The 72,089-nt window shown below is 27.6% G+C and overlaps 2 long non-coding RNA genes across 2 annotated transcripts; both read right to left on the bottom strand.

Moving 5' to 3' along the window:
* Window positions 1–46,273: 46,273 nt before the first annotated feature.
* Window positions 46,274–51,993, bottom strand: LOC136084331 (uncharacterized). Its single transcript, XR_010640490.1, has 3 exons — window positions 51,868–51,993; window positions 46,746–46,813; window positions 46,274–46,358 (listed from the first exon to the last, which is right to left on the bottom strand). It is a non-coding gene; the product is annotated as an uncharacterized LOC136084331 (long non-coding RNA).
* Window positions 51,994–52,930: 937 nt separating this feature from the next.
* On the bottom strand, window positions 52,931–53,978 carry LOC136084330 (uncharacterized). The gene is made up of 2 exons (XR_010640489.1): window positions 53,426–53,978; window positions 52,931–53,112 (listed from the first exon to the last, which is right to left on the bottom strand). It is a non-coding gene; the product is annotated as an uncharacterized LOC136084330 (long non-coding RNA).
* Between the last annotated feature and the right edge of the window lie 18,111 nt (window positions 53,979–72,089).

The raw sequence follows: 72,089 nt of genomic DNA, 5'->3' as shown, positions 1-72,089 counted from the left end.
CACAGATAAAATACGTCAATCTGATGTTTATGAAAATAAATTATGTCACATGACTCCTCAAGAAAGAGAAAGATTAAATCATAATATATTTCGTATTTATAACGACAAACGAAATCAAGTTGTTATCATTATGTTTCAAAGAGTAGGACGTTTAAAATTGTTCATGTTACCTTGTGACGTTCAAAATTATTTAATCAACAATGATGCGGAAAAAATAAAACAAGATATATTTCAAGTATCAAGTTTGTTTTACATTTGTTGTAGATGGTGGGAAAAATTTGAATACCTACCTGCCACTAACGGTTTGTTGAGTGATTATGTGAGAATAACCAGTGGAGAACTTGTAGATTATATGAAACAATTGGCTTCCCTTATCATGAACATAAATCAACTCGAAAACTACTTTGATCAAAAATATATGGACTTGTTAGAAGATCCCAACTTTTTATTCAAAATCATTCGCAAATGTATTAACGAAAGTGGTAAACAATATACAAATGACCTCAATTTTTTGTTTCTTATGAGAAAATTCAAGCAACCCGTCTACGAATTATGGTATCATGCCATGTTGGTTGCTTTTAATAATTAATTTGAAACAAAATTTAATTTATCCGATTTTATTCAAGAGGAAAAGAACCGAGAAAAAGTTTTGAATAAATGCAATTTTTTTCTCAACGCTTTTGAAGATTATCTCGTGATTGACCATGATCATTTTTCAGGACAAGTGTATGGATTAGCTCACGATTATTGCAACAAAAATTTAGGTAGATATTGTCAACATTTGTCTTGTCCTATTTTTGCTCACAATACTTCTTTCGATAATCGCATTATGATTGTTGAAGGTTTAAAAAAATTTTTGGATATTCCGTTATACGGTCATTTGGCCGAATCTGAAACGACACCTTTTAACGCTTTTAGAAAATATAGCAACATGGAAGATGTTTTTGTTATATCTAAAAATATGAGCAAAGTCAATATTATTTGCATCGGTAAACATATTAAAGTTGTGGATAGCATGAAAATTTTAAACTGTTCCTTAGAACAAGCCAGTTGTATGTTATCACGAAAAGCTCAAAATCAAATTGTCAACACCATGTTGCATTATTTACGACCTTTTCATCCCGAAGTGAATCGTTTAACCGACAATCAAGAGTTTAAAAACTGTTTTATTAAAAAAACATTATTTCCTTACTCGCAAATAACAGACGAACTATTAAACATTGAATATAAAATATTTCCTGCTATTGAATTATTTGGTCAAAACGATTTAATTTAAACAATTTTAGTCTAAAAACCTACTAAAAGAAATTTAAAAAATTAAAGAAGCTTATGAAGGTGTTCAAAAATTGTGGAACTTTTTAAATTTAAAAACTTTAAAATCCTTATTGCATATCTATACTGTGCTCGACACGGTCGTATTAGGTTCTGTTATGATTGACTTTGAAGAAAGAACATTTGAATTTACAAAATTTCATATTCTTGATCATGTTAGCATTTTTAGTTATACCAGCAAATTAAATTCTGCCATCAGTTTAATTCCTGTCCAATATCATGCGACCAACGAACATCAAAAAATGATTGAAAAGAGTATTCGATGTGGTATGTCAACCAACGGTACACAAAAATTCGCCATTGATACAGATTACTTTGAGCATAAAATAAAAGAACTCAAATTAAACAGCGAGTTGAGAGGATGTTTAATTTTTATGGACAAAAATGGACAATACGGAGGAGCTCAATTAAAACCTTTACCTTTTCACATGAAATATTCTTTTGATTTGGAATGTATTACTTTAGACGATGTGATTCGCTAATATCATCGCGTTAATTTAAACGGATTCTCAACTAGTGCTTTAGTGCATTTTCAGATTACTATGAAACCGGAGTATCAAGATCAAGTAGGAGGTTTTTAACCCATGGTAGGAAAAGAAATTATATCCGTTCAAGATTACTCTCCTACTTAAATTGTATCTAAACGTTATCTCAAAAACAATGGAACCTACGGTATAGAAAAAGACAAAACTATTATATTGGTCATAAAATTAAGTTCACATGAAACTTGTGAATTTTTAGACACTTTAATATGGTTGACTACGTGTTGTGGATGCGTTGTTGAAAAAATTTACAAAGTACTTCCTTTATGGCGTTATCCTTTAGCTCAAAAAATGGTAAAAAGAAATACGGAAAAAAGAAAAGAAGCCATTAAAAAGGGTGACAAGGTAGTCGATGCTTCTTGCAAATTGCAAATTAACGGACATTACGGAACATTAAGTCAACAAATTGCACAAAAACTAAATAATACTTTTATTAACCACGAAGAAAAAGCATTTCAAAATAGTATTGAAAATTTTCAAAACATTCGTCGTGTTTTAATTCAAGAAGGGCAAACGGATGAAAGTATCAAGTTGCTATTTTCTTTTCATTTTCAAAATTTATTATATAACGGATCCCTATTTATTCGTGTTGAACCTGAAAGATATAAATTGGACGTTTTTGAAAAAAAAGCATGTTTAGATGATTACGGGACTGTCGATTTTAATTATGACGAATATTTTAAAGAAACTCTGTTCAGTTTGATGTGTGATGTCAAAACCAAAAGTATTTTATTTCACGATGAAAACAATCATCATGGAATGAAAGACGTCTTTGAACTCTTAAAATCAAAAGATCATAAAATCGCTCTAATTTTAACAACCAGCGAAAAATGTAAACTCGTTAATAAATCTTTACGTATTGTGGCTTCACAAATTTTATCTTATGCCAAACTCAACGTAGGACCTTTTAGTTGGGAATTGGGACAAGTATTAAGAAATTATGGAGCTGAAAAACATTTGATAGTAACAGATACTGATTCTGGTTGTTTTTTTATTACGCAAAAGAAACTCAATATGCTTTCTTCAACGTTTCGCGAAAAGGTAAAAGAATGGATATATTTTTCAAAAATGGGGGATCGTTGGATGGATTATTCCAATTATAAAAATACTCATCCTTTTTATTACACTCTATACGCCAAAGAAACGGATCATTTTCAAAACGAAATACCTACCCCTTATTACATTGCTCAAGCTTTTGCTATGGGACCTAAATGTTAATATATTCATAGCGTCAACGGAGACAAAGAAAAAGAAAACTATTACAAAAATAGAGCTAAAGGAGTACCTAATTCTAAACTCTTATTTTCAAATTATGTCAACAGCCTTGATACCTTTGCTGCAAAAAGATTGTGTAGACAATGTGAAGTTCCTTTTTAAGTGATAAAAGAAAATCAACCTATCGAACAAAATAGAATGAGTGTCAATTACAAACAAGTTAAAATACAAACGCACACTATTGATTTTTTGAAAAGATTTAGACAAAAAAATTATGTTTTTGATGACGGAGTCATGACCGAAATTCGAGATCATTATCTTTCGCAACCGATACGGGAAGCCAATTTAAATGTTTTACCCAATATGGAAAAATTTTGTAGCGACGAACACATTCAAAATTTACTTGAAATTGAAAAACATATTAAAAAACAATCAGAACGTTATCAAACAATGGCCATGTTTAATCGAAAAGTTTTGATCCCCTTATTATACAATCTTAAAAAGAGTATAAATTTGTTTTTTTTTTACGAATAAAAAAATAGAGTTTTATTTTTTAGAACAAAAATTAACAACACAACAACTTGAAAACAAATTAAAAGAAAATGGTTTAAAAAATTTTTATTTAGTAGAAAATACAGAAAACGAAATTCATTATTTTAAAAATAAAAATAAAGATTCTTATACTTCGCGTTTGATTCTCATTACTCTTAACGGTCAAGATTTAATTCCTGAAGTATTTTAAGTTGTTGTATTGATTGTTTGATTGATTATTTATGTTTTGCGTGTCACGTGGGATGTTATGAAGAAGATTGTGTTCATTGTGAAAATTACAATAGAGTTCATTTTAATTGCACTTGTTTTTTAGAAAAATAGGATGGAAAATATATAATTAACAGAAGTGGCAAGACGATTAAATCGAGATTAGAAAACGTGTGGAAGATATTTAAAAGTAAGCGAATGTGAACTGGATCTTATTGATGCAGATTACAAATATATTAAAGAAAAAGCTTTTGAAATGATAAAATTATGGAGTCGTAATGGAACCATAGAACAATTACTTTATGCGATAAAAAACAAACCAAGAATGGATATTAGAAAAATTATTTTAGACCGTTTTTTGTAAAATTTTTTTGTTATAAGTGCTGTTTTTATTCATAGTAAAAAAAATAGAAGAAAAAGAAGAAAAACCTCTTGAACAAAAAATTGAAAGTGTAGAACAACCTATAGAAAAACTCTTAGAAATAAAAGATGGTAGATCTATCACCGAACTCTTAAACGAAAAAGGTTTTCATAAATTCTATTTAAAAGGAACATCGAAAGAAACTGATCTCAAAGACAAAGAAACCAATGCGCAAGTTAAATTTAATATTTTTAAAGCTACTCAAGATGTATATCCTGAAAATACAATTATTACAGGACCTACAAACAGCGGAAAATCGACTATGGCCAGAGAATTATTACATTGTGGAAAATTTCCTAATGCCGAAATGTTATTTGTGATACAAATGAGAGAACCTAGCGAATGTCAACACAAAACATGGAAAAATAGTATCGAATCTTCTAAAAATAATTTAGAAGCGTATCACATTATAACAGTCATCAGTCCAGAAAAATTACATTCAGTAATACAGAGAACCATTGGTTTTTTCAAAGATAAATACGGTATTCAAAATAGCGATCATTGATTATTAAAAGCAATACTTTTATTCGATGATATTAGTGCTTTTTGCTTAAAAAGTCAACAATACATGAGCGCATGTTCTAGCGGATCTCATCACGGAGTAGGTACTATTACCGTTTTTCATTCCGTACCTTCTAAAGCCAGTCAATGTTGGAACAATTTAGTACCTCATTACAAATGTATTATTTCTTTTGATAACAACAGCAAGATTGAAAAAATATGTAAAAATGATTTTCCTTCAACCGGTAAAATGCATTATCACGTTATAAGCGATTTGTTAAATAAAGAAACTTCAAATCAACACGGACATTTGGCTTTATTTAATAGAAACTCTTCGGTAGCACGCTTGAGAACGCAGATTACGAGTAAAGAACAAAAAGTATTTATTCCAGTAGACGCTCAAGGCAAATTGGACTTTGATTATAAAGACATGAGCGTGAACAAAAAAGTTGTTAGTTTTCAATCCTTTCCCTATGTGAAAGCGCCCCAATTAGAAAATCATTATTATCTCAAATCGCATCACAACAACTATAATCATGAGAAGGAGAATAAACCCAACGAAGAAGATAAAATTAATATAAATAAGGAAAAAGAAAATCCACTAAAAAAAAGAAAATTTAGTGAAAGCGAAAGAGCAACACAGCTACTCGAAGAAATTAAAAGACAAAACGATATGGATTGTGCAAATCTTCAGACGAATCTTCAGACAGTGGACCCAGTTCTGATTCTGAATGATTGGGAAAGCGAAGAATTTTTACGAAATTTACAAAACGATTACGAATTATGCAATTCTTCCAACAAAACAAGTAAACGTCAAGCCATGAGACAAAAGTTGGCTGTTCGAGGGCCAATTTTTATCCCCAAAATGAATAGAAGAAAAGACATTGACGAAAACGAAATAAAAGTATGGATGAAAGAAATTTTGACACATTTTAATGCTGTAAAAATGTTAAAATGCGAACTTTTATCGGATCACGAACGACAACAAATAAAAAACGCTTTTCAAGAATACGTTTGTATAGAAATTAAACTCTTTGTCAAAGAATATTTGTATCCGTATCCAAAATTTAACGAAAACGGAAAAGTCATTACGAAAAAAGAAAAAATTAAAGATAAAAATCAAGCTATATCAGACTTTGTTTATCACAATTACGACGTTTTAAAAGAATATTTCAACTCTACTCGTTTTAAACTTTATCACGAAATTATAAATTATTATGCTAATAAATTAATCTCATTCGACACTATACAACCTACAAAAACTGTAATCGATTTATTAAGACAACAGTTTGACGTTGATTATTGTCAAAAAAAATCGTATTTTCACAATAATTTGTATTTATATGAAACATGAATAGATATAGACCTTATTACGAGTCTCCTTTATTAACTTTACTTAAAGATTAGCCAAAAATGCCTACAACATGGATGTTTTTAATAAAAAATTATTACAAATAAACGAACAAGAAGACACAAATGTAAACCTAGAATCTAAAGAAACAAACAGATCGGATGTGTCTGAGCTTATCCAGAGATACGATTTGCCTTCTTCTCTTCAATATTCCGATCCCATCAATCTCGAAAATCAAATTGCTGGTGAAGTGAGCTTTCAACAAAATTTAAATGCTTTGTTGCCTCTAGACACTATGCTTCAAAGTGATATAGCTACAAGTTTAATCAGCGATCAAGAAAAATGGAAAACCTCAACGTAGGAGGAGATGCTTACGCTTTTAAAAGCATTTTAAATTTGAATAAACAAAGTGAATTCATTGAACAAATTAATCAAAGAAATATAAGCGAATCTTTAAGAATGATGAGAAAGTTAAAAAGATTTCCTATTCAAGACAACGCTCTTACTACTACACCACCCATCTCTATTCAATCTACATTAAACACTTTACCGCTTTCTACTACTTTAAACACAATTCCGTCTGCTTATTAAAAAATTTTTACTTTGACCACTCTTAATAAATTTTTAATTTTTCACGAAACAGCCAATTCGAGCGAAACTCTAGAACAGCTTTATCGAAACGAATCTGTAAAAAAAATTCCCAACTTACCGAAACATCTCGTGGACATGTGTAAAAATCAAGTCAATTTTCGCTTTGGATTGCATCAAATTTCTTTACGCGTTTACAAACCGAGAAGCGAAAAAGCCACTCTGAACAATTTAAAAATTTATATTTTGTATCAAGCCAATGTTGTAGATGTAGAAGAATCCATAGCTAGTATTATTAACAATGTCACCAACTTTGCCTTTGAAAAAATAAACGATCCAAAACAATATTCCTATAATGCTAACGAATTTTTAACTTTACTGACTTCTTCTCATTCTGTAGCTAACATGAGAATAGTAGCTGATTATTACCAAATAAGACAACTGACTTTTGCAAAATTATGGAGTTTTATTAAAAATTACAATATACCCTTCCGAAACGAAACTAAATTAACCTCCGAAGGTGTATATGCAAGTGCTCTAGCTCGAGATCATTACACTGTTATGACTTCTAGTTTTATAGAAAGCAAATCTATAAGCGATAAAAGTTTTGGTGAAAAGAGAGCTTTTGAAATTTTATCACAAACGAAAGACATTGTTCAACAAAGATGTATACAACATGGCGAAATGTTTCGAGGTGATAAATTTGAAAGATTGAGAGAATACATTCGAGTAAACAGTTATTTACACCCAATAAAGATATTTTTGTTCGAATTTTAAACAAGTATAACGAAAACGCATTAGCCAGCAGACACATTGGAGAATCGATGCTCTATTTAACGTTCAAAACTTTTTTCAATCCTGTACCTTCTTTACCTTTTAGAGATGTAACAGATGTTGTCCTATTAAAAGAATATGTAGAGCAAACTTGTGCTAAAGGAGGTACGTCGGGATTATTGCAACATATTAAATCCAATTCAAATCAATTTTACAGTACAGAAAATACAATCAAAGAAAAAAGTTTACTCGAAATGTTGATGATAATGGGTGCAATGTATAATTCTCAACTTGGTCCTTTAAATTCTCTTTTAATATCTTATAAAAAATGTTTTGAAATGGATTCTAATAATATTGATCAATTTGCCAACGCTTTAAAACTACTTACCATTTTAAAAAAAGAAATTTATTCGCTCATCCTTTAAGGTCTTCCTTGTTAGATATTTCTACACCCAAAAAAGAACCACGAACACGAGCATCCGATCCCTATATAGCGCCAATAGAAACTAAAAAAGAAGAAGAACTTACTGAAACAACCGAACCCGCATCTACTGAACCTGATACTGCTCCCGAATTATTAGGAGCTACTGCTTTACCTGAAAGAACTGAAACCCCAGTTGAACCAACAACTGCTAGTATTGAAACTCCAATGATAACTAGAAGTGGTCGTTTAGGATTAAGAGCAAAAAAAGTAACGACTAAATCATCATCCACAAATCGAGAAGAAAGAAAAAGAAAAACTCCGATATCAAAATATTGCGACTTTTAAAAAATGGACAATGTCTTGAGAGATGCTATTGATAACCTTGTAGAAGATCAGCTGACCAAATTATCGAGTCGTTTGTTTGCTTTGACAGACGTACCCAAAACTAAAAAAGTTTTATTACAATTGGACACTTTAAAAAAAATCCAAATTTTATGAACAACTCAAAGCGCTTTAAGAAAGTTCCATTTATACCAAATGGAACGGTCTCATCACCGCTTGGTCCCATGTCACTTTACTTTTTAAAAAAACAACAGACGTCAACGTTAAAAAACAAGTGCCTCGGAAACCTTATGTTTACGAAACGCATCAATATTCGTACGATAGTCCTCGGCAATATTTTCAAGCTGATTTGGCCATTATGAACAGTTTTAATTTAAATTTTGCTCCTCATCGACCTGAATTTTGTTTAGTTGTGGTAGATGGAGTATCTAAAAAAGTGTATTTGAAAGTCACCAGTAAAAAATCGGCCGACAAAGTGCTGAGCAGTTTTAAACATATTTTCGAAGACATTAAAAGAGACGATAAAACTTTTATCTACTTGCAAACCGAACAAGGTGGTTAATTTTTTAACAACAAAATGGAAGAATGGTGTTATGAACAAAGCATTGTTCATTTTAGTTCTAAAAATTATGGAAAAGCTTACTTGGCCGAATCAACCTTAAAAACAACTTTATCAAAAATTAAGAAAACAAGGCGATCTTCAAAAAAACAGTTGGAGTTTTTATATCGAGGACATGGAACAAAAACTCAACGAAAAAGAACGAGTCACGAGTGGAATCGCTCCTGAAGAATTGGATGCTGACGACGCCAAAGGTAAAGCTCTTCGTTTAGTCGATCAATACCGCGACGGCAAAAGACGAGGTCATCATTTTTCTTCCAGCATGTTACATCGAGTAGAAAAAGAATACAAAAACGAAAAATTAAAAATATACAAACCTCTCTCCGTTGGAACCGAATGTTATCTGAAAAAATATAAAATAGATCCCAAAGACACCTTTAGCAAATCGACTACTCGCGATCAACCCTATTGGGACACTACCAAAAACGAGAAGATTTGTTACCTATTAACGAAGAAGATAAAGACATTTATTATAAAAACTTTAACGAATATGTTACCACTTTTTTTAAACCTTTGAAGAAAAGAGTGCAAGAAATAAAGAAAAAAAGAACAATTTAACGTTTGACGATGTTTTAGATATTTAAATAAATATGAATCTTGCACCTATTATTTTAGCGAATTTAAAAACAAAAATGAAGCTAGCGAGCATTATAATGTGTTGAATGAATTTAGTTTACCCTTGTCTCCTAACGATATCGACAAATCTTCATTTAAAAATAATACCATCCTACATTTAACAAGCATGGATGTTTTTACCAATTTAACTCGAGTAGATGAAAACCTATCGTTCTTAGGAAACAATTATGGTTTAAGAATGGAATCCAAACCTTCTATCAAACAAATGTTAACAGACATTCAAAATGATATCATTAGCAATCCCACAAGAAAAATTCCATTTTATCTCGTTACAAAAAACGTTGTTTTGTTTTCAAATCATACACCGTTAGCAGGAGAAACATTTCCATGCTACGACATATTAGACATAGAAAATATGAACATTTTTCATCAAACTGATATGTGGAGTTTCTTTGGACCGAGCGCAGTAAAACTCATTGGTGGGTCAATTAGTCCTTATCAAGATGGTTTTTTAATTAGAAAGTTGGAAGTTTATAATACAAAACTAAATCGTTTTCTTACATTTTCAGACTTATTTTCAAATTATTATAACAAAAACAACAACATTTCATCGTCAAAAATTTTTAATATTAAATATTTATTTGATCCTTTTACTGAACTTTGATACAATACCAATCTAGTAGATCTTCCCATCATAAAATTTAATATAGACAACTATAAAAATGTTCAATTAAATTTATACAATGTCAATTCAAATTTAAATGCTAGAAACAATTATACTTTATTATGGTATTACAAAAAAGGAAACGAATATGCAAGCAATCCTTCTTTTTTACAACCTATACGAAGTAATTTGTCTTCCGTAAATACAAATTTAACGGAAAGAGGATTATCTTATTTTGGTTTTTTTTCAAACAGATCAACTGCAAGTCCGTACGTTGTAGAAAACTTTACAAAATTATGACAATACGACTATATTACTTCTAAATCTACATACGACAACATATTCAATTTTTCATTAAATACTCACACTAGCAAAAAATATTTAATTTATGCAAAACATCAACTTTTAAGCTCAACAGAAATAGAAAATATTTCGCCTGAAAGACCAGTAATATTAAGCAATATAGAACAATCCTTTGTTCGACCTTTTATTCATATTTAGCTAACACCTATTTATAAAAATCCAACACTAACTGGAACTCTATTAACTGAAAATAGTAATACACTCAATGTTGATTTAGATATTTATATTAATAACCTTTTACCTGTTTCAGAAAGTAACAAAACAAAAATGAAGCACATTGCACCATGGCAAATTGCTTTTTTTTTATTAAAAATAATAACCAACACCAACACAATTGCAGTAGAAGGTAACGTTGATAATGTAGAAACACCCTATAGTCCATCATCGTATGATATTAACAATCATAATCAATCTATATGGAAAATTTGGAACGATCATGTGAATCTTACAAATCCATACGGACTTTATACTAATGAAAAAATGACACTTAAAGGATTTGTAGATATTATAAAAATAGCTTTTTCAAATTTAAGTTTTGGAAATCCTCTAATAACAAAATTTCTCTATGTTGACGCTAACAATTTAGGAGTAGAAGTTTCAGAACTATTAGCAAGTTTTTATGAAATTTATTTTGCTCAAACATCACAAAGAAAATATTATTGTTATACTTTAAAAAATATACCTTTAGATTCTTTACCTTTACCTTTTTATAACGTCGATCAAGTCATATGGCCTGAACGTGAACTAAAAATAATGGATGTTTTTACAGAAACTATAAATTCTACAAACAATTTAATGAATTTAAATTTTAATAATTTAACTTTTAGCGACCTTGTTTATACTGGAACAAATTCTAACATTTTTAATAAACATATTACAAGTGATTTAAAGGTATATCTTCTTGTATTCCTACTCCATTAGACGGAACATCAAACTATTATACTTTTTTCTGCTTACCGTCATTTGAAAGAAAATTAAGTTCTCCTATAAAAATCACTTTGTCACTAATTTCTAATACAGCTAGCTTTGCAATGCAATCCGATTCCTACTCGCAATATCATATAAATTTTCAAACAACGAACAACACTACTAGTTTATCTATAGGCGCTCCTGATATAAATCCAACCAATCTATTTAAAGTTTTACCTTCTAATTTACCAGAAGACATTTATAAAATTATGACAAGCGATTCCTCTTTAATTAATAAATACAATGCTGAAACCTTTATTGAAGTTTTATTATATTGCGAACAAAGCAAACCCATTTTTTCAAATACCATCAAAGTACCTCTTGTCACAACAAGTACTTTAGAAAGAGCTACTACACCGAGTCATAAAACATGGTTAAATAGTGTCAAAGCTATATTACAAGATGGTCTTTTCTCAATTCAAAATCTGAACCCCTCACCTTTAATAATCTTAGTTTTACTGTTTTTTTTAATCCTACGTTAAAGATTCAAAAAGTTTCGTTTTACAATTAACTAGTTTGATTAGTATAAAATAATGTCTTTTATTTTTTATTATGATTAAGAAAATATAAAAAGAAAATAAAAGTTGTTATTTTTTTTCTCTCTCTATTTTACAAAAAATGAGTCTCTTTTGTGCTAAAGGAAGATATCATAAAAATTTAGTCAATTTAGAAGAAAAAATAATGCAAGAAACAAAAATAAATCCTAAAGATCAATTTAATCAAATTAAAAATCATATGCAACAATTACAAAATCAACTTACTCAATATTCTACTAAATCTGAATTGCAAAACATGCAATCCGAATTGGATGAAATTAAAAAAATCAAAAATAAAAAAGAAGAAATACCAGAAGAAAAAACCTCCGAAGAAAATGAAAAAAAATGGTCAAATCAAATCCAAACCTAAAAAATGAAATTATTCAGAATCTGAAACCGAAAGTTCAAAAGATGAAGAAATTGTTGAAAAAAAACCTAAAAGTAATCTACTCCTTTACACATTTGTTCACAATGCTTTTAAGAAGTCAATGCAGTTGACAAAATTAACGGATTATGTAGAAACTGTATTATCCAACAAAGAGCCATTTTATCAAGTCCACTCATGCAGAATAACAACGAAAAAAAGAAAAAAAAATTGAATTAAAAAAGTTTAATTGAACTTGGTTACACTCGCGCTTTAAAAGACGTAAAAAACAAAAAAATACCATTAAAAAAAAACACTTCAGAATCAGAAGATGAATAAATAGAAAAAAATTATTTTTTTTTTAAAAATAGGTTCGTTAGCTAAATATATGAGAGACGGTGACGGCAATCGCTATACACCCAATACAAACGGTCATGTTACTATTGAAGATGTTTTAGCGCAAGCCAACCACAAAAATCGTTTATTGCAAGAAGCAACAAAAGGTACTATTAGCGCAGAATATAAAGCTTAAATAAAAATTAAATGAAAAATATCCTGGTTTTCAAACAGCTCAAGCTCAAGATGAAGTCATTGCTGTTAATAATCAAAAATTTTCTTACGATCTTACTTCTGACATGGCTAATTTAATTACTTTTACCAATATTATACCAATTTTACTATACTCAACGAATGGACATATCCACAAGATTGGTATTTGGATTTTGATTTATTTATTTATAAAAATTTGAGCACGCAAACAAGATTTACACCTACAACAGACTATGAATTAGCAAAAAAAGTTTGTCTTTGCAACAACTTTATACATGCTTTAATTAAAACTGTCAAATTTTATCCCAATTATCAAAAAAATTATACTACTTGTGCAAACAACGCTATCTTTAATCGTTCTTATGATCGTTTTAGAGCAATGCTAATTAAAAAAAGTTATATGAAACCTTTTAGAGAATTGATGAATAATCCTAATTTAGGTTTAACAGAAGACACTGAAAATGCTACAAACCTTATAAATTATACTGAAACCAAAACCCATATACAATCCGCAGACCCTAATGGACTCATTCGTCCTCTAAACACAGCAAGCGGAGCTGCTCCTGCACCTGCTGGTTATCAAACAGCACTAAGAGATAGATATAATGCTTTCATGACTCGAGAAAAAGGTTGTAAATTTAGAATGCCTTTGAGTTTATTATATGAATTTTTTCAAATGAAGGAAGATTTTGGAAAAAATAAACAAATTAGATTGAAGCTTTATATTGAAAATGATATGAATCAACTATTAGAATGGGTAAGACCTATTACAGACGCTGACATAACAGAGCTTGCTAATGTGGGAGTGGCTATAAAAAACCCAATGATTTATTGCAATACGTATAGACTCAAACCCAGTTTACCCTTGGAAAAATCTTTATATCTCAACAGTAAAAAAGACGAAATGTATACTTTACTACGTATTGCTCACTAAGAACAAGTTGTCACCAATGTAGAAAATGTCGCAGAAGTCAACTTGGGAAGTATAAAAACAGCAGATATTGTACCCCACAGCATTATATTTTTCGAGAATTCAAAAAAAGAAAGCGATCATTTAAGCAAAGGTTGTTTTACACCAGTTAAAATGGCATGCAACATTATTAAAAAAATCATTCTTTATAATTACAGAAGAACATTTGTTAACTCATCAGGTGATACTACTAAATATGATTTGACAAACAAGATGATCAATGGTCAATTTGGAAAAGTTATGCTTCCTGGTCTAAAGGAAATACACCCTCTTCTTTTAATATTAACAATATAGCCGATTTTTATAATAGTGATGATGATAATTTTTTGAGGCATCCTAAATTATACTTTAGTACTACTAACACTTCCGAACCTTTAGTCATTGACACCACCAGCGATTTTATTTTTATCAACGATAAACCTCCTGCTAACATTGCTCAAATTGTAGAAAACGGGTCAGGAGACGACACTGAAGTCAACTATATTCCTGCCAAATTTAAATCGTCTTAATTTGTTATAAAAAACATTTTTAATTTTATTAAACGAACCCTATTTGTATTTACTATTTTATAAGCAAACGACTATTTATTTCTAAAAAAAATCTTAAAAATCATAAATCTTGTTTTTTTTATTTCTTGTGTTAATGGCTCGCAGGCGTGCAAGAAGAAGCGGACACCGTCGTCGACATCATAAAGGTAGACATCATAGAGAGAAAGGAAATTTTTTTACCTAAGTTAAAAATTTTGCTAAACGTCTGTTAAAATCAAACGTAGGAGGTTACGCTTTGGATTATCTTCAAAAACAACGCAATGCGTAAAAAATTTTGTTGCACCGCTTGTAAAATAAAAAAAACTCATATAAAAAAAGAGGAAGAGGTAGAGTTTATTTACCTCCTTTAAAAGGAGCCGGTAGAAAACACTCAAGGAGACATTTAAAAAGAAGTATGAGAGGTAAATTTCTACCCTTGTTAGCAGCCGCTTTAGCTCCGTCTTTAATATCTGCTATTTTACCACGTTGAAAAAAATGTATAAAATCGCAAAAAACACTACAAAAGACGCTATAAAAGATTAAAACGTTTTCGTGGAAAAAACAAATAAAGAAGAGGTTTTGGATTAGAAGGAGACATTGTAAAAGATTTAGCAACCTTTGCAGCTGCAAAATACATACAAAAAAAGCTATCCACTTGGCAAAAATACGCTTTTGACTTTACACGTAATAAATTAACCGAATTAAACATATGATATACATGAAAAAAACTCACCTAGAAATCTTTGTCAACTATTTAAATAGATCTTTATAAAAAAAAATTATTCTTTTTTTTTTCTATTTTTTCATCCTTCTTCATAAAATGCGAAAAAAAAGAGGAAGAGGACCCTATTTACTTCCATTAAAAACAATTATGCAAGGTAAAGGTAAAAAAAGAGGCTGTGAAAGAGTCTATTTACCACCATTACAAGGAGCTGGAAAAAGAAGAGGAAAAGGAAGAGTTTATTTACCACCTCTAAAAGGTGCCAGACGAAGACGAAGAAGACGCATGCGTGGAAAATTTTTAGGACCCTTATTAGCCACAGTAGGAAGTCGTCTTATACCTCTTTTACATACGATTGGAAAAGCTGTTTTGGGTGGTGCTATTTCTGGAGGAATTTCTGACGGAATTAGAAATATTAAACCTTAATTTTATTATAATATATAACATAAAAAAATTTAAACTTTGTTTTTTATTATTTTATTACAAAGATATAATCCCAACATTGTTCCAAGTAATATGAAAACTCCTAATAACGCTCCAAATAAATATCCTCCCACTACAATAACAATAAACAAGCTCGAAAGTGCTAATATTGTCACTACTTTTGCTTTATTAATACACTTCAAAATATCGAATACGATTCCCATGTGAGTCGTGCGTACCACCATTATCTATTGGAGGATCTGGTTTATAAAGTTGAACTACTGCTACTCTCGTTGGAGTTTGAAATTGTTGAAACGGTTTATTTTTCGATTCCATTCGTTATGAACTTATTTCATTTTTTTTCACACTTTATATACTTTTTGTCACGCTTCATTAATTAAATTTTTACATCTGCGCATGCGCATGACGACTTTCTTTTTTACTAGGGACCATTTTTTTCTCAGTTCGTCAATGACTCAAAACCTTTTTTTGGGATATTTATATTTCGTCTTTCAACTCAAGACCCTTTTTTACTCGGGACCTTTTTTTACTCGTGACGTCATTGACTCGGGGTCTTTTTTCTCGGACCTTTTTTTTTTGCTCGGTTTCTCGATTTTTTTCCCTTTCTCGGTTTTTTTAAAACAGTTTCTCGTTATTTTAGCCTTTTTTTGACCTCGGACCGGTTGGCTTCTTATCAAAACTTTTCCAACATAGGGTTTCTTTCTTAACTCAACTTTTCCAACATACTTTATCATCACACGTTCATGGAAAGAAGTTTTATGATAGATTCTCGAATGTCATCGCTGTATCTGCCATCTTCAAATGTTATTACTTCCTCGTCATCTAACAAAGAAACCAATTTTTGAAGTTTTTGATTCTCCTCGTTTAAAATGTTTGTCTTATTACATAACGAGACAACTTCATCCACTAAACCTATAACATCTTTCATATTGCAGTCATTAATATAGTTGGTTTTATTTTGCAAAACAATTTTTAAATGACTTACTTTTTTTGCAGCTTAATTTTCTCGTTTTTTAATTCAGAAATGTTTATATCGGAATTTTCAAGAACTGAAGTAATATCTTCTATTTTTTTTTTTAATTGCAATATTTTATATTTTGTTTTATTTTTAAATGAATTTATTTCATTTTTTTTCAATTTCCAGTTGAGTATTACGATATTTTATTTTTTATTCAAATTTCTAACATTAAATGATTTATTTTTGAACTTTAATAGTTTTAACTTGTTTTCAATAATATTGAGCTTTTCTTCTTTTTCACAATAAAGTTTTTTAACGTTGTTTAGTTCACTTTCAATTAAAGAGTTTTTTGAAATAAGTATTCGCAGATTGCTTGACATAGTTTTAAAATCCTTTAGATGCTTAAAATAATCCAATTCTAAATCCATCATCGATTCAAGTTTCCTTTTTAAACTTTTATTTTCTTTTTTGAGCATTTTGTTTTCACTGATAAGGATTGTTTCTTTACAAACTTCAGAACTAATAGATGTATTATTAGGAATATTGGTCACAGGTGGAATAAAGGCTTCACTTAATAACAAATCCAACTTTTTATTTTTGCGTTATTTCTTTAATTTTCTGATATTATCAACTAATCTATTTATCTTTGTAGCTAATTGTTTTTCATAGCAGAGGAGCTGAACATTAAAATTACTGCAAAATTTACAATATAATGCGTTGTTAGAGGTATCTTTAACGTTAAATACCAATTATAAATTCGTTAAAAATTTTATCTAAACTATTTTTTCATAAATCAAGTCAAGAAAATATATAAATTTAAATCAATCTAAACATCATACCTAAATTGATATCCAAAAATTTAATGAACTATAAGGTTGTGTATTTATCATAAGAATCATTGTTTTGATAAATAAATAACCTTATAGTTAATTAAGATCATTGATATCAATTTAGGTATGATGTTAAGATTCACTGTTACAATGAAAGTAAGTTTAAAATAATATGTACAATGTTATATATAAAACTTACAGGTTAGTTAAAATAATAAAAAACTTAATGATAAATATACAGATGATTTAACTAACAACACTTTAAAACTTTTTATCTTCTTATCAGTAAATAAATAGTTTTATTTATTTACTGACTAAAAATTTTTACCTAAATATAAAATTAGAAACAAATTACTTCACTAAAGTAATTTGTTTCTAATTTTATATTTAGTTTATATTTACTGAAGTTTTCGGTAAATGATTTAATAAATCCTGTTTTGAAAGTTAATAATAAGTACTTATCAAAAAAGTTCAGCTAGATATATCAACCAAAATCATACTATATCAATATCAGCATTAATGCACAAAATGTATGTATGAGCTATCTTAATTTACTGGTATTTACACAAAATTGAATCATTTAAAAGAAAATATCTTTTTCAGTTCAAGAGAAAACTGTCTGCGTCACATAAATAAATGTTCTACGTTCTTTTCTGAAAAATAATACATCAATATATATATATATATATATGTATATATATATATATATATATATATATATATATATATATATATATATATATATATATATATATTATATATATATATATATATATATATATATATATAAATATATATATATATATATATACATATATATATATGTATATATACATGTATATATATATATGTATATATACATATATATATATATATATATCCATATATATATATATATATATATATATATATATTTATACATATATATGTATATAATTAATTTTCATGGGTGGTTTTTGTTCTTCGACACCTACATAAAATCATTTCCTTCGTATTTTGGACGAAGTTTTTTCAATATCAAACCGAAAGTTTTTTTTCCGTGATAAAAAATCACGTGACTAAACTACCAACACTAAATATTTTTAGTAAAGTGTTTTGCGCATATTCATTAATTTTTTTATCGGAATAAAATGTGTCAAATGCGTTTTGCAGGCCATTTTTTCAAGTTTCCGTAGAATCGTTACGTATAAATCTGTTTTGTAATTTTGAAAGCAATTAAATGTATCAAAAAAGTTGTATAGTCTTTTGTGTTGTATAGTTTTTTCAAATATTTTTCCATTGTTGGATAACAAAGAAAAAAATCTGTAATTAAATGGTTCAAGCTTCCACCCATATTTGTGAATTGGAATAATTTTAGCAATCTTAAAAACGTCACAAAAACGTATTTTTTAATTGAGTTACTAAACATTTTAGAGTTTGGTTTAGATATAAATTTTAAAGATAGTTTAACTATTGAAGTCGGAACACTATTAAGGCCAATGCTTTTCCTATTAATCATTGCGGAAACAATTGTTTCAATTTCTTATTTTCTTACAGGTGAAAAGAAAAATGAGTTAAAGTTTAGGATTTTAAGGAAATTGTTAAATTTTCTTATTTGAAGGTTTAAATCTTTTGGCAATATTCACTGATATTATATTTAAAAATAATCTTTATATGAATTAGCAAGACTTTTATTATCGATATTTAAGTTGCTATTGATCATAAGTTTAATAGACTGCTTTTGCGTGAAACTGTATTTTATATTAACTATTTCTCTTAATCCTTTCTATGTGTTTTTCATATTGGGTAAATTGTTTTTAATTGTAAATACTGTTTTTTGTTTCTGTACGTTTTAAATAAATTAAATGTTCTTTTATTAAAGTTGACGAATGATTGAGAAATTTTGTGTACAGTTAATCCTTCATTTTAATTGACTTTAAATTAACTTGAGTTAACCACGGTTTACTTTTACATTTAAGTTGTCTTTTAGTAAGAGGTTTTAATGGCACATGTATATTAAGAATATTTTCAAAAATTTGCATGAATAATTTAACTGATTGATTAGGGTCGTCTTCTTCTTTTATTAATTAGGACCAAGGACTACTCTTAATACCATCTAGAAAAGAATCATTGTTGAACCTTTGATAACACCTTCTGCATATCTTTTCTGTTGTTTATTTGGAGTGAAAACTTAGGATTTGTACAAATTGTGCTAAATGATCTGAGATGGAAATTATTAGGTTACCTGATATAATGTTGTTAGATTGAAAATTAATAAAAATATTATCTATAAGAGTTTTTGAATTTACATTGACTTTCGTTGGCAATGAATTGTATGGAAAAAAACATTTGAGTACATATTATTAATGAAAAATAATATTTCAAGCGAGTTTTCAGAGTTAAGAAGATTTATTTTAAAGTCACCCATAAACATAAGATTTTTATTTTCTTTTTTAAGTTTTTTCAATAAATTAATAAGAAAATTTTAGATACTATTTAAAAAAAAAAAAAAAAAAGATACTATTTGCAGTAACGTTTGTTTTTAAATTTTCTCACTCAAACCTCGCTGTTTAAGACTCAATAACACCTCGACAAATAGGTACTTTATTTATTTAAAAAAAGCCCTAAATTTTGTAATTGTCTGTAGTAAAAATTTTTTATTCCTTAGTACAAGATAAAACTTTAATGATACCTTTGCATTATTCGTTCTTTTTGTTCAAATTCAAATATTTAAAACCACAGAACTCGAGTTACAAAATAGTTGTTTTAATAACATTTCTTGTTGAACTATATTTTTAATAGGGTTTTAGTAAAACTTTAAACAATGTTTTTGGTATACTTATACAAAAAAAAGTTTTTTTTTGTGTTTGCAGCTTTTTTAAGGATGTCGAAATCAGTTTTCTAAAACATGTTTACAACTTCATTTTAAGCAGATTTTAGTTGAAAAAATAGCCTAAAGTGAAAATATATATTAAATGTTTGAAAGTTTGCTTAAAATAGTTTAAAATTAAACTTATATTAGATTTACTTAAAAAACGTTTGAAAGTTTGCCTAAAGTGGAATTATTTAAAACATACAAGAAACTTTTCTCAAAGTGGATTTATTTAAAATGTGTTTAAAACTTTGCTTAAAAAGGATTTATATAAATCATGTTTGAAACTTCGCTTAAAATGGATTTATTCAAAACATGTTGAAAAACATCTGTTAAATGGACTTGAAAATAAGTGTAAAAAAACGTGTAAAGATTGCTTTAGATTTAAAATTACAAATTGTTTTATTACCTTCTTACAGCAAAATAACTTTTACTTCTTACAGCAAAATAACTTTTACGCGATGAGCAATTTCTTTTAATTTAAAACTTATAGTTAAATTTTATTTTTTGAACAAAATTTATGCATTAGCGACCTCATTAATTGCATTTTTTTTTATGCTATATTATTAAAAAGAAAGATTTTATACTTCATAAAAGTTTTTTTGATATTAAATGTATGACCAAAAAAATTGGATTAAATATTGTAAAGATTTATACACAAAACCTAATCTCAAAATACATATCCACTTTAAGTGCTGTTTCGCACAGTGAAGAAATATACATTGTCAAAATAACAATGACTTAATCATAAAATTATGTTTTTAAACCAAAACTCTCTATCCGCCAACCTTTATAGAAGCATTATTCTGATTAGTATAACTGGCTATTAACTTCTTAAAAGCCATAACTTAGTCTAAAAACTAATCCGAATAACATAGTCTAAAAATTAATCCACATTCACTAACTGATTTTACGGAAACTTGAAGAAATGGCCTGCAAAACGCATTTGACACATTATATTCCGATGTTTTTCTTGCCTATTACAATAATATGGGGTATGTGAAACTCCACTTAAATGAAATAAATCTTACTTATATAACAGACTTCGATACAGTTAAAGAAACGATACTGTTAAAGTTACGATACGATACAGTTAAAGAAACATCTTCATTAACCAAACCTAAAATTATGGGAGTTCCTTAAGGGTCAATATTGAGGTCAATATTATTATTAATAATATAATAATAATAATAAAAGTTAACCGCAGTGCGATTTTTTACGGCAAGAAAAGAGGGCGGACAAATTCAGCACGATGTCAGATTACTTTTATTTTTTCAAATCTACTATTATCAAGTCAATCATTATTATTGTATACTAAAATAAAATAGCTAAAAATTTTCCTCGATCTTAAGAAAAAAAATTAATGAATATGCGCGAAACACTTTACTAAAAACATTTAGTGTTGGTAGTTTAGTCACGTGATTTTTTATCACGGAAATAAAACTTTCGGTTTGATATTGAAAAAACTTCGTCCAAAATACGAAGGAAATGATTTTATGTATGTGTCGAAGAATAAAAACCACCCATGAAAATTAATTATATACATATATATGTATAAATATATATATATATATATATATATATATATATATATATATATATATATATACATATATATATATATATATATATATATATATATATATATATATATATATATATATATATATATATATATATATATATATATATATATATATATATATATATATATATTTATACATATATATACATATATATACATATATATATACATATATATATATATATACATATATATATATATATATATATATATATATATATATATATATATATATATATATATATATATATATATATATATTAATGTATTATTTTTCAGAAAAAAACGTAGAACATTTATTTATGTGACGCAGACAGTTTTCTCTTGAACTGAAAAAGATATTTTCTTTTAAATGATTCAATTTTGTGTAAATACCAGTAAATTAAGATAGCTCATACATACATTTTGTGCATTAATGCTGATATTGATATAGTATGATTTTGGTTGATATATCTAGCTGAACTTTTTTGATAAGTACTTATTATTAACTTTCAAAACAGGATTTATTAAATCATTTACCGAAAACTTCAGTAAATATAAACTAAATATAAAATTAGAAACAAATTACTTTAGTGAAGTAATTTGTTTCTAATTTTATATTTAGGTAAAAATTTTTAGTCAGTAAATAAATAAAACTATTTATTTACTGATAAGAAGATAAAAAGTTTTAAAGTGTTGTTAGTTAAATCATCTGTATATTTATCATTAAGTTTTTTATTATTTTAACTAACCTGTAAGTTTTATATATAACATTGTACATATTATTTTAAACTTACTTTCATTGTAACAGTGAATCTTAACATCATACCTAAATTGATATCAATGATCTTAATTAACTATAAGGTTATTTATTTATCAAAACAATGATTCTTATGATAAATACATAACCTTATAGTTCATTAAATTTTTGGATATCAATTTAGGTATGATGTTTAGATTGATTTAAATTTATATATTTTCTTGACTTGATTTATGAAAAAATAGTTTAGATAAAATTTTTAACGAATTTATAATTGGTATTTAACGTTAAAGATACCTCTAACAACGCATTATATTGTAAATTTTGCAGTAATTTTAATGTTCAGCTCCTCTGCTATGAAAAACAATTAGCTACAAAGATAAATAGATTAGTTGATAATATCAGAAAATTAAAGAAATAACGCAAAAATAAAAAGTTGGATTTGTTATTAAGTGAAGCCTTTATTCCACCTGTGACCAATATTCCTAATAATACATCTATTAGTTCTGAAGTTTGTAAAGAAACAATCCTTATCAGTGAAAACAAAATGCTCAAAAAAGAAAATAAAAGTTTAAAAAGGAAACTTGAATCGATGATGGATTTAGAATTGGATTATTTTAAGCATCTAAAGGATTTTAAAACTATGTCAAGCAATCTGCGAATACTTATTTCAAAAAACTCTTTAATTGAAAGTGAACTAAACAACGTTAAAAAACTTTATTGTGAAAAAGAAGAAAAGCTCAATATTATTGAAAACAAGTTAAAACTATTAAAGTTCAAAAATAAATCATTTAATGTTAGAAATTTGAATAAAAAATAAAATATCGTAATACTCAACTGGAAATTGAAAAAAAATGAAATAAATTCATTTAAAAATAAAACAAAATATAAAATATTGCAATTAAAAAAAAAAATAGAAGATATTACTTCAGTTCTTGAAAATTCCGATATAAACATTTCTGAATTAAAAAACGAGAAAATTAAGCTGCAAAAAAAGTGAGTCATTTAAAAACTGTTTTGAAAAATAAAACCAACTATATTAATGACTGCAATATGAAAGATGTTATAGGTTTAGTGGATGAAGTTGTCTCGTTATGTAATAAGACAAACATTTTAAACGAGGAGAATCAAGAACTTCAAAAATTGGTTTCTTTGTTAGATGACGAGGAAGTAATAACATTTGAAGATGGCAGATACAGCGATGACATTCGAGAATCTATCATGAAACTTTTTTCAATGAACGTGAGTATGAATAGTGTCAACGGAGTCATAAAAGTAGTATTAAACAAACTAGCAAAAAAGAACATATCTAGGCTACCATCAGCCGCTGTAAAATGTAGGTTAATGCAGGAAGCTTCAATTTTAGGTCAATTTCAAGTTGCTGAAGCAATGCTTGAAAATAATTTGACAAATAAAAACTCTAATCTAGGCAATTGTTTGCATGGTGGTGGTACTCAGAAACACCATAAGCATTATCAAAATTTTCAAATTACTTCAACCAGTGGGAAAACTTTATCTTTTGGTTTGTCAGAAGTGGTTGAAAAAGATGCGGTAACTGTCTTGCAAAAGACAGTTGCCGCATCTACTTTGCCGTCTTTACTAATATAGTGGATGACATTTGTGACGTTGTTAGCAACTCAGCCACTGAAAAAGAAATTAATTTTGCTAAGTTAATAACATCAATTAAATCAACAATGTCTGATCTATCTTCAGTTAATCCTTTTTTTAACTCACAGTTAAAAACATTAAGAGAACAATTTTTGCCGATTACAATTAATAACTGGCATTTGCTTTCTTCAGATGTCAAAGACAATATGAAGGACATGAGTAATTTTTCTGTAAACTTCATTTGCTTGCTAATTTTGCATCTGAAACTGATAAAGTTTTGAATTCTTTTGAAAAAATTCAGCTTCAAAATGATTTTGAAACTGTTTTTGCTTTTAGTGGTAAAGAATGTGGTGCTGTAAGGTTAGTTCGTACCACATGTAAGGCATTTCATTCAAGGGGTAGTGAGAAAGCTGGTGTTGCATCATGGTTTAATCCTTTTCTTTCTTCTCGTAATGATAAATCTTTTTTTGTTCCATTTATTGGAAATTGTTTTAACATTTTATATTACAATGCAGCTGCCCTATACTATCATACGGATGCTATAACAGAATTTCTTAATGCTTGGCCTAACCCTAATAATTTATTAAAAGCAATTAAAGAAGACATCACAAATCTTGTATTCATTGCTGAAGTTCGTGCATTAGTTATTGTTGACAAACTACTTACTGGTCCAATGTGGCGAACTATCGAATCACTTGATAGTATTTTATTTTTAAACCCCTACCTACTTCGCTTAAAAATTAGACTTTCATCACTTTGTATGGATGCATCTTCTTTATTATTTGCTAATGGAAAAATTTTGGAGGATACTTATCTTCTTCATCAAGATGTGGTTTACACCAAACTGTTTGAATGCACTCAAAATGATGAGTTTGATTCTTTCACTGTGCAATCACTTGAAACTATTTTCCATGCGATTCTTGTTATTTTGGAACGTCAGTGTGTTGATCAGTTACCAGGTGGTAAATATTGGAATCCATCTAACTCAGTTTCTGAAGCTGATTCTAATGTCCCTGTCACAAACAAAGCATCAGAAAGTGACTTTGCCATTTTTGATTTAATGGTTCGCACAAAACCCAATGCAAATGTTCAAACTATCCAGGCTTTGACAATGTGGTCTCAGAACCAAACATTAGAATGGCTTGATGGTAAAACAGATGAAAAAAGAAAACAATTACTTGAATATTCAAGAACTAAAGTAACAATAATGAAAAGCAAATATGATGAAAGAAAAGAAACCCTTGAAAAAGATAAAGCTATGCACCTTCTAGCAAAGCAAGAAGAAAAAAATTGAGAAGAAATTAAACTACAACAAAAAAAAGTTGCAGCTTGTAATGATTTCATAAATTTAAATATAAGGGCATAGATGTCATTAGAGGAAGCAGAGGAAACAGTTTCTAATATAGAATAGCCATTGAAATCAAAAGTACTCCTTGCTCAACTTAATTTTTATCGCATTTTAATTTTGTAAAACAAAGGTAGAAGGAAGCAAAAGAATAAACTTGTCTTCAGAGGAATTATATCAAAATCTTCTTATTGTTATTCAAGCAAATTTAACACCAAACAAACAATCTTTAACTAATATAAGTAATAATTTAAAGCCTCGCTTATGCAAAAATACTATTACTTTTACATGAACTGCCTATCAAGTAAAGGAAAGAATCCAGAAATGGAGGGCTAACCTCAGACAAATTTACTATTACTTTTACATGAACTGCCTATCAAGTAAAGGAAAGAATCCAGAAATGGAGGGCTAACCTAAGACAAATTTACTATTACTTTTACATGAACTGCCTATCAAGTAAACAAAAGAATCCAGAAATTGAGGGCTAACCTTATTCTAATTTACTATTACTTTTACATGAACTGCCTATCGAGTAAAGGATAGAATCCAGAAATGGAGGGGTAACCTTAGGCAACATGAGAGCTCACTGATGGAGTGCAAAGTCCTATGGCTTACCTTCTCGTTAATGCACTTCGTTAAGTAAGTAAGACAATTTTGTCTAATTTATGAACAGAATAGCCAAGGCAAATTATGTATAAAATTGCATAAGTTTACAGATATGATCTCTGCAAAGTTTTGAATGAATTTTGAAAATTAAAATTTCTGTGTTTAAATAAGTTGCAACATTAACTATATGTAACTTGGGTACATTAATAGTGCGACAATTTATTTTGAAGAAAAAACGATTTAAGACATCTTTAAAAAATTTAAGACAAATAGATTAGATAATCCGTATAAGTATTTCTTATACGGATTATCAAATATTTGTTTGGGTCCACGTTGTTCAATTAATAATTTATTGATGAAAAATAAAATTAATTTATTTTAATAAAAGCTATTTAAGCTAATATTTATCATCAAAGTTTTGTTACGCTTAACGTATTATAAATTAAAACATTTGAAAACTTATTTTGTTCAAAAAAATTTAAAACATTTTCAAACATATTATACTGTTAATTGACTATTTCATGGTACGTCTGCGTTAACCCCCCAAAAAGTTCTACTTATGAATTGTTCAAATAATTTGGATTTACAATTTAATTTCTAATAAAATTTTATTATAAGTTAGTTCACGCAAATTTTTTTGCAAGTGAAAAAAAAGATAAAAACTATTTTTTTTGGGTGCCAAAAATTTAACGAGATACTTTAAGAAAATATTTCATAAAAAGTCTATCTTTGGAACTAAACAAGCTACGGAGGTGGTTGAAACCATTTTGAAAATGAAATATAATAAGGAATATAATGTATTTAATATAAAAAATATTTTCACTTGCTATAAATTTTGCCTAAACTCCCTACCAATAAATGTAACTTTTTTTTCATATAAAAGTTATTTTTGAATGTAATTTGTGTGTGCGTTTCATTTTATTTACATAAAATGAAACGCACAAGCAAATCATATTGCAGAAATTAGTGGTGAAACGAGGGTAATTAGGATTTGGGACCAAAACAGCAAAAAGGGATTTTTAATAGTAAAATATCATGTGTTTTTTATTAGAAAAAAAGCCATTTAAAAAAAGCGTGTTTTAATTTGCTCTTTTTTTTTTATTTTACAATTAAAAATTGCCTTTTTGCTATTTTGGTCCCAAGTCTAAATGAGTTTCGCCACTGATTTCAGCAATAAGATTTGCGTGTGCGTTTTGTTTTATGTTTATTCTTTAAAGAAATGCTAAATTGTTTAGCTAAATCCTATTGCGTCTCTCTTGTTTAAAAACTTAAAATAGTGAATCGCACAAGTTATAAAGAACAAAGTTAAATAAGGCTTCGTTTTTTGCTTTTTTCTTTTGTTTTCTTGTCAAATTATAATTGCTCTTTTTGTTTTAAACATTTGTTTGATATTTTTTCAATTTTATAAAAAATAGAAATGAAAAAATCAAATCCTATAAAAACAATTTTCCTTCAAGATAAGTAACAGAGAATTATTCATAGTCTTTGTAGATAATTCTTAAAGCTTTCTTATGGATTCCATTTACGCGCTTGTTTAGTATTTTACTGTTATCCGTATAAGTTGGGAGTATAAAGAATTTGAAGTTATAAATGCAGAAAGTATAAGTTTACATTGGTTGAAAGACATATATGATGTGATTCTTGAAAGTGCGTTTACTTTTCTGCTGGCATATTTGCATCCCAGTGAAAAATAAAACCGCGTCCCACATGGGTTCCGCGTGGGTTCCGTGTGGGATTTATGGGATTTATGTGGGACGGATTTTCCCATGTGGTATCCGTATGGAAATTTGTCACCTTAAACCCATGTGGGTAATCCCACATGGGTTTAAGGTGACAAATATGTACCACAGTGTTATTGATAATAAAGCTTCTGGATCCAGTTTTCAAAGTAATATGATCTAAGTAATGTTTAAATAAAATAATATGCTTTAAAATGCATATAGTTATACATATAACTCCTGATAGTTAATTATATGTATAACTATTTATACATATAATTTGTTATAAAAACTTATTTTTTAAGGTTATGCTTGAATAAATTAGTACCAATTAATTCAAATTCAAGATTTAGTTAAAGTTCAAGTTAATGTTTTTATTTATTCATTGTTTTTGTTAATTTATTATTTATTTGTTCAAATTTATCAGTTAGTACTATATTTTACTACAGTAAGAATGTTTATCATTGTTGAACGTGATTTTATGTTGCTATTGATGTTAAATTTATTACGTTTCAATAACTCAGATTGAATCTTAACTGAATTATTGAAAGCTTTGTAGTGGTTTGTTGTATATCAAATGGTGTTGTAAATAAAGTAAAAGTAATATATATATATATATATATATATAATATATATATATATATATATATACATATATATATATATATATACATATATATATATATATATATATATATATATATATATATATATATATATATATATATATATATATATAAATATAACATTAAAACAATAAAATTGATACAAAATTTCACTTTAAAACAAATACCATTAACATTGTGATGATAATGGCATTAGGAAACTAGTATTTATGTATTATTATTATACTATAAATAAATAGTTTTTTAATTCATTTTATAAAATGGAGACTGACAACTCATAATTAATGGAAATAAATACAAATTATAAAAATCATTTATTATTACTAAATACTATATTAATGCTAGTCTACAAAGTTAAAATCAATTTAGAGCATTGTTATTAGTTCTTTTGCGATTCGCACTTCCATTTCTGTCTCTCAAATTTGTAAAATAGGTGGTCAAAGCTTGCTCAATAGGTAGGTTCTCAGCATAACAATGCTTTTTTCTTACACTTTCTAAAGAGAAATATGGCAAATTGATTACTTATTTTACTTAAATTGTAGGGTCATCTATGCATAATGATGTCAGATGATGACCCGGTTTGTTGAACAACTTTACCCTTTATCAAACTCAGTCAATTTTTTGCCATTTCCCATTGAAAATGATGTCAGTTTTTGTTATCGTATTATGATGGTATATCTGAATTTTTAATATAATCTAAAAAATGCATATACCATCAATTTTTTTCTGGTTCATTTATACATTTATTCTCAACAGTACTAAAAGTAAAAAAAAAAATGCGTAAATTGTTCTTTCAGATAAGCAAGCTAATTTCTGAATTTAAATTGTTTTTCCTATGATCCTCTACAGTTTTAAGCAACAAAAGCAAGAAGTTTTTAGACCACATTGTTGGTGTAAATACCTCTAAAACCTGCTCATAGCTAGCATAAATTATTTTACTTTTTTTTTAAATAAAATATTTTACTTTTTTTATTAATTCAATTTTTTAATTGACATTATTTCGGTCTCAACATCTCCTCCCCATTGTCAGTTATTGTTAAACTCACACTGCCCCTCTATCTACTGGCATCATTTATGGATGATCCCATAGCCTAAATACTATATATATATATATATATATATATATATATATATATATATATATATATATATATATATATATATATATATATATATATATATATATATATATATATATATATTATTTTTACTTTATTTACAACACCATTTGAGATACAACAAACCCTTACAAAGCTTACAATAATTCAGTTAAAATTCAATCTGAGTTATTGAAACGTAATAAATTTAACATCAATAGAAAAATAAAGCTGTCATCATTTAAAATGTAAAGGGTGTTGTCAAAATATGTTGATAGTAAAATTAAGTTACTAATAAAATCACGTTCAACAATGATAAATATTCTTACTGTAGTAAGAATTAGTACTAGTTAAAAAATTTGAACAAATAAATATAAAGTAGTGAAAAAACAATGAACAAATAACTTGAACTTGAACTAAATCTTGAATTTGAATTAATTGGTTTTAATTTGTTCAAGCATAACCTTAAAAAATAAGTTTATATAATAAATTTTATGTATAACTAGTTATACATATAGTTAACTTTCAGGAGTTATATGTATAACTGCATGCATTTTAAAGCATTTTATTTAATTTATATATTACTTTAGATCATATTACTTTGAATACTGGACCCAAAGACTTTATTCCCAATTACACTGTGGTACTCCAGATTAAAAATTTAAAAGTTTCAGTAAATATCCTGTTTTTGTTCCTCAATGTACTTCGTTAGTCCCTCAAGTTTTATGAACCTTATTATATATAATGTTAAAAGTTTTGGAGCCTAAAAAAAGTTACAGAAACCTCCTTATCTCCTCCCTATTTTTTTTTTTTTTTTAATAAAGAAAATTTGACTTTCAAACCTGCATTTCTTTGTGGGACACTGCAGTGTCCCATGCATGCATGCTTGGTTTTTGACAACATTAGAACTTGCATCAGTCAATTGTTTGCAGATAATATACTCAAGAACTATATTCAAATAGCATATGAACATGTTAGAGAATGTTCATATGATATTTGAACATCACAAATTTAATAATATTGTTGTGATATGTTATATAAATAATTCCATAATAGATTATGATATGAAAATAAGATAGGATATGAAGGCAATGATCAAAGAATAAATTTACTTATAGAAATTTAGATGTTTGTTTATTAGTTTCAGAATATTATATTATGTGTGACCGCGGCCTTCTATAATAACAGGCCTTGACATCGCGCAACAAAGTTGTTAAACTGAAGGCCAATTCCTAATACTGTGTTAACATTTTCATCTTTTAACATTAGATGAAAGTTTGTGTTCGCGCTTTTTTAATAAATCTTTAAAATGTGATTGGTTTATAAATTAGATAGCCCAACATCAAGACAATAACGTTGTTATTGTCTTGATGTTGATGTGAGGTTCAAGGCGTTAACTTTGTAAGGTAATAATATTGTCAAACTAACGATAAGTTTTTTTAATAATTAAAATGCCTTAAAAATGCCTTTAAAATGCTGTGTATCTCTTTGCAAGTCGAACTATCTCAACTACAACAAAAATATCAATTTATACAACTACAATATCAATTACAACTACAACAAAAATATCAATACTCAACTACGACAAAAATATTAATTTATAAATTCCCGAAGAATCTAGAGGAGAGAAAAAGATGTAGTGAAGCTATCCCAAGAACTGGTTTTATTGTTACAGACTATACAGCATTATGTCAACTGCATTGGCCAAATGAAGCACCTTTTGAAAGCAAATATGGGAAGCAACGACCTTTAAACCCACCATCTGTTTTTAAAATATTCCGCCTAGTTGTTTAGCCACACCAGCAAGTAAAGTTAGAAAAAATGTAACTTCAAGCGGTTTTCGAAGCATTTTACCAGATGAGTTAAATGATTTTCTAAAAGAGGATGAAATTATATTTGACGATATTCAATCTTTGTTAAGTGATAATAACGATGTTATTGTTTTCCAGCTTAATAAAAAAAGTTTACACATACAATCAAAAATGTACAAACTTGGTGTTTCATTATTTATTTTAGTAATTTTCAATGATTATTCATTTGTAGCTAACCATAATGGCACAATTTGTAATATTTCATATTTAGCTGTAAACAAATTAAAGTTAATAAAAACAAAATCAGCTTTATTTGAAGCAGTTAGATTTTTAAAAAATAAAGAAAGTTCGCTTCAATCAAATATTCTATTCGAACACCTTAATGCTATGAGAAAAGTTAATGTTGGTGAAGTTTTATATACTTCAGATATTATATGTAGAGCATATGAGTATTTTGCTATGCGACGAAGTTTATATGATTGTATGTGTATTGACTACAAGTTGCCAAGTATAAGGACTTTAACCCTGTTGAGATATATTGATAAAACTTTTTTTTTGCTTGAATCAACTTTTATTGGTGTTTTTTATTGTTGGTGATTTTTATTGTTACCATTTTTAGCAAAAAAAATTAAAAATACAGTTATCTTTCTAATATATAGATATATACTTTGTTATGGTTCTGCTTGTTATTGATACTATTTAATATTACATAAATATTCTTAATGAAATTTGAAATACGAAAAGTATGATTATCTTTTAACAATTTTTTGGTTTTCTTTTTATATTTCCGTTTTTACTAGAGATTATTATTAGAAAACATAGACTGCCATTACACCCTACCTAATATAAAAATATATCAATATAAGTAAAAGTGAAAGTTTAATCGGCCTTCAGTTTTTACGGCATTTTGCGCGATGTCAAGGCCTGTTATAATAGAAGTCTACATCATTGAAAAAGTAGGTTTTTACATTTTTGTTTTCGTTATTTTGTTTAACTACTTTTCCTTATTGATCACTTTTTTTCAGGATTCTCCTCATGGGTTCAAGCTCATTACGCATAATATGTGTTCAATTACGCATAAACGTTAGTCATTGTAAGTAATAAATTAGGAAATAATTATTTGTGAAATATTGTAGTCATTAATGACTTCAAACTGGCTAATAATTAAAATTGCTCGACTAATAAGGTTCCTTATTAAAATTGCTCTCTTTCTCTCTCTCTGTCTCTCTCTCTGTCTCTCTCTGTCTCTCTCTCTCTGTCTCTCTCTCTCTCTGTCTCTCTCTCTGTCTCTCTCTCTCTCTCTCTGTCTCTCTCTCTCTGTCTCTCTCTCTCTCTCTCTCTCTCTCTATATATATATATATATATATATATATATATATATATATATATATATATAAATATATATATATATATATATATATATATATATATATATATATATATATATATATATATATATTTATATTTATATATATTTGTATTTATATATTTTTTTTTTTAGAAAATATTTGAAGAAAGTTAGAAGATACTAAAAACCTTGGTATTATACAAGCCGAAGCGATTTAATTGATTCAATTGACAAAAAACGGCGTGCAAATCGCAAAAGAAAAAATAATATTTTTAATATTCGTTTTGGATGTATTGATTAATAGCATTTATTTTTAAATAAATTCATTTAGCAACACGTTTTTTAATTTTATAAAATTTCGTCATAATAGTTTAAGGTAAATCCCACATAGGTTATAGGTGGAAAACATCACATGTAAAAGATCAAAAATGCTACACGTTTTGAATACCAAACGGGATAAAGAGCAAATAGCAGATTAAGTTAAGCCTCTCTGAAAGCTTCGATGATTAATTTTAAATTACTATTTAAGTAATTTTTAAATTAAAAGAATTTTAAAAATTATCATAGCAGCATTCGGACTTTCATTTGTCTAGTATTGACTACTTTTATACCATTTGGATTAAAATATGTGGCATTTAAGATCTATAACATGTCGTATTTTCCACCTATATCCCATGTAGGATTTACCACATAAAACCCATGTGGGATTTACCATATGAAACCCACATGGGACAAAATAATTATCACCATATGGGTTACATATGGTAAAAACCCACGCGTATCCCATATGGAATCCATGTGGGATTTACCATATGAAACCCACATGGGACAAAATAATAATCCCCACATGGGTTACATGTGGAAAAAATCTACGCGTATCCCATGTGCGCTTTTTCACTGGGTATATGTATAATTATATATATATATATATATATATATATATATATATATATATATATATATATATATATATATATATATATATATATATATATATATATATTATATATATATATATATATATATATATATATATATATTCTAAGTATGTATAAATTGATATATATATATATATATTTATATATATTTATATTTTTCTATATATATTTATATTTATATATATATATATGTATATTTATAAAGAAATATATATATATATACATAATATTTATGTATATGGAAAAAAACACATACTGTAATTTTTTAGTTTCGTGTAATAAGTTTTTATGTTAACAAGTCTCTATGTAATGTGATTTACAAATAATTTTTAACCAGGACTGTAAAGAGTGTAAAGAGTAAATACTGTAAAGAGTGCTAGCCTTCCTACATCAAAAAATGGACTGTGAATTGTTTTCAGAAGAAAATTGGCCAGCCTTTAGACACGGAAACAATTCAGCAACCTCCAAAATATTGAATGAGTGGTGTGGGAAAATTTCACATTTTCTCTTATCACTTTTTGGTAGAATTAATAATATAGAGAAGAACGAAAAACAAAAATATGAGCGCTTCCAACTTTTAGAGTCAGAAAAAGTAGTTAATGTAGAATTAATAAATCAATTGAATCTTGACATTGCGCAAACTAGTTCTTTAGTTAAGCAATCAAGCACAAATGATTGGATCTAAGTTCAAAAATCAGTGAAACAAGTTAAGAAACCAAAAGATCAACTTATAATAGCAAATTCTACTATAAATGAATTAAATGAACGTAAAAAGAGAGCTAAAAATATTATTATTTACGGAGTGTTAGAATCCGATAAAGTTTCTCTAGACAATAACGTAGTTGAAATTAAAGCGAAAGTGTTGAAAATATTTACAGAAATTGGAATTCAAGACATAAATTTCGAAAATGTGAGACGATTAAGAAATAAATCTTCTGACAAGCCAGGTCCGTCGTTGGTTAACTTGGCTGATTCCAATCTACGAAACAAAATACTATTTTCATCCAAAAAATTAAAATTGCTTCTGCGTTTTAAAAGTATCTACATATCTCCAGATTTAACAGATGCTGAACGTCAACAGGATTTCATACTCAGAACAGAACTAAATAAACTTAATAATGCCCTTAATGAGACGGACCCCGTTTGGTATGGTATCCGTGGAAATCAGATCCAAAAATTTAAAAAGAAACCAATCGAATTTTGGAAGTAAGACTAATCGTCTGTTTTCTATGAGTAATATTGAAAAAATAAATTGCATGTACCTAAATGCCACATCTCTTAACAACAAATTTGATGAGTTTAAATTAGTTGTTGCAACTTACAATCCTACAATTATTAGTATTACTAAAACATAGTTCAAACCTACTTCTCTCTGCAATTTGGATGGTTATTGTTTATATAAAAAAGACAGATATGATGGTCTTCGAGGTGGAGGTGTATGTATTTATATTGATTCCAAAATAATTTTATATGAACTTAATGACAATGTATATACACTGAGTCAAATAGAGCATGTCTGGGCTGTTGTCCAGTTCGGCCATAATAAATATCTCTTTGGATGTATTTATAGACCTTGTTTCAATATCCGTCATATCCACTTCATGGATATGACGGATATTGAAAATGTATTTAAAACTGCAAGAGAATATGTTGACCTAAAAGGTTTTAAAGATCTAATTATAGTTGGAGATCTTAATTTTCCTGAGATCAGTTGGTCCAATGGATCTATAAACTCTATTAAAAGACCATCAGGCATTAAGCATGATTTCTATTGAATAATAAATGACAATTACTTATATCAGCAAGTGCCATTGAAAGAAAATTTGTTTTAGGAAACATAACCAGAGGTCATTTGATACTATGTTTTGGTTTTGTTTTTAAAAATAAAACAAAGACTGTAAATACAGAGTACAGAGGAAAATAAATTTGTATATAGAAAAGCTGATTATAATAGTATTTGAGATTTCCTTACAAATGTTGATTGACTTCAGCGTTTTCATATTAAAAGTGTTCAAGAAATTTATGATGCGTTAATTTATTATACCGAAGAAGCATGAAACTTATATGTACCTATAAATACCACATTTGTAAATTCATCATCAAGAAATATTTGGCTAAACAAAGACCTAATCTCACTCATTAGAAAAATGCAGAATTAAAGATACATAAATTGTTCAAGTAAATGGAAAAACTCAAATCTTTGTAGCAATTATAAACAATTGTCGAAAGCAAAACGAGAATATAAGTTAATGATTGTTGATAAAACTAAAAAGAACCCAAAATTATTATATAGATATATGAATTCTCAACAATATGTAAAAGACTCTATAAAAGCTCTGAGGCAACCAAGTGGTGAAATAACTCAAGATCCTAAAAAAATCGCTGATTTCCTGAATATAAACTTCCAAAACATTTTTGTAAAAGAAAGTAAAAATTGCATTCCATTTTTTAAAACAAGAATAAATGATACAACATTTAACTTAATTCATGAAGATATTCATTATGATGATGTTCTTGAAAGGCTTAAAAATCTTGATCAAAACAAAGCATATGGAGTTGACAATTAACATCCATATATCTTAAAAAACTGTGCTACTACTTTTGCTCTTCCTCTCACACTAATTTTTATGGAGTCAATAGAAAAAAGTCAACTACCGAATCAATCTAGTTCTGCAAATATAACTGCACTATATAAAAAAGGTGACAAAACTGATTCTGGGAATTATAGACCTATATCACTTCCTTGTATTAATTTTAAAATACTTCAAAGAATTATAATAAACAAGTTAGAAAAATATCTTCACGAAAATAATATTATAGCTAATGAACAGCACGGGTTTGTTAAAAACAGGTCATGCATGACCAATTTACTTGAAACTCTAGATTATATTACAAGAAACGTTGATCAAGGAATTCCTGTTGATGTAGTTTTATTTGATTTTGCAAAAGCATTTGATACTGTTCCACATCAAAGGCTTATCTCAAAACTTAAAGCATATGGTATTAGTGGCCTGGCATATAATTGGTTTCAAGCTTTCCTGTCTAATAGAAGGCAGAGAGTCGTTATGGGTGATTATGTTTCAACTTAGGCCGAGTTGTACAGTGGAGTTTCTTAAGGCTCAGTATTGGGTCCACTACTGTTTATACTCTATATAAATGATCTTCCTTAGTCTCTAAAAAATACTTCAAAATTGTATGCTGATGACACCAAAATCATGTCAATTAGTTCTTCTGATGAGTTACATAATAAACTAAAATGCGATTTAAACTCTGCATATGCTTGAACACAAGACTAGATACTTAGTTTTAATATTGAAAAGTGTTTAGTTATGCACTATGGCTTTAAAAATAAGCGATATCCATTTTATATAAATAGTTGTAAACTCAATACATCAGATTCTGAAAGAGACCTAGGAGTGATTTCTTCAGATAACTTGAAATGGAAAAATCAGGTATTATTGAGTGCAAGCAAAGCAAATCGCATGCTGGGCATTATAAAGAAATTGTTTGTTCAGTTTAATGCAGAACTGCTAAAATCTCTATATCTTTCTTTCATCCGACCATTTCTTGAGTTTGCTGTACCCAAATGGGCTCCTGATCAAAAACAAGATATTGTCATTTTAGAAAAAGTACAGCGTCGTGCCACTAAATTAATACCTCAAATCAGTAAATTATGCTATGAAGATTGACTTGCTTGTCTTAGAATGCCCTCACTTGTTAAAAGAAGACAACGAGGTGACATAATACAAGTGTATATGTGACATAATACAAGTGTATATTCAAGTGTCAATGGTTACGATAAAATTGAATTTACAGAAAATCATTCCTTTAAATCAAATTGTACTCGTGGCCATATCCTAAAATATTCAAAAGAGTTTTCGAAACATAAATACAGAGAAAGCATTTTACTTAATCGAGCTGCAAATTACTGGAATGCACTGCCAGAAACTGTTGTCAAAACTACTTCAATAAATTCATTTAAAGCAAGACTTGATCGATGGGAGTCAAGCCATCAAGAGACTCAGCTGTTAAAGTGTGTATAAAATCACACTGACTGGTAGCACTACCAGTCACAGCATAAACTAATACTAATACTAATATATATATATATATATATATATATATATATATATATATATATATATATATATATATATATATATATATATATATATATATATATGTATATATATATGTATATATATATGTATATATATGTATATATATATATATATATATATATATATATATATATATATAAATATATATATATAAATATCTACCTTTTAATTGTATTTTATTGCAACATAGTAAGGTTTAATGTCTTTCTTAATATAGATTAGTGTCAAAGTTGTAAATAAGTGGGATGTATAAAAATATTAATAGTACTTCAATTATTTAAACTGATGAAATTGCTTTATAACAATAAAAAATTTGTCTTGTTTTTTTACTTCCTTATTTTTGACTGTATGAATGAGGATTTTTAAATAATTCATATGTTGATAAAAGTTTTACTTAAAAGTAAGTTTTATTTGTCTTTTCTGTTTTTATTTATGGTTTTATATATTACATAAAATACTATAAATTAAGTTTTTTTGACAATTAACATCCATATATCTTAAAAAACTGTGCTACTATTTATTATTTTTATTATTTTGTTTGGTTTTTTGTAATAATCAATTTTACAAATAGTAATAAAAATATTATTAATTCAATTATTCTTTTATTGATATTCATCCTCTTTATATCATTGTTATTATTACAATTACTGTTTTTGTTACTAATAACATTTTTGATTCTATTATAATTAATTCTAATTATAAAAGAATCAAATATCAGTTTCAAAGTGTCTATTTCAAACTAGGAAAATTAAATTATACTTAGGAATGTAAATTCTGGGGAACCCTAGAATATACATCCCTGAATATAATTGTTTATGGCTGTTAGGTATTTACGTATAATAATTGATAGGTTACTTTTTTTTTGTATAATATTTTATTTATTCAATTTATTTAATAATAATTCTTATATTTTTATTAAAATTTAAATTTCCTATTTTTTACAGGTTTTCTTATTTATCAAATTTTTGAATATTTCAATGTGGTCTATGTGTGGAAAGCACACTCTTGAGTAATTGAAGATGCTATTCCTCATAGTTTGATTGAAGCAGATGGATTGCGTCGTCCACCAAAAGGATTTTCATGAAAAAAAGCAATGAGTAAAAATATTCTTTCAAGTGATGGCTACTTTTTCCAATTTTAAAAACAAAGTTGACACATGGCCAATTACTTAAATTTACTATTTTAATGTTTACTTATTAATTTAAACATAACATATGTTATGATATGTGATATATTTAATATTTGCATTAGTTTAACAGTTTATAAATATTTTGTAGCTTAAAAAACTGACTGCATGGCATGTGAGTATACAACTCAGAATAAAGGAATAAAAGATAAAGAAAAGGATAGCGATGAGATTAAGTGTTAAGGAGTTGGAATTGATTTACTGCTGTTTCATGATGATACAAATTTAAAGCGTTTTGGAAATAATAATACTTCACACTGAAAGCGAAAAACACATTTAGGGTAGATCAGGGTAATATGAGCACCTTAAGCAAAAATTGAAATAATTTTAAAAATAATTAGGCTGGATCCTAAATTTTTGCGAATAAACAATATTTAGGGATCCCTTCTCATGATCCACTTAGATATTTGGGCATCCGAAGTTTTTTCTTAAAAACACAGAGGTTTTAAAAAGGTCACAAAAATGCTCATATTACCCAGACCACTTGGTAATATGAGCACTTTAAATTAGCTCACAAACAAACATTAATTTTGTAAAAAAAATACCAACCTGACAATTAGAACTAATTTTTGGAATATAATGATTCGTTTTAAACAAAACTTGTCATTAAAAGATCAAATTTTAAGCCACTTTTTGTTGAAACAATACTACAATGTTTTCCGCAAGAAAAAAATTAAAAATTAGTTCGTTATTATTTCAATTTTATCAACTCAAACCTTTGAACGATAAAAATTCAATTTTTTTGAATTTAAATTACAGAAAAATATTTAGTATTGTTAAAATATTAAAAAGTTTTACTATATTTTATTTTTATTTAAAAATCCAATTAAAACTACTGCTTTTTTAGGACTTTAAACTAGGTAATTTCAATGAAAATCACTGGGTAAGTTGAGCATGCTCATATTACACAAAAATGGCATCTTTAAATAATGTCAAAAGTAAATAGTTCTATGCATTTTTTTCAAGCCAAAAAGGATTGGATTTTTAGCTAACATATTTTTCTTATTGAAAAAATTAATTTTATTGTTTTAGCACAAAAGTTTCGCGCCACAAATGCATTCATGCGTGATGATATTATTTTAAAAACGCAAAAAATTTAACAGCGTTTTAATTAGATGATACTCGCTTACCCATGATTACTGCATATAGATTTACGCTAATTGTACTGATTCCTGTAATCACCACATAAAGTCGATTCAAAAAATAGTATGCTCATATTACCATGGTGCTCATATTACCCTAATCTACCCTAAAAAGTGATTGCAAAGATTGTGACGACTCAACACCATTCAATTGGAACCAGCAATTGTCAAAAAGGTTTCAAAACAAAAAAGTTCTATCATAAATGGTAATTATTTCATCACTATTAATAAAAGTTTTGTAAATTTCGCATGTGGCGTTATTCGTTATATAGTAGTGGTATCTCAGGGATAAGTTAGTTAACTTTTTTCAGGTCAGTAGTATTATGCAAAGGTAAAAAAGTGGTGAAGCCAACAATTCCTACACCTCTGGTATTGCACAATTTTAATTCTGTAAACTGAACTTATGATCATAATTTTCTGCAATGATTTTAAGACTGTTTAAATTTTTCCATTTCAGCAAAAATGTTTACTTCAGATAAATTAATTGAAATTCCAAGTTCAAGTTTAACATATCCTATATCAAATGCACGTAAGTTTGCGTTATTCAATTATTTTAAATTTTTAACTATCAATTAACTTAGAAAGGTGATTTCTTTTATTTCACTATTAATTTATTTATTGTGAGTTAAAATTTATTGTGAGTTGGAATTTAATAATTGTCGGATATAATTCATTTATTGCATAGTTGGTTAAGTTAAATAGTAGAGAGCTCAATTTATTTAGTATTAGATGTTTAGATTTTTTTTAAATCCAAATTTTAATACTAAATAAATTGAGAATATTGTATGAATTGTGTCAACATTTTTTGAACTTATATTATAATTTTTAATGATAAACAGAAAAAGTACATTGAATTGTTATTTTTTTTTAGGTTTTCAACAACAAGTTCTGGCATTTTAAGAAAAAGTTGTTAAATGGATGACCGATATGTCCAATTATTTATCTTACCAACTTTAATTTCTCAACAATCTCCAATATCTTTTAATTAAAGACTAATATATCGATATTGCTTACTATGTTGGTATACACACATGTGTGTGTGTGTAAGGACACTTAGCTACTTCTAGTTTAATGTGACTTTTACTTCTTAGATTATACAATAAAAGCCTAAAGGAGGGCTTGATGACAAAGATATGATGAAGAACGTAATCAAACGATTTTTATAACCCATTTTGTCATGAAATGCTTGAAATGAACAAGCCAAAATGAGTTAACTTTAGGCGGAACTACAAAACAATATACGAAGTAGTGACGCTCAAGTTCCTAAAGATAACGGAAAAAGAATTTTATCAAGTTGTTCAGAGCCTCCTTAAAAATGCCCCAGCACGAGCAAAAAAGATAGCAGTCGTATAAAAAAATAATATCGATATTGTATGTTTTATTCGAGATGTATAGTTCCTTTTACATTTTTTTTATTAGTTATCTTAAACGTAAAAAAATATAAAATATGATTTTAAATATAACTTAAGTCTGTTTTATTTGTCGATATTCGGTATGTAATACTATAAATGCTGAGAGAATGTCTAATTTATGTCTCAACAAGACTTCTTAAAAGTGTTAACAAATAGACGTCTTATGACGTTCTTTAGACATTCAGGCGAATTTTCAATTAGACGTCTATGAGACATCTAATACTAGACTTCCTACAAATGTCTGTAGCAATACATATATATTTTATACAGTAGTAAACCACCTTATAAATTAAAAAGTATAAGAACAGTAAATAAAAAAAGTAGGAATAAACTTCTATAAACGTAAACAGATATAAAAACAATAAAAAAAAGTAGACCAAAATATATTTTTAATTTTTATTGCTAATAATAACTCAATATATAATCTAATAAAAGAATAAGGTTTTTCAGTTTAATTTTTAAAAAGGCAAAGAGTAATAGGTACTTCAAAATTAAAAATTGGAAAAATAGTTTTATTCCAAAGGTGCTCAATAGGTAATACAAAATTGATTAAAATTTGTTTGACAAAAAGGTTCATTTAAAAAGCTAATATTTCTCAAAGTATATTAACTGATTTAAAAGTAAAAAGATCATTGAAAACGGCTTGGAATATGTTATTTATCTACATATGTAAAAAACATAAAATATTAAATACATTTAACTTATATATAATTAGAATTCTCATTTCAATAAAATAATGCTCTCATTCGAAGCCTTCGAATGAGAGAAGCAATTTGAAAAATCGATTATACGGATTGCGCGTTTCTGATGGCAATAAAGACTCATTTTTTTACAAAGCTGTTGCTTTAGGAAAGATGTGGTCAGGAATATGAGGATGTATGTTGAACAATACTTTTTTAAAAAAGGCATCCTTGAAAAGAAAAAGAATTTTATTATAGGGGATTTAATATGAATTGCTTCCGCTGTTCTACGGATTGTAAAGTTAAAAAAAATTTTGTAATTGAATTTTTGAAATGGAAGCCATTCCTTTGATAAATCGCCCAAGCAAAATCAGCTACTCTAATTGATAACATTCTAACAACTGATATTTTTTAACATTGACTTAAAGATAGGTACCTTAAAAACAAACTTATCTGACCGTTTCTCCCCCTTTTTTATCTTCTCCCTCTTTTTTCACCCCCCTTTTTTAACTTTTATTTTTAAAAGTATGACTTAAACAAACATAAAAATGACATATATAAATGGTTTAAATGACCAAGTTAACATTTAATGTTGGCAAAACAAAATGAATTCTTTTACAACTGCTCTCCAAAAAAACTTTTTTTTTTTCATTATGGGGTTTGTTAAAAATTACAAAAAAGAAATTACAATAATAGAAAACCCTGGCCGGAGCACGAAGAAGACAGGCTTGTCTTATTACCGAGCCCCGTTACAATATCGTTTTCAAACGTATTTAGATTACTAATAAATGATAAAACAAAACAGTATAAGTACCTTCAAAACTTCAGCAATAAAAATTTTTTTGCAAACAATCTTTCAGCGGCATAGTTTCAAAATAAAAAAATAAAATAATACAAAAGTGAGATAGTCGTAAAAGTTATTAAACAAAAATTGCGTTAACTTTTATTAAAAATAGTCCAACATAATTAAGAATATGGGGCTGATTAGTAAATATCAACAAAAAGTTTGAAAAAAAAAGGAAAACAGTAAGTAAAAAAAAAACAATCCTAATTTAGATGACTTTTTAGTTCAAAACTTTTAAGTAGTTTTTAAACAAGATATTTAAAATCGAGTATATCGATGTCCATGTTTAGTAAATGCTGTTTTGAATCAGCGTTAAAACTTTCCAAAATGCAGCCTAAAACAAAGTCCTGTTTTTTATTAAAAATATGAAAAAAAAATTTCCAAACAAAAGGTCCCGATATTGAATTTGGTACGAGTTTAACTTAAGATGGTTTATGAGAATAACAAAGTTGTTCACTTAAAATTTATTAGGATATTTATGAGAGATTTCATTAAAGTAAGATTGAAATGCTACTGGAGATAAACCACGTTCTGCTTTAAACATAAATAATATTACTTGATGAATATTAATAATATAAATATTTAAAGCTGACCTAAGAGAGGTTCGCAATGTGCATTCCTGTTTGCCCCAAATATTATCCTGCAAGCATGTTTTTGTTTGCAATAAATTTTTTTGAGTTTAGTGTGTTAAGCCTTTTATAAGCACATAAATGCTGTATTATTTTTTTCTACATTATGAGTGAGCTGGTTTATGTGCGTCGAAAAAATTGGAAAAGTGCGCTAAAAGAAATTCTTTCGGTGCACTTATTCCAAATAGCACTTATGCCAGTATGCACCTATGCCAGTTTTTCAAACTGCTCTGCACTTATGACAGTTCACACTTATGCCAATCTTTACAAATTCGCACTTATGAGAGTTTTCGCAACTGTTTCGCACTTATGTTAAAGCTGCTGCTGTGCGCTTGCGCACTCGACAGTGAAATTAAATAATTAACTTCAAAAAGTCTCAAAATTGTTTAGTAAGATGTCTTGGGTAGATAAAACAGAGTCTTATAATACACTTTTACAACTCAGTTTTCAACGTAGACCTATAGTTCATTGTATGAAATAATTAAATATAGTAAAAATTTTTTGTTTTTTCAAACTATTGCGACTGAGTTTAAGTTAGTTTTAACTGAGTTTAATGTATGCTATACGTATATCAAAATATACGTATAGCATACATATACTTCCAATCTACTTGTATCATGCTTTCTAAACAGTTTACAGTCAGTTTTTACACTTTGCCCCATCTGTGATCTGTAGCATTTTCCCCAATTTTATTAATGCTTTTTTATATTTTTTTTAAACCAAATACTCTTGAATAAGAAGGGAAAAACAAAATAGTTTTTCCTTTTATCGCCTGCTTTTAAATCTTAACTATTTAGTGACATCAAAATGATTGATTGGATTATTGTTGGGTGCTGAAAAAACTATTAAATTGAATTAATTAAAAAAATAGAACATATTATGTCTTACGTAATAAATTATATATATATATATATATATATATATATATATATATATATATATATATATATATATATATATATATATATATATATATATATATATATATATATATATATATATATATATATATATATATATATATATATATATATATATATATATATAACACTGCATCGCAAAATTTAAAAGAATTATTTAAGTTTAATTTAGATAACGTAATATATATATATATATATATATATATATATATATATATATATATTTTATATCTTTAAATGTTTGGTTAAAAATAGATTTTTTTCAAATCAAACTTAATAACTTCATTAAAAATATAACTTGGTATTCAAATACATAACATAGTACTAAAAGATAGGTGTATAGATCGCTATGAGGTTTTTTCGGCTTCAAGCCATCCTGGTTAGTAAAAGGCCAATAAATGTAACTTTTTTTTCATATAAATTTTTTTTTTTTATTTAATATATAATTTTCTATACAAAAGTTGTTCTAATTTATTCACCGTTATTATAAAAGATTTATATTTGAGTTAAGAGTATATGTGGCTTTGATAGTCTAACGCATACTATTATCAAAAATAATTCACTCATAAATATATTTGTCATTAATAAAATGAGTAAATTTTGCATAAAATTAAACTTTATGTGTTACTACTTTCAATATACACTGGTGGTGTATAAATTAACCAAAAAACATCTTTTTTTAAAAAAGCCCATTTCAAAATTACGTTATCTAAATTAAACTTAAATAATTCTTTTAAATTTTGCGATGCAGTGTTATTTTATTTAAAAAATATATTTTCTTATTATGCTAATTCATTTTAATTAATTTAACATTTGTTAGCATATTAAAAAATCTGTTGATCAGGGAAAAAATTTAAAAGTAGATTATGTTTATTTTGTTATATTTTGAGATTTTATCTCAAAATGTAATATAACATCCGAAAATGTTTTATTACTTGAAATAAAACTCAATTCTCTTTTCTCAATTCAATTCAAACTCAATTTCTCAAACACAATTCAAATCAAAACTCAACAACAAACTTTTTTTTTCGAAGAGCATGTGAACACTTTATCCCAGTGAAAAAGCGCACATGGGATACGCGTGGATTTTTTCCACATGTAACCCATGTGGGGATTATTATTTTGTCCCATGTGGGTTTCATATGGTAAATCCCACATGGATTCCATATGGTAAATCCCATATGGGATACGCGTGGGTTTTTACCACATGTAACCCATATGGGGATTATTATTTTGTCCCATGTGGGTTTCATATGGTAAATCCCACATGGGTTTTATGTGGTAAATCCTACATGGGATATAGGTGGAAAATACGACATGTTATAGATCTTAAATGCCACATATTTTAATCCAAATGGTATAAAAGTAGTCAATACTAGACAAATGAAAGTCCGAATGCTGCTATGATAATTTTTAAAATTCTTTTAATTTAAAAATTACTTAAATAGTAATTTAAAATTAATCATCGAAGCTTTCAGAGAGGCTTAACTTAATCTGGTATTTGCTACTTTATCCCATTCGGTATTCAAAACGTGTAGCATTTTTGATCTTTTACATGTGATGTTTTCCACCTATAACCTATGTGGGATTTACCTTAAACTATTATGACGAAATTTTATAAAATTAAAAAACGTGTTGCAAAATGAATTTATTTAAAAATAAATGCTATTAATCAATACATCCAAAACGAATATTAAAAATATTATTTTTTCTTTTGCGATTTGCACGCCGTTTTTTGTCAATTGAATTAATTAAATCGCTTCGGCTTATATATATAGGTTTTTAGTATCTTCTAACTTTCTTCAAACATTTTCTAAAAAAAAAAAAAATATAAATACAAATATATATAAATATAAATATAAATATAAGTATAAATATAAATATATATATATATATATATATATATATATATATATATATATATATATATATATATATATAGAGAGAGAGAGAGAGAGAGAGAGAGAGACAGAGAGAGAGAGACAGAGAGAGAGAGAGAGAGACAGAGAGAGAGACAGAGAGAGAGAGAGAGAGACAGAGAGAGAGAGACAGAGAGAGACAGAGAGAGAGACAGAGAGAGAGAAAGAGAGCAATTTTAATAAGGAACCTTATTAGTCGAGCAATTTTAATTATTAGCCAGTTTGAAGTCATTAATGACTACAATATTTCACAAATAATTATTTCCTAATTTATTACTTACAATGACTAACGTTTATGCGTAATTGAACACATATTATGCGTAATGAGCTTGAACCCATGAGGAGAATCCTGAAAAAAAGTGATCAATAAGGAAAAGTAGTTAAACAAAATAACGAAAACAAAAATGTAAAAACCTACTTTTTCAATGATGTAGACTTCTATTATAACAGGCCTTGACATCGCGCAAAATGCCGTAAAAACTGAAGGCCGATTAAACTTTCACTTTTACTTATATTGATATATTTTTATATTAGGTAGGGTGTAATGGCAGTCTATGTTTTCTAATAATAATCTCTAGTAAAAACGGAAATATAAAAAGAAAACCAAAAAATTGTTAAAAGATAATCATACTTTTCGTATTTCAAATTTCATTAAGAATATTTATGTAATATTAAATAGTATCAATAACAAGCAGAACCATAACAAAGTATATATCTATATATTAGAAAGATAACTGTATTTTTAATTTTTTTTGCTAAAAATGGTAACAATAAAAATCACCAACAATAAAAAACACCAATAAAAGTTGATTCAAGCAAAAAAAAAGTTTTATCAATATATCTCAACAGGGTTAAAGTCCTTATACTTGGCAACTTGTAGTCAATACACATACAATCATATAAACTTCGTCGCATAGCAAAATACTCATATGCTCTACATATAATATCTGAAGTATATAAAACTTCACCAACATTAACTTTTCTCATAGCATTAAGGTGTTCGAATAGAATATTTGATTGAAGCGAACTTTCTTTATTTTTTAAAAATCTAACTGCTTCAAATAAAGCTGATTTTGTTTTTATTAACTTTAATTTGTTTACAGCTAAATATGAAATATTACAAATTGTGCCATTATGGTTAGCTACAAATGAATAATCATTGAAAATTACTAAAATAAATAATGAAACACCAAGTTTGTACATTTTTGATTGTATGTGTAAACTTTTTTTATTAAGCTGGAAAACAATAACATCGTTATTATCACTTAACAAAGATTGAATATCGTCAAATATAATTTCATCCTCTTTTAGAAAATCATTTAACTCATCTGGTAAAATGCTTCGAAAACCGCTTGAAGTTACATTTTTTCTAACTTTACTTGCTGGTGTGGCTAAACAACTAGGCGGAATATTTTAAAAACAGATGGTGGGTTTAAAGGTCGTTGCTTCCCATATTTGCTTTCAAAAGGTGCTTCATTTGGCCAATGCAGTTGACATAATGCTGTATAGTCTGTAACAATAAAACCAGTTCTTGGGATAGCTTCACTACATCTTTTTCTCTCCTCTAGATTCTTCGGGAATTTATAAATTAATATTTTTGTCGTAGTTGAGTATTGATATTTTTGTTGTAGTTGTAATTGATATTGTAGTTGTATAAATTGATATTTTTGTTGTAGTTGAGATAGTTCGACTTGCAAAGAGATACACAGCATTTTAAAGGCATTTTTAAGGCATTTTAATTATTAAAAAAACTTATCGTTAGTTTGACAATATTATTACCTTACAAAGTTAACGCCTTGAACCTCACATCAACATCAAGACAATAACAACGTTATTGTCTTGATGTTGGGCTATCTAATTTATAAAACCAATCACATTTTAAAGATTTATTAAAAAAGCGCGAACCACAAACTTTCATCTAATGTTAAAAGATGAAAATGTTAACACAGTATTAGGAATTGGCCTTCAGTTTAACAACTTTGTTGCGCGATGTCAAGGCCCTGTTATTATAGAAGGCCGCGGTCACACATAATATAATATTCTGAAACTAATAAACAAACATCTAAATTTCTATAAGTAAATTTATTCTTTGATCATTGCCTTCATATCCTATCTTATTTTCATATCATAATCTATTATGGAATTATTTATATAACATATCACAACAATATTATTAAATTTGTGATGTTCAAATATCATATGAACATTCTCTAACATTGTTCATATGCTATTTGAATATAGTTCTTGAGTATATTATCTGCAAACAATTGACTGATGCAAGTTCTAATGTTGTCAAAAACCAAGCATGCATGCATGGGACACTGCAGTGTCCCACAAAGAAATGCAGGTTTGAAAGTCAAATTTTTCTTTATTAAAAAAAAAAAAAAAATAGGGAGGAGATAAGGAGGTTTCTGTAACTTTTTTTAGGCCTCCAAAACTTTTAACATTATATATAATAAGGTTTCATAAAACTTGAGGGACTAACGAAGTACATTGAGGAACAAAAACAGGATATTTACTGAAACTTTTAAATTTTTAATCTGGAGTACCACAGTGTAATTGGGAATAAAGTCTTTGGGTCCAGTATTCAAAGTAATATGATCTAAAGTAATATATAAATTAAATAAAATGCTTTAAAATGCATGCAGTTTATACATATAACTCCTGAAAGTTAACTATATGTATAACTAGTTATACATAAAATTTATTATATAAACTTATTTTTTTAAGGTTATGCTTGAACAAATTAAAACCAATTAATTCAAATTCAAGATTTAGTTCAAGTTCAAGTTATTTGTTCATTGTTTTTTCACTACTTTATATTTATTTGTTCAAATTTTTTAACTAGTACTAATTCTTACTACAGTAAGAATATTTATCATTGTTGAACGTGATTTTATTAGTAACTTAATTTTACTATCAACATATTTTGACAACACCCTTTACATTTTAAATGATGACAGCTTTATTTTTCTATTGATGTTAAATTTATTACGTTTCAATAACTCAGATTGAATTTTAACTGAATTATTGTAAGCTTTGTAAGGGTTTGTTGTATCTCAAATGGTGTTGTAAATAAAGTAAAAATAATATATATATATATATATATATATATATATATATATATATATATATATATATATATATATATATATATATATATATAATATATATATAATATATATATATATATATATAGTATTTAGGCTATGGGATCATCCATAAATGATGCCAGTAGATAGAGGGGCAGTGTGAGTTTAACAATAACTGACAATGGGGAGGAGATGTTGAGACCGAAATAATGTCAATTAAAAAATTGAATTAAAAAAAAAAAGTAAAATATTTTATTTAAAAAAAAAGTAAAATAATTTATGCTAGCTATGAGCAGGTTTTAGAGGTATTTACACCAACAATGTGGTCTAAAAACTTCTTGCTTTTGTTGCTTAAAACTGTAGAGGATCATAGGAAAAACAATTTAAATTCAGAAATTAGCTTGCTTATCTGAAAGAACAATTTATGTTTTTTTTTTTACTTTTAGTACTGTTGAGAATAAATGTATAATTGAACCAGAAAAAAATTGATGGTATATGCATTTTTTATATTATATTAACAATTCAGATATACCATCATAATACGATAACAAAAACTGACATCATTTTCAATGGGAGATGGCAAATTGACTGAGTTTGATAAAGGGTGAAGTTGTTCAACAAACCGGGTCATCTGACATCATTATGCATAGATGACCCTACGATTTAAGTAAAATAAGTAATCAATTTGCCATATTTCTCTATAGAAAGTGTAAGAAAAAAGCATTGTTATGCTGAGAACCTACCTATTGAGCAAACTTTGACCACCTATTTTACAAATTTGAGAGACAGAAGTGGAAGTGCGAATCGCAAAAGAACTAATAACAATGCTCTAAATTGATTTTAACTTTGTAGACTAGCATTAATATAGTATTTAGTAATAATGCATGATTTTTATAATTTGAATTTATTTCCATTAATTATGAGTTGTCAGTCTCCATTTTATAAAATGAATTAAAAAACTATTTATTTATATTATTTTTATAATAAATAAATACTAGTTTCATAATGATATTATCATCACAATGTTAATGGTATTCTTTTTAAAGTGAAATTTTGTATAAATTTTATTGTTTTAATGTTATATATATATATATATAATTATATATATATATATATATATATATATATATATATATATATATATATATATATATATACTATATATATATTATATATATATATATATCAATGTATATGTAATATATGTATATATATATTTATATATATATATGTATATATATATATATATAAATATATATATATATACAATGTATATATATATTATATTTATATATATTATATATATATATATATATATATATATATATATATATATATATATATATATATATATATATGAATATGTATGTATATATATATATATATATATATATATATATATATTTTTTTTACTTTATTTACAACACCATTTGATATACAACTAACCCCTACAAAGCTTACAATAATTCAGTTAAGATTCAATCTGAGTTATTGAAACGTAATAAATTTAACATCAATAACAACATAAAATCACGTTCAACAATGATAAACATTCTTACTGTAGTAAAATATAGTACTAACTGATAAATTTGAACAAATAAATATAAAATTAACAAAAACAATGAATAAATAAGAACATTAACTTGAACTTTAACTAAATCTTGAATTTGAATTAATTGGTACTAATTTATTCAAGCATAACCTTAAAATATATGTTTTTATAACAAATTATATGTATAACTAGTTATACATATAGTTAACTATCAGGAGTTATATGTATAACTATATGCATTTTAAAGCATATTATTTTATTTAAACATTACTTAGATCATATTACTTTGAAAACTGGACCCAGAGGCTTTATTATCAATAACACTGTGGTACTCCAGATTAAAAATTGAAAAGTTTCTGTAAATATCCTGTTATTGTTCCTTAATGTAGTTCGTAAGTCCCTTAAGTCTGAAGGAACTTATTATATCTAAAGTTAAAAGTTTTGGAGCATAAAAAGTTACCGAAACCCATCCTACTTTTTTCTTTTTTAATTATGTTGAAAGTCAAAGAACTCCAATTTAAAGAAAAATTGGAGTTCTTTGACTTTCAAACCTGCATTTCTTTGTGGGACACTGCAGTGTCCCATGCATGCAAGATTGGTTTTTGACAACATTTCAACTTGCATCAGTTAATTGTTTGCAAATAATTTACTCAAGATCTATATTTAAATAACTATAATATTATCCTAATAATACGTCTAGTTGCACAAATCCTGATCTTATTTCTATAAGGAAAGATAAAAATTATTCGTGGTACTAACATACTTGCTTGCCATTCTCTTTATTAATATAAAATTTTTTCACACAATATAAACGTAACGCAATGCAATGTCGATTTAAAATTTTTTTTTTAGTTTCCAGCTTTTAAATTAATTCCCATGCAAATCCCACAGGAAACTCAAGTGGGATTTCCCATGTGTGTAAATACCATATGGTTCCCACAATGTAACCCATGTGGGATTACCCACATAGGTTTAAGGTGACAAATTTCCATACGGATACCACATGGGAAAATCCGTCCCACATAAATCCCATCAATCCCACACGGAACCCACGCGGAACCCATGTGGGACGCGGTTTTATTTTTCACTGGGAGTAGCTTGATGGGATCTACCACCTTAATTGAGGCAAACTGGTTGGTTTTTATTGAGCTGCTTACTCTTATAAAGTAACTTAACTATATTTAAGTTTGGTGACTGAAAAGCCCAATCTAACATCCTTATACTTTTATTTTAAAGCATCCCCATGAAAAAAGCGCACATGGGATACGCGTGGATTTTTTTCCATATGTAACCCATGTGGGATACTATTATTTTGTCCCATGTGGGTTTCATATGGTAAATCCCACATGGATTCCATATGGTAAATCCCATATGGGATACGCGTGGGTTTTTACCATATGTAACCCATATGGGGATTATTATTTTGTCCCATGTGGGTTTCATATGGTAAATCCCACATGGGTTTTATGTGGTAAATCCTACATGGGATATAGGTGGAAAATACTACATGTTATAGATCTTAAATGCCACATATTTTAATCCAAATGGTATAAAAGTAGTCAATACTAGACAAATGAAAGTCCGAATGCTTCTATGATAATTTTTAAAATTCTTTTAATTTAAAAATTACTTAAATAGTAATTTAAAATTAATCATCGAAGCTTTCAGAGAGGCTTAACTTAATCTGGTAATTGCTACTTTATCCCATTTGGTATTCAAAATGTGTAGCATTTTTGATCTTTTACATGAGATGTTTTCACCTATAACCTATGTGGGATTTACCATAAACTCTTATGACGAAATTTTATAAAATTAAAAAACGTGTTGCAAAATGAATTTATTTTAAAATAAATGCCATTAATCAATACATCCAAGATGAATATTAAAAAAATTATTTTTTCTTTTGCGATTTACACGCCGTTTTTTGTGATTGAATTAATTAAATCGCTTCGGCTTGCATAATACCAAGGTTTTTAGTATCTTCTAACTTTCTTCAAACATTTTCTAAAAAAAAAATATAAATACAAATATATATAAATATATATATATATATATATATATATATATATATATATATATATATATATATATATATATATAGAGAGAGAGAGAGAGAGAGAGACACAGAGAGAGACACACAGAGAGAGAGAGAGAGAGAGAGAGAGAGAGAGAGACAGACAGAGACAGAGAGAGAGAGAAAAAGAGAGCAATTTTAATAAGGAACCTTATTAGTCGAGCAATTTTAATTATTAGCCAGGTTGAAGTCATTAATGACTACAATATTTCACAAATAATTATTTCCTAATTTATTACTTACAATGACTAACGTATTATGGGTAATTGAACACATATTATGCGTAATGAGCTTGAACCCATGAGGAGAATCCTAAAAAAAAGTGATCAAATAGGATAAGTAGTTAAACAAAAAACAAAAACAAAAATGTAAAAACCTACTTTTTCAATGATGTACACGTTGGGTGCAATAGCTACTGGATGCAAAAGTATCTTTATTTTTTCGTCACACACACGGCCTTATATAATAACAGGCCTTGACATCGCGAAATGCCGTAAAAACTGAAGCCCGATTAAACTTTCACTTTTACTTATATTGATATATTTTTATACTAGATAGGGTGTAATGGCAGTCTATGTTTTCTAATAATAATCTCAAGTAAAGACGGAAATATAAAAAGAAAACCAAAAAGTTGTTAAAAGATAATCATATTTTTCGTATTTCAAATTTCATTAAGAATATTTATGTAATATTAAATAGTATCAATAACAAGCAGAACCATAACAAAGTATATATCTATATATTAAAAAGATAACTGTATTTTTAATTTTTTTTGTTGCTAAAAATGATAACAATAAAAATCACCAACAATAAAAAACACCAACAAAAGTTGATTCAAGCAAAAAAAAAGTTTTATCAATATCTTAACAGGGTAAATAATTACAAATCCAAACATATTGAGACATATAGGCTAATGAGAAAATAAAAAACATAACAAGTAAATAGCATAACAAATTACAAAACTAATTTTCACATAAATTATGATAGCTTTAGTATTTTGGGAGTGGTAATTAGTGAGTAATTCTTTAGCAGAATATTAGAATATACTCTGCATTGTTTTTTTGTGATTTTAAATTAATATTTAGCAGCAATGAACTAAAACTGAGTAACACAAAATGTTCTGTATAAAGGGTCAGTACCACCTTGAAAAAAAAAAGCAAAATATTGACCATTAGAAAAGAGCATCAGAAGGAATTTCAAGCCCGCCTCTGTTTAGGCTATACAGATAACTTCCATATTTATAATAATAATTGGTAGAATCATCATAAATTTTTATTTCGCTTTTTTGCACATAGCCAGCTATGTAAACTATAGCCACTAATGTAGATTTATTAACTGAGCTTTCAAGATCATGTATATTATCCAGAAGTTCTTTTTCATCAGTAGAAATATCTCTAAAACATATGTCACAAGTATGACCATCGATACCATCAACAGGAATGTCAAGTTGTAATATCAACTTAGTAAGTTGAATATTAATTTTTTCAATTACAGATTTAGCGTTTATAAAGTAAGTACCTCCAGATCCCTGTCAAAGCTTAGAAAAAGCTTTTTCAAGTGGATCTGTTGAAAACCAACCTAATAAGACATACTTTGCTCCATTACTCAACAAAGTTTCTACAAGATCAACAAAGCCATAACATAAATGCGCTATTGCATTGCTAGTATCTAGCGTAAGCTGTTTACACGCTTACCTGTAGGTTTCATAAAATTTGACAGTTCAGCAATATCTCGTAGCAGTTGTAACTGTTGATCACCAACTAAGTGGATTTCTTCGCATAATTCATTTCTAAACCGAATGCCAGCACAGTATAGAGACATAACAACATTTGAAAAAAAATTATTTTTCAATAAATACAGCAGTACCTTCAAATGCTTTATTTTCGATCTCTTGATGCGTTCTTAATGCAGGTACTGTTTCTTTGCAAAAAACAGACAAACAAAACTTTACAGATTGTCTCTCTATTGGTTTTGGATAAACTGATTTAGCTGTAAGTTAAGAGAGTTTAAAAAGACTATTGCACTCGGTTTTATATATAGTTTCTAAATCACTCCACTTAGCCAAAGCCAGTTCTTTATTGTTCAAAAGTTGAAGTTCCCCAGTCTTTTTTGTCAACCAATTGTTTCATATAGATTTTAGTAGATGCACATAATCATACAATAAATATATACCTGATGTTGTTAACCATGGTTTACTATCAACTGTTTTAAACATTCCAAAAAATCTTTGATTTACACGGTTACCATCAGTAATTATTACCAGTGTCTTACTATTTTCAATATTATTTATTGTATAGACAATTTGTTGACATTGAGCAAACTGAAATTCAGAGGAAAGATTTGCAACAGGTTGAGCTCTACATATAAATTCTGGACCTCCAAAAAGACATTTAATCATAAATGATAAAATTGTTTTAGCTAACTTTTCAGGGTAGTTTACTGCTTGACCAAACAAAGCACCTCTTGGGTAAAGTAATAAAGCTTTGACATAGACCTCATCAATTAGTAGTATGGAAATTCTTTTTAATGGATTTAAATTCATAAAAATAATATTTATGAAAACTAGGTCCTCCATTGAGCTTATTTTTGAAGTCAATCATGTTTAAGTCCTTATACTTGGCAACTTGTAGTCAATACACAAACAATCATATAAACTTCGTTGTAGTTGTAATTGATATTGTAGTTGTATAAATTGATATTTTTGTTGTAGTTGAGATAGTTCGACTTGCAAAGAGATACACAGCATTTCAAAGGCATTTTTAAGGCATTTAAAAAAACTAATAGTTAGCTTGACAATATTATTACCTTACAATGTTAACGCCTTGAAACTTACAACGTTATCGTCTTGAAGTTGCGCTATCTAATTTATAAACCAATCAAATTTTAAAGATTTATTAAAAAAGCGCGAACACAAACTTTTGTCTAATGTTAAAAGATGAAAATGTAAACACAGTATTAGGAATTGGCCTTCAGATTAACAAATTTGTTGCGCGATGCAAGGCCTGTTCTAGTAATAACAGGCCTTGACATCCGCGGTCACACATAATATAATATTCTGAAACTAATAAACAAAAATCTAAATTTCTATAAATAAATTTATTCTTTGATCATTGCCTTTATATCCTATCTTATTTTCATATCATAATTTATTATGGTATTATTTATATAACATATCACAACAATATTATTAAATTTGTGATGTTCAAATATCATATGAACATTCTCTAACATGTTCATATGATATTTGAATATAGTTCTTGAGTATATTATCTGCAAACAATTGACTGATGCAAGTTCAAATGTTGTCAAAAACCAAGCATGCATGCATGGGACACTGCAGTGTCCCACACGAAATGCTGGTTTGAAAGTCAAATTTTCTTTAATAAAAAAAATATTAAAATAGGGGGGAGATAAGTTTCTGTAACTTTTTTTATGCTCCAAAACTTTTAACTTTAGATATAATAAGGTCCTTATGACTTAAGGGACTTACAAACTAAATCAAGGAACAAAAACAGGATATTAACAGAAACTTTTCAATTTTTAAACTGGAGTACCACAGTGTAATTGGGAATAAAGTCGCTGGGTCCAGTATTCAAAATAATATGATCTAAAGTAATATATAAATTAAATAAAATGCTTTAAAATGCATGCAGTTATACATATAACTCCTGATAGTTAACTATATGTATAACTAGTTATACATAAAATTTATTATATAAACTTATTTTTTAAGGTTATGCTTGAACAAATTAGTACCAATTAATTCAAATTCAAGATTTAGTTCAAGTTCAAGTTCTTATTTGTTCATTGTTTTTTCACTATTTTATATTTATTTGTTCAAATTTGTTAACTAGTACTAATTCTTACTACAGTAAGAATATTTATCATTGTTGAACGTGATTTTATTAGTAACTTAATTTTACTTTCAACATATTTTGACAACACCCTTTACATTTTAAATGATGACAGTTTTACTTTTCTATTGATGTTAAATTTATTACGTTTCAATAACTCAGATTGAATTTTACTGAATTATTGTAAGCTTTGTAAGAATTTGTTGTATATCAAATGGTGTTGTAAATAAAGTAAAAATTATATATATATATATGGGAGGGAATGTTGAGACCAAAATAATGTCAATTAAAAAATTGAATTAAAAAAAAAAGTAAAACAATTTATGCTAGCTATGAGCAGGTTTTAGAGGTATTTACACCAACAATATGGTCTAAAAACTTTTTGCTTTTGTTGCTTTAAACTGTGAGAGGATCATAGGAAAAACAATTTAAATTCAGAAATTAGCTTGCTTATCTGTCATCATCTGACATCATTATGCATAGATGATCCTAAGATTTAGGTAAAATAAGTAATCAATTTGCCATATTTCTCTTTAGAAAGTGTAAGAAAAAAGCATTGTTATGCTGAGAACCTACCTATTGAGCAAGCTTTGACCACCTATTTTATAAATTTGAGAGACAGAAGTGGAAGTGCGAATCGCAAAAGAACTAATAACAATGCTCTTAATTGATTTTAACTTTGTAGATTAATATTAATATAGTATTTAGAAATAATAAATGAAGTTTACATGATTTTTATAATTTGTATTTATTTCTTGTATTTTATTTGTATATTTGTATTTAATTATCAGTTGTCAGTCTCTATTTTATAAAATGAATTAAAAAACTATTTATTTATAGTATAATATTAATACATAAATACTAGTTTCCTAATGCTATTATCATCACAATGTTAATGGTATTCGTTTTAAAGTGAAATTTTGTATCAATTTTATTGTTTTAATGTTGTGTGTATATATATATATATATATATATATATATATATATATATATATATATATATATATATATATATATATATATATATATATATATATTATTTTTACTTTATTTAAAACACCATTTGATATACAACAAACCCCTACAAAGCTTACAATAATTCAGTTATGATACAATCTGAGTTATTGAAACGTAATAAATTTAACATCAATAGAAAAGTAAAGCTGTCATCATTTAAAATGTAAAGGGTGTTGTCAAAATATGTTGAAAATAAAATTAACAAATAAAATCACATTCAACAATGATAAACATTCTTACTGTAGTAAGAAATAGTACTAATTAACAAATTTGAACAAATAAATATAAAATTAACAAAAACAATGAATAAATAAGAACTAACTTGAACTTTAACTAAATCTTAAATTTGAATTAATGGTATTAATTGCTTTTAAGCATAACCTTAAAAAATAAGTTTCTATAACAAATTATATGTATAACTAGTTATACATATAGTTAACTATCAGGAGTTATATGTATAACTATATAGGAGTTATATGTATAACTATATCAGGAGTTATATGTATAACTATATGCATTTTAAAGTATACTATTTTATTTAAACATTACTTTAGATTATATTACTTTGAAAACTGAGACCAGAGGCTTTATTCCCAATAACACTGTGGTACTCCAGATTAAAGATTAAAAAGTTTCTGTTAATATCCTGTTTTTTGTTTCTCAATGTAGTTTGTAAGTTTCCTAAGTCATAAGGACCTTATTATATTTAAAGTTAAAAGTTTTGGAGCATAAAAAAAGTTACAGAAACTTATCTCCCCACCACCACCACCCTATTTTTTTCTTTTTTAACAAAGAAAATTGGGAATTCTTTGACTTTCAAACATGCATTTCTTTTGTGGGACACTGTAGTGTCCATGCACATGCATGCTTGGTTTTTGACAACATTTGAACATTCATCAGTTAATTGTTTGCAGATAATATACTCAAGATCTATATTCAAATAACTACTATATTATCCTAATAATACGTCTATTTGCACAAATCTTAATCTTATTTCTTTAATGAAAGATAAACATTATTCGTGGTTTTTACATACTTGCTTGCCATTCTCTATATTAATATAAAATATTTTTACACAGTATAAACGTAACGCAAAGCAATGTCGATTTAAAAATTTTATTTAGTTTTTTAAAAAGTTTTTTTTTTAGTTTCCAGCCTTCAAATTAATTCCCCTGCAAATCCCACATGAAACCCCCGTGGGATTTCCCATGTGTGTAAATACCATATGGTTCCCACATGTAACCCATGTGGGATTACCCACATGGGTTTAAGGTGACAACTTCCATACGGATACCACATGGGAAAATCCGTCCACGTAAATCCCATCAATCCCACACGGAACCCACGCGGAACCCATGTGGGACGCGGTTTTATTTTCACTGGGATGGAGTAGCTAATTTCAATGTGTACTTTAGATCTCGATTTCAATGGGCACGGACGTAAAAAAGACGTCCTTTAAATGTCTTTTAAACGTCTTTAAACGTTTTGGACGTCTTTTGATCGTTTGAAGAACCTTCGTACAATGTCCATTCGGGTCCTGTTAAAAGATAAAATTAGGAGATGAGTTCGTACTTTGGTGTTCCGAGTTCTCAGTGGTTCTCAGTTTTCGTTTCATAATATTAGTTCAACCTTCTTTTTGTCATAATTTCTTTGATAAATTACATTAAAATCCACTAAAACAAAGGAACCCTAGAACTCTCAAGGTCCTATGATAAAGAAAAAATAAATTCAAGATTTTTATAAAATGTTACAACAATTTTAATAAAGCCTAAATCAATTGTCTTTATGTTTGACAGGTATTTTTTCTCCTACATTTACAGGATTTTAACATTTTTTCAGTTATAAGGGAGAGCGGGGTTGATCGTCGCCAATTTTTACGTTTTAGACTTCTTTTATTTTATTTTTTATTAAAACTTTGCGCAAAAGTTTTTTGTAACTATTACAACGATTTCATGACATTGAATTAAACATATTTTATTTTAAAATCATTTTTCAAAGACCTCTGCAGTGTGACAATCAATCCCAACCAATGGGTTGGTTGTCACAGAGTGGGGTTGGTTGTCACAGCTCTTAGTATGTTTTGGATTTCAACCAGTTAATGCAAATTTGAGTACAACTTAATTTTGTTAATATAATTTGACTTTAACAATTTGTTTTTGTTTCCATTCACATGTAATTTAGGATTTTTATTCTTACTAGTTTGCTTATCTCTTTTTGATGCTAACCTTTGACTTGCTTTAGGAAAAGGCCAAATACTCTTAGGTAATATGTTTGAATTTTTAAAAACTAATCAAGGTAATTGGATCTTTGTCAGAGATTCTATTTGATACAAGTGGATTTTAAGCTTCTGTCTAGCTGATTAGCCGGTATCTGAATAAATTTTTTAATCCTTGTATTTGGTGATTCTAGTTGGACTGAATACGGTAGATAGATTTCTTTATTTGAATCAGCATATGAAAAAGATGGATTTGGGTGATCAGTTCTATAATTATGATGACATATGACATAATCAGCATCATTAAAAGTATCAAGATCTAATGGGTAAATACCCATTGCAACAAAACTAATAAAAATTTTCTTTGGATATACAGCCTGCTATACAGCTTTTTATGTGTTACTTTTTAATTAAATTATATAGAATTTACCAATAACTTTAAGTAGCGTTTTAAAAAAAAAAAAAAAAAAACGTGTGCAGCAAAAAAACGTCGTTAAAGCCGTGCGCATTTATTTTGTGACAAGTAACCCCTTAAATGCTAGTAGAAAGACACCTGTAAATTTACCTAAAAGCGTGTGATTTTCATAAGCATTTTTTTATGACTACGTTTCTCAAATAAATAATAAACTCTATAAATGTGCATTCGAAACACAATAAAATAGTTTCTGCATAGAAAAAGAAAAACTCTAAGTATGTGAAAATTAACTTTTACATATCAAAAACAAAAAACTTTTTTTCCACACTCTAAGAAGAGATGGAAATAACTGTGAAAATGTCTTATTTAGAATAAAGTTTTTGTTGCACGGAATAAAAATTCTAAATTATATTTAGATTTTTTGTTATAAAGTTTGTAACAACAAACACACGTGACAATCAACCTAGCTCTCCCTCTTTCTTTTCATTTTTCTTCCACGATTTTGTAATGAGGAACTTATAGAAAAAACTTCTTTGATAAAAGATAGATTTGAATAGTTTCGATTTTTTTTTTTGTTTTTTTGAACCTTTTTTGGTTTAAATTTTTTTATGCAACTTCACTAAATCATACAACAAAAAAGTTAAACATGAATTAGTTGTGATTTTTTTTACTTTCACTTTCTTTGGATTCATTGGGTAATTTTTAAAAAATTAAACTTTCATATGAATGTTATATGATTTAAGACTTCGAGATGGTTAAAAACCTAAACATGGACAAGGAGGTCTTTTTAATAAAGATAATAAATACACTATGTTCTAATTGATTGACAAATCAATTAGAACTTTCATGCCAACTCAAACTTTTAAAATACTTATAATAAAACAGTAAGCGAAAAAAAAGCAGATCTATTCCAAATAAAATTGATTTTACTTGGAAAACAAGACAAAAGGTTTAAAAATAGAATAGAGAGAATCAATGTGCTTTTGATAACTATAAAGAACAGAGAATGCACCATAATAAAACATAAAAATGTAATTCCTGGATCACGTTTTTTTCCTAAAGAAATTTTACTTTTTTGAAAATCTTTTTTTTTTCTTTCCTATTTATTTTACTTAATTGCAACTTTCTTTGAAATGGATTTCTATAATCAAAACATCTATATTTATATGCAGGATGCTAAAAATATGTAAAAATTAACTATATAGTGCGCCGGTAAGAGTTGTCAAAAGTCAAATTTTATGTCAGAAAAGGATTTCTTGATTAAAAAACATCTTTTTAATATATTTATAATACGTCAATTTCATGTAAATTGACCCTAAAAATGTGTAGTTGGCTATTACCCACATACATGTGAACAACGTATGTAAAACCATCGCGAACGTCGGAAGTTTTTTTCTGATGTAAATCCAACGTTGATCCAATGTCGTGTGTGTTAGCAATGATTTTAATGAAAAAATTTGTATCGCCATAATTATAAACAACTTGCGCAGTTATATTAGTCCGATATAGGTAAAAATATTGCAAAAATTGATTGATTCTATATTCTAAACCCATTGTCGATTCAATATAAGGTAGATTAGGATAATATGAGCACCCTGGCACTATGAGCATACTTAAAAATTTCTTAGATCTTAGCAGTGAATTTAAGTTGCTTTGTATTTTTCGAATCGACTTTATGTGGTGATAATAGGAATCAGTACAATTAGCGTAAATTTATATGCAGTAATAAGCCACTATTACCTAATTAAATCTAGAAGAAAAAATTTCGGGTGTCCAAATATCTAAGTGGATCATGAGTATGGATCCCTAAAAATTGTTTATTTGCAAAAATTTTAGATCCAGCATAATAATTTTTGAAAATATTCCATTTTTTGCTTAAGGTGCGCATATTACCCTAATCTACTCTATATAAATAAACGTTAATCCAATGTATGCAACTCAATGCACAGTGAAGTTTTTGTTAATGACAACAAAAACTTAATGAAGTTTCATTAAGTTTTTCTTCTCTTTTACTTATATACTTATTTTTGATCCGTCAAAGTGGGATATGATGTTCTTTAGTGAGCTGAACATGTTTTCGTGGGTCTCGGTACGTAGCCTCTAGAGACCACATACATCATACATCATAAAGGCTTGACGGATAGCTAGATGAATAGCTGCTAACAACATAAAAGAGCGTTTTTCGAAGCTTCCAAAATAAGTCAACGTACTTCAAGACGTCTAAAATAGACGTTTTGCAATACATCTAAAATAGATGTACGTTAAATCATTTGGAAGCTTCAAGACGTTGACTCGTTTGAGAAGCTGCAAGACTGCAAGACGTCTAAAAAATTGGTCTATTATAGATGAAGTAACTCTTCCAGTTACTTTACTTATAATAGACCAAGTTTTCTTGGTATCAAACTTATTTTTATCCAGCTGGTTAGAACAGAACTTAATTTTAGCTTGTTTCAAGTTATTTTGATTAAACTTTTTACGTGTTTATGTTTTGTACGCATTTTCGTCATTTTCTTTTTTCGATTTTAGAAATTATAATATTTTAAATTAATTATATAAATTATATAAAATTATATATTTATAAAAATATAAAGCTTTTGTTTTCTTTTTGATGATTTTATCAAACTATTTGACATCCATGGGTTTTTAAGCTTTTTTTTTTTTTTAGTGGTTAATTTTGGGCAGACATTGTCCAAAACATTTTGAAAAATATTCGAAAATTCGTCAAATGCGCTATTGGGGTCTGCAGAGGAATAGACGTTTTCCCTTCGCTCTTCGTACAGCTTTTTTTTTTAAGTTTATCTTTTTTAGGCTTTTAAAACAAAGATATCCTTTAGTAACAAATATTTTTTTTATTTTCGTTGTTAGATGAAACTCCGTGCTCAATATGATAGATAGGATCTGATCAGAGAAATCTGTAATAAAAATACCTGATTCAAAAATCTAAAAAATTATTAGTTAAAATATTATCAATTGCGGACGAAGTAGTTTTTGTAATACGCGTAGGCTTAAAAATGGTATATATAATGTTAAACTCAAGTAATAAATTAAAAAAGTTTTTTGTATTCACAAATTTTTTGTAACACATAGCATTCAAGTTTAAATCACGGCAAGAAAATGTGCTTATTCTGAATTTGCGATATAATGGTTCTAAGGCTATTATAAAAGTTAATCTGTTTACCGCGATGGTAAGTGCGAGGTAAGCAAATTAACTTTCATATAAGTATATTAGTAAATATAGCGAGAAGATTAAAAAAGGCTTACCAGATTTATTTAGAATTCAATAGACAAAGTATCATTATATTTGTTTGCTTTACTAAAGGTCTTTTTTGCTTTAAATACAAACTTGTCAAAAATATAGATTGCAACGCCGCCTCTCATGCCTCCAACACGTGGTTGACTTATTATTTTATACGACGATAAATTGTAGAAAGAATTTTCTGATTAAGACAGTTTTGCATCTTCTTCAGTTTCTGAGATACATATAACATCAAAAAAGATTTATAGAGTAATAAAAAAAAGTTTATAGAGTAATAAAAATGTTCAATAGCTTCAATTTTTTTATTCATTGATTTTATGTTTGTACTTAAGATACTAAAATTTTTATTATGTTTTTCTCTATTAAACTCGTCAAGTTTATAGTATGAGTTGTCGAGACAACTTATATTTATTTGAGTCAAAAAACTATGCTCATTTTTGTTAGATCTCAAAGAGTTTAAACATAGAGACTCGAAGTTTTTAATATTAATTGAAATTAATATTATTTTTGTTAGTTAAACACATTTTCTTAGTAGATCGTTTAATAATTTTTAATCGAAGTCAATAAAAAAAAATAAAAACAATAAAAACAATACAAATAAATTTGTTTTCACTTATCTTTGTTTGTCTTCGCATTGCTTATACTCGGCATTTCTCTTACGACTAGACGGTTGTATAGTAGGGTACAAAGATCTTGCTAGCGATCTAATTCCATTTGTTCTTGCTCAATAGAGAAAAGCAAATGTTAAGTTTCAACAATCAGTTATTATTGGTGTGAAATCGCCTAAAATTAAAATTCTTTGGGAAAAAGTAGTCAAACGTTGCATGGGGAAGAACTAAGGCAAAAGTAAAAGAAGAACTTATATTGAAGTTAGATAAGCTAATCGACCTCATAACATGTCCTCAAATGGTCCTAATAACATGTCCTCATAAGATACTTCTGTGTGAACATGATCTGTCTGGGTGTTCTTCCCCCTAAAATTGTAAAAGTAAAGCACGTATAAATTGCATCTGTATTTTTTCTCCTTAAAAAAATTCCAACTAGCTCAAGTGGTTATACAGTCAAAGAAATAAGACTGGTGAAAAGTCTGACATGCAGATGGGACATACTAATAAGATTGAGACAAACTTAGAAAAAAATATAAGACAAAAATCAGTGAAGAAAAAGCTTATGAGAAAAGAATGAAAAAACTACAAGATATCTAGCATTATTCGAGGTAAATACAATTTCATAATAAAAAATATTTTTTTTGCTTATATAGCAAAGAAAATATATATACATATATTATAAAGAAAATATATATACATATATGCATATATATATATATATATATATATATATATATATATATATATATATATATATATATATATATATATATATATATATATATTAGGGGTAATCAAAATTTAGGTCATGGAAAAAATTTCACTAACAAATAGGCAATTTTTTGCGGACTATAATAAAAAAACGAAAAACTGTTTTTTTTTTGTTTTTTTTTAATTATTTTTTACCTCGCGCTGGCCTCATCAAGTTTTCAAAAAAAACTTTTTTTTATAGACTGCATAATATAACGAGAAATAAATAAAAAAACTGGATACTATTTTAACAAATGAATGTTTATGTTATATAAAAGATATATACCAAAAATTATCATTGTAGGTTAATTTTGATACTTTGCGCTAGACCTATAAAAATGTTGACCTGTTTTACTTGTTGCAACCAAACGATCAGTGAAATCCACGTTTTTCTGGCGGTGGGTCTTCTAATGTAAATAGAACTTTGATTTTTTTTATCTATGCTTAAATTCTTTATAGAAACATAATAATCAACAGTGTATTTTGATTACCCGCCTTAAAAAAAAATTAACAGAATTAAAAAATGAGAACAAGAAAGAGAGAATTAGAGCCTGTTGACAGTGGTAGTGGTTGCTCCAGCTCTCACAAGCCCAAAAAAAGCCGCCCAAGTACCAGAATGAAGAATAATTTTTTAGTTGGAAGTTCTGCAAAAATGACATTTGTTATGCTTCCTCTCAGGATTGATGTTTTGAAGCACCTGCTATATCTCCAGGAAAAGAAGCTACAGAACACAAAAATTGACTCACTGATATCTTGCCAGCTTTGTGTTGGTTTCAGGTAGGATAAAAGTGTATTCAAGCCAAATAGTTACAATTTAGAACTATAATTTAAATAATAACTATTTTAAAAAAATAGCGAAATGTATTTTAATAACCCTTCGTTTTTTTAAATAGAATGGTATGTACCACAGTAACAGAGCTGTGTCAAAATGAATGCATTTTAGGATCACTCATGTTTACGTGGCTTAGATCTGGATTCCCAGTTATTAGTGCTAGTAGGCTGATCATGAATATCAAGGCATATATCACAAAGTATATGAATTTGAAGAAGTCACAGCACAAGACAAGCCAAGGATCGGTCGCTTCCAGGAAAGAGTTTATTGTTTCATTAAGAGGTAAGTGAAATTTTCATAAAATAACACAAATTATGACAAATAACTGTTTGGATTTGAATATATTATTCTAGAATTTTTTACTTATCATAACAAAAAATAAATTGTAATTTTATTATATCAATTAACTTACTTTACTTTTTATAGGACTATTTTGGGCAAGCACTGACCACAGGACACTCATTAAAGCTATTAAGATGGATAAGTTCATATTAAAGGAAGACAAAGCAAATGACATCACCTTCATCAGAGATCAGATAACAGATCACAAGATGTGTATATAAGATCTAGACAAAACCAGAGCTGACTATTCAAAGCAAAATAAAAAAAGAGATCTGGAAAGAGTGACTAATAGACAACCTTTTATTTTAGATGGTCAGGATTCTGTACTTAATACTTCAAGTTCATCTGACACACTCAGTTCAAGTGGCAGTGAGTATCAGCCTAGTCCTGCCAAAAAACAAAACACATCAAACTCTCAATCTCAACATATTGACGTTAGCAAAGACACCATACATAACACAATGAGAACAGCTCTGGGAGCCAACATATCTGTCAATAAAATCACTGCTACTCTAACAAAGTTGGTTATTGAAGGGGAGGTGATCCAGATAAGCTGCCTCTTTGATATTCAAGTGTATATAGAATGAAAAATAAAATACTTGATGAAGATTTTGAAAAGTTAAAAAAGTTATTGCAGTATCATATTAACCACAAAGATGGCAAGCTTGAACTACATTTTGATGGGAAAATAATAAAGGATTTAATACCTGAGCATTGTGACAAAGCGAAGGACAGGATCTGTGTACTTGTAGGTTTTAATGGTGAGAAAGAACTATCTTCTAGGTGCACCAGGTATTGAATCTGGCACTGGCCTAAACCAGTTTAATGCAATCAGTGAACTTTTAGCAATACTGGAAAACTGCGTGGAGCTATATACAGGTAAATAAAAATAAGAATATATTTTTAAAATCTTATTACTAACTTTGTTGTTTGAATTTTTAAAGTACTATAACAATTATGTAAGGCTACAGAAATATTGATAATAATTTGACTGTGGTAAATATGAAATGTAAGAACGTTTTGTACTTTCAAGATTGAGATCTGACCTTGGCAAGCCCTTACTGATATTGGCCTGCCGTCACCACGTAGAAGAGGTTCACATCAATCATTTCGAAAAGGCTATTGGTTGCAAGGCCACTGTTGGTCCTGGCATTCCATTGATACTAAAAGTTGCCAGCTAAATAGGTTTGAATGGAAACCTGTTTGTGGAACTTGACTAGAACCTCAAGCCAGTGAAGCAAAGAACCAACTTATGGAGATAGTAAAAACTAAAGCTTTTAAAAACTCAGAGGTTAGTTTAAAAATATCGTAAGCAGACATTTATTAAAACTCAATGTAAATATTTTTAGAAGCATTTTCTTTATTGCGTAATAGTATTTAGATTTAGGAAACATTCAATAAAAACACAATAAACTTTAGACTGGTAAGAAGAGAGATGACTACCATGAGCTGCCAGAATTATGTCTTATGTCCCTGGACCCAAGCTTAAGCTTCAAGTTTAACACTCCTGCTGCTGTGCATGATGCCAGATTCATGACTGAAGGTATTTATTAAATGAAAATTCTCCTTCTTAAAGATTTTTGTGCAAAACTATATAGATCTGGATTTAGCTCTCATCACCAGGATGGGCAAGTTTATTGCTATCTTCTATGTAGCCAAGTTTCTGACTAATAAGAAGCCAGACATTGCTCCATTACATGTATTTAAACAAAGTACAAGCATTAAGTTTAAATATAAATTTACTATTACTAAATTTTATGCATTAACTGTAAATTTAAAAAATTACAAAAATATATCATTTTTTCTTTATCAGGACTTGAATTCTGTTTGGAAGATGTCCAGGTATGTTGAGGATAAACCTGCTGCATCCAACTGTTGTTCCAATTGTGCTGGCAAATTCAGAAGATTCAATTACTGAACAAGAAAAGGAGGGGGATCGCCAAAAAGCTCTATAACATACCCATACCAAATGATTATGACATGCTATCCATGTAATATAACAATAAAGGTTTCTTGCCTGAAATAAAAGACATGTCTGTACTTGAGAAGCGGCCAGAACTGGTTGACTTTATCACTGCTGAATCGTGGCTAATTTTTGAGATTTTAGGCCATGACAAAACCAAGTCCAAATAGATGATTTATCCAGCTAGCTCCTGGAATATCGATTCTGATTATTTAGAGTTCCAGTCGTACGTCAAAAACTTGGCTGTCGTCAATGATTGTAGTGAGGGGGCTGTAAAGCTGGTACAGGAAACAGTGTGTCAAGTTAAGTCTGAGCATAAGCTGCAAAAGCTGCTCAAATTCAAAAACAACTGGACCGTGCAATCCTCAAAGACCAAAGCTGTCTACCGTAAATCAGCTGAGCAGAAAACACCAGCTCAACTTTTGAAAGAGTTTCCTGAAATAGAAGGTATAAATGTATTCAGATCCTGTGAAATGGACACTGAATCAGATAGTAGCATTGATTTGTTTCCTGATGTTGATGCCATAGAACAACTGTTTTGTGACCATGAGGCTGCTAATTACAGCTAATTAGCTATATTTTGTTGAATTTTTGTTTAATAAACTTTTACTATTATTTACCCCCCCCCCTTCCTTTTTTTTTAAGGCGGATAATCAAAATACACTGTTGATTATTATGTTTCTATAAAAAATTTAAGCATACCTAAAAAAAATAGAAAATTCTATTTACATTAAAGACCCATCGCCAGAAAAACGTGGATTTCACTGATCGTTTGGTTGCAACTAGTAAAACAGGTCAACATTTTTATAGGTCTAGCGCAAAGTATCAAAATTAACCTACAATGATAATTTTTGGTATATATCTTTTATATAAAATAAAAATACTTTTGTTAAAATAGTATCCAGTCTTTTTATTTATTACTCGTTATATTTTGGAATCTATAAAAAAAAAGTTTTTTTTTGAAAACTTGATGAGGACAGCGCGAGTTAAAAAATAATTAAAAAGAAAAAACAGTTTTTCGTTTTTTATTACAGTCCGCAAAAAATTGCCTATTTGTTAGTGAAATTTTTTCCATGACCTAACTTTTGAATACCCCTAATATATATATATATATATATATATATATATATATATATATATATATATATATATATATATATATATATATATATATATATATATATATATATATATATATATATATATATATAAATATAAATATATATATATATATGCATATATATGTATATATATATATATATATATATATATATATATATATATATATATATACATACATACATACATACATATATACATACATATATATATATATATATATATATATATATATATATATATATATATATATATATATATATATATATATATATATATATATATATATGTATATATATATAAATATATACATATACATATAAAACGAAAATAATATTTGTAAAAGTTTTGTTTTAGGTCACAGAAAAACAAGATATAGAATTATATGAATAATATCAAACAAATATTTCTCCTGATATTCCTCTCAATGATTACTATAATCCAGTTAATGTTAACTTTACTTAAATTGTTGGTTATAAGGCTTCTAAAGGATAAATTAGTTGTCTATGTTCTCCTTGTAACACAATTTTTAGAAAAGAAGTCAAGAAAAAACACTATTTCAATAATAAACACAGCAATGACTAGTATAAGGTAATTATATAAATTATTATTTTGTTGAGCAGCAAAAGTTGGGATAATGAATTAATAAAAATAAATTTAAACTAGTTTTATTTTATAGGTTTGGGATTTCACCTGCCGCAACTGCAGCAATTGCTACAAGTTATTTGCAAGATTTAATTGAAGCAGGATTTCTCATCTCTGAATATTCTTACCTTGCTTGTGATTCTTCTAAGTTGACGAGAGAGAAAAAAAAGTCATGGTAGTGGCAAAGAATAATGACAACTTCAATCGTCCAAAAGCAGATAGTATTAGCATTTACTTTGATGGAAGAAAAGATTCAACAAGCGATGGTTAATGATTCAAATAGACACTACATCTTATTATTATCAAAGAGCAGCACATTACTGTGACTATAGGACCTGGTGGTCGATATCTTGATCATTTTACTCCAAATGCACATACTCATTCAGGTAAACCAGCTAAAAAGATTGCTGAAGGTGTTTATAATTTGCTGCAACAATATAATCTTACTGAATCATTTTTAGGACTTGGAGCTGATAGAACTTCAATTAACACCGGCTGGAAAGGTGGGGCTATAACACATCTTGAAAAGCTTTTAGGTCACAAATGCCACTGGACCATATACATGCTTCATACAAATGAGTTATTTTTGCGTCACCTAATAGAAGGAGTTGATGGACTAACATCATGTAGTACTGGCATTGTGGGTCCAGCGGGAAAATCTTTTCCTGATGTTAATAAAATGGAGTAAAATCCTCAATTTACAGCTTTTCCAGAGGAAGAGAGCCTTGTCAACATTCCATAAACAATACTAAAAAATATGTCAACAGATCAAAACAAACCTACAAGTTATGTAAAGCAGTTAAGATCAGTGTACTGCCACCTAATCTTAGAGAAATTCAATGAGACACATTAAGTCATGCCAAATCGATCACTACTGGCATGAGAATAGTCTTTATGTGGACAAGGAAACTTAACTGATCAGAATTTGAAAAATCTTGAGTTACTTGTCTTATTTTGTTTACAATTTTACTTTAAGCTTTTTTTGACATTAAAGTTAAAGTCAGACTTGAAGATGCTTCCAATCACATTCTGTCTCAATTGAGAATTCTTAGAAATTAACCTGTTATGGTAAGAGAAATTGTGACTCCCTACATCCAGTTAGGCGCTTGGTATGCGAACCATGAAAGTTTATTAATCTCTTTATTATCTAGTAATAATGCAGAAGACCGCAACTTTGCAGTTGACCGAATATAGGAGCAAAGGGGTAATGATATTTATGGAGATATGCGAATCAGACCAAGAAAAGTAGCATCCATGTCAGAAGTTGGATCAGATGCAAGAGATGGATATATTAGAGCTAGAGCTCAACATAGAAAGTTGCTACCTGTTTTTTAAAACAAAGAAAGAAATTTTAATAAATTTTCAATGTCAATAGATTTGAAAGATATGTTATTTTATTTTATTGTTTTTTTCTAATATTGCTATCTATTGTTTTTTGGGGAAACCGCATCACTGGCACCACCTTTGTTTCTAATGAAACAAAAAAAATAACTGTTATAAGCAAATTTGTTAATTCATAAAACCTCATTGAAAATTGAAGACCTCCTCCCTTGAAATGTCCAGAATCTGAATTGCTGGTAGGATCCATGCAAGATATCATATCAAAAAACAGAAACAAGTATCGAAAAAACTTGCAACTGGTCTAAAACATTATTTGCATTGACGAAATTAAATACAAACTAATACACTTTGCAATTCCAACCAACTCGATTTTTAAAAAAAGAGGCTTTGTAACAGACGATCTCTGCCCTCAATGTATGAAAAAAACGGAAAACTTTCCCCATATGATGTTTAGATGTGAAAAAGCACAACCACTCATAAAATACACACTTGCTCTTATTCATAAAATCTATCCACATCATCCACCTCTTAAAAATACATTCAAAACTTT

The sequence above is a fragment of the Hydra vulgaris genome, chromosome 08, assembly GCF_038396675.1.
Source record: "Hydra vulgaris chromosome 08, alternate assembly HydraT2T_AEP".
In the NCBI taxonomy this organism is placed as follows: Eukaryota; Metazoa; Cnidaria; class Hydrozoa; order Anthoathecata; family Hydridae; genus Hydra; species Hydra vulgaris.
This window is presented reverse-complemented; position numbering and strand designations above follow the sequence as displayed.